At 34.5% G+C, this 72,043-nt stretch overlaps 5 protein-coding genes across 5 annotated transcripts; 1 reads left to right on the top strand and 4 right to left on the bottom strand.

Annotated features, from left to right (window-relative positions):
- Window positions 1-28,902: 28,902 nt before the first annotated feature.
- pit (probable ATP-dependent RNA helicase pitchoune) lies at window positions 28,903-39,043 on the bottom strand. The gene is made up of 12 exons (XM_077440591.1): window positions 38,835-39,043; window positions 38,206-38,307; window positions 37,971-38,117; window positions 37,628-37,888; window positions 37,410-37,559; window positions 37,171-37,335; window positions 36,948-37,089; window positions 36,568-36,727; window positions 36,342-36,494; window positions 36,092-36,262; window positions 29,275-29,452; window positions 28,903-29,181 (listed from the first exon to the last, which is right to left on the bottom strand). Exons 1-12 carry the CDS (start codon window positions 38,932-38,934, stop codon window positions 29,000-29,002), a joined length of 1,911 nt encoding a protein of 636 aa, XP_077296717.1. The 5' UTR covers window positions 38,935-39,043; the 3' UTR covers window positions 28,903-28,999.
- Window positions 39,044-41,698: 2,655 nt separating this feature from the next.
- Mpi (mannose phosphate isomerase) lies at window positions 41,699-44,796 on the bottom strand. Its single transcript, XM_077440899.1, has 7 exons — window positions 44,728-44,796; window positions 44,134-44,467; window positions 43,917-44,058; window positions 43,674-43,844; window positions 42,649-42,816; window positions 42,258-42,460; window positions 41,699-42,191 (listed from the first exon to the last, which is right to left on the bottom strand). The coding sequence occupies exons 2-7, from the start codon at window positions 44,449-44,451 to the stop codon at window positions 41,973-41,975; spliced, it is 1,221 nt and encodes a 406-aa protein (XP_077297025.1). The 5' UTR covers window positions 44,452-44,467; window positions 44,728-44,796; the 3' UTR covers window positions 41,699-41,972.
- A 326-nt stretch (window positions 44,797-45,122) lies between these two features.
- Window positions 45,123-50,179, top strand: LOC143918813 (WD repeat-containing protein 36). Its single transcript, XM_077440882.1, has 8 exons — window positions 45,123-46,176; window positions 46,252-46,421; window positions 46,496-46,732; window positions 48,172-48,348; window positions 48,607-48,802; window positions 48,873-48,951; window positions 49,023-49,185; window positions 49,256-50,179. The coding sequence occupies exons 1-8, from the start codon at window positions 45,131-45,133 to the stop codon at window positions 49,960-49,962; spliced, it is 2,775 nt and encodes a 924-aa protein (XP_077297008.1). The 5' UTR covers window positions 45,123-45,130; the 3' UTR covers window positions 49,963-50,179.
- A 173-nt stretch (window positions 50,180-50,352) lies between these two features.
- Ndc1 (Nuclear division cycle 1) lies at window positions 50,353-52,302 on the bottom strand. Its single transcript, XM_077440884.1, has one exon. The coding sequence runs from the start codon at window positions 52,241-52,243 to the stop codon at window positions 50,615-50,617; it is 1,629 nt and encodes a 542-aa protein (XP_077297010.1). The 5' UTR covers window positions 52,244-52,302; the 3' UTR covers window positions 50,353-50,614.
- A 2,685-nt stretch (window positions 52,303-54,987) lies between these two features.
- LOC143918917 (uncharacterized) lies at window positions 54,988-71,718 on the bottom strand. The gene is made up of 3 exons (XM_077441028.1): window positions 71,510-71,718; window positions 55,934-56,068; window positions 54,988-55,263 (listed from the first exon to the last, which is right to left on the bottom strand). The coding sequence occupies exons 1-3, from the start codon at window positions 71,714-71,716 to the stop codon at window positions 55,144-55,146; spliced, it is 462 nt and encodes a 153-aa protein (XP_077297154.1). The 5' UTR covers window positions 71,717-71,718; the 3' UTR covers window positions 54,988-55,143.
- Window positions 71,719-72,043: the final 325 nt, after the last annotated feature.

The following is a 72,043-nucleotide window of genomic DNA, read 5'->3' as shown; positions in this document are numbered from 1 at the left end:
GATTTGTGATTGATTCCGAAGATCTCCGATCCCTCAGTTATCCTTCAGACAGTAAGCTATTGCTTTTGTTTATGAAAGCGTCGTTTTTTCATCTTAATTTTTGGAACAAGTGAATTCACCAACCACCACTGCTCCGGGGAGTGAGTTTTGGAAAGGATTGTGACGGTACAAACTAGGCATGCTATCATAATGGTGCAGAGCATTCTGTGTGTCTGCACCTTTAGATTCCAATAAGTAAAGTGACAAAGTGTCATTGCGACAGCACGGCTATAGTTCAGAAACAATTAAATTTATGCAAATTTCATTATTATATTTGTCTTTGGTGGTTCAGAATAAGACAAGAAAATTGACGGCTGCGGTGATGGAAGTTTTTCTAATTATTTAAAAATAACTCTTATATGTGCGGCAGATGTATTAGACTTTTTTTTAAAATAGCACAAGCATTTATATTTTTATTTATGTCAGCTTTCAGACATGGAGCTATTGACTGGCGTATTATAAGGAAACGAATATATGCCAGAATACTCGTATATCGGCCAAACATGTACATAGGTTGGTATTGAAATTCAAACTAACCAATTTCCGGCAACATTTTCTTGTACATTAGATAAGATTACTTTATAATATAGTATACTGCTTGTGCAATTTGATCTCGTGCCTTCAACAGTACATAGATATTTTCATTTCTCAAATTTTATTTTGATACTATAAGGTTTATAAATTGTCTTCTTTTGAAAGCGTACTCTGTTGTTGGATCGAATTTAATAACGGTTTTCTACTGGTTTGACATGATTGGTTTCTTTTCCGAACAGGAAGTATCCAGGTCGTGCATCATACCTACGTAGCATCCAAACAAAGCATGATTTGTCGCGTTGACAAAGTCGAATAGATGGCAAGGCTCATCTGCACCGACAAAAATGGATATCGAGAAGACTTTCAACCCACATCTCTTCGTATTTGGATCTGCGATTAACTCCTAGGTACAATGTGGCAGTGCAACCATTTAAATTATGGCCAAATTAAACACCCCATGCAATCTATGACGAAACACTAATCCTATTCGTCGTATTATTTATCGTTGATATTTTCAAGTCGTTAATTTATCACTGTGTTTGCCTATTTTGGTCATTTTCCAAATACGAAAACCTCGCTACGATCCCACTTAATCGACGACTGTCATAAAAACCCGTATGATTTGGCATATTTTTAAAGAAATTACTAAATCATCGATTGATTGTGTGCTTGCGTATGACTCGCTCATTACCATATCGCTAGAAATACACATGTACATATATTCAATTCAACTCATATCCATATGTTAAAACAATGTATAATTATTTATTATATTCATGATACAATGTGCAAAAAAAGTTTATGCTAGAAATTAAAAAGTAGTTCAAATTTAAAAACTTAATCATTCGAAATCCACCCGCGTAATGTTTGATGAGGAATTATGTACATATTTTAACTGTCATGCTAGTAATATGTTTATGTAAATCAAATGTATGCGTTGAAATTCAGTCTATTATAAATAGAACAATCAATGTTTCACAAATTTGTATTGATAAATAATATTTTAAATTATACAAAACATAAATAAGTGACACTGTATGATGTTAGTGAGAATAAAACACTATCATCTTTATCAGTGGCGAATTTACTTTGTTAGGAGCCCGAGGCGTTTTAAATTTCTGGGACCCACTACAGATACATATGTAGTATAATTGAAAAATGTTGGTACTTACTGAATATATTATTTTGTATTCATTTTAGGACGTGACAAAAGAATTGCACCCTTTGATTTATGTTTAAATATACGAAGTGTTATTATGAAAATACACAACTTTGCATAAACGCAACCTTCAGAATAACTGATAATTGATATAAATCAACAGTTTTCAGCATTTAAACTGAAAAAATCTTCACCAAAAGGTGAAAGCAATGTATGTACATATGTATGTATGTACATAGATGTTCTCAAAAATATTTTATACGGTTCGTTTGAGCGTGCACACTCAAGCGCTCCATTGAGATTTTACTATCCTCGTTGAGATTATAGGAAATCATAAATTTAAAATAAGCTATTAAAAAAAAGGCAAATTTAGTAAAATAACGAACGCATTGTTGTTTAAGAAAAGTGGGTAAAAGTGGGTTATTTCGTATTGGACTATAGAAAACCTATAAAAATTCAACAAAAATGTTAGGGGCCCCGAAAACGGGGGACCGAGACAGCTACCTCCTTCCTTAAATCCTTATTTGCTTTAGATAATAAATAGTTGGACATATGTATATTTCGAGTAATATTTATGAAACCTTTCCAACAAACTTTCAGAATTCTCTACAATGCATCCAAAGTAATGCAAGTGATCTTGCAGAAACAGTTAACAAGCATTCCGACAAGTCATTACACACATGCCTTGAATTTAATATGCATCGTATGGCACTATGGTAAATTTAACACCACTACTTACATTAGCTGCAGACACCGTTGAAGATCATCAAGTTCATAAATATTGCCAATATGCGTCATTTTCATCAGATTTTTACAAGGTTTTTATATGTTTTTTATTACTTATTTTTCAATCAACTTCTCCGATCGGTCCAAATACGACGGGACAGGTTTTTGTTTGTTTGTCAGTCCGTTGTTGTCTTCTCATTACACAAAGGGGCTCTCGTTAATCGCAAGAACTTCGGTATGACGATCCATCATCAGTGGGTCGGTTATCCATCCACCAACACACCCTGGCCCACACGTAACCCACAAACGAGAGGCAGTTGCAAAACGCAAGGTCTTGAATGTTGTCGATTTCAACCAGAACTACAACATCTGTCACTCGGAGGTCTAATACCAAATTGGTTCCATTCAACAAGACCATCATTCAAAGCTGAATAGGAAATTCGGAGTATAAAATTGTGATCCTTCCTTGATTTACGCAGTACAGTTGATGAAAATTGTTTATTTTTTGCTTTACGAAGTGTATAATTTGAATATTTTATATTCCGTTCGAGTCTACTCTGCGTGTTATGTTTTTTATGTAATAAAAACATGTTAAATCAAAAGTGTTAAAAATAATTAAATTATTGTGTATAATTATAGAGCATCGTGTGTATTTAAGATTTTGTAACAAATAGCTTCATATGTATGTATGTACACTTCTTGCGTCATTAATCAAGTCGTTAATTGCAGATAAATTGCTGTAATTGCACGCAATCGGTTTTATTGATTTACAATGAACGAGTGGAATTCGGTAATTCGATTTAGAGAATTATTTTCGGTATGTAAACTTTAGTTAGAGTTGGTTTGAAAATTGTTTATGTTCGTTTTTCTCGTCATCAGCCTCTTTGGCAGCTGTTGCAATATCCGGCGAGGTGCAAAAAATTAAAATAGTAATAATCATTGCGTATGGTGGCAGTGGGTGTTGGCGTTGCAGAAAATTGCACTATTACGTAAACCACAAGTGCAATATTTGTTTTATACAATGAAACAATAGACAATGACTCGTTAGGAATCATGGATGTATGATATAAACGATGATCTAAGATTTCTTTTCTATTTTTGTATTCGACAATCTGATTAAATGTCCTCACACGAAAAGGAAAATCCATGGTCTTTGCAATGAATTTAGCGGCAACAAATTAAAAGGTCAGTTTTTTTCAATAAATGGGCAGTCATTTTTACGAATGTTGAGTGATCATAATTTACTAAATGACCATCATCATCAGTCATTCACCATCGGTTTTGGCTTTCATTTGTCTCTGTTTTGCGCTCTCATCCATTTTAAGTATTTTTGTCTACCTTTTCTACATTCTTTCGGATACCATTCTAGCACTTCTTTGATCCACCTTCGTACATTCTTCTAGCTATGTGATCCACCCAATGCCATTTCAATCTCTTCATTCTCTCTACTACCCTTGTCATACTTCTCATCTACGATTTCCGCGTTCATTTTCTGCTCGTTATTCCAAACATACAGTGTTCCATCCTTTTTTACATGCATTTAAATGTGTAAGTTTCACATCCATACATCATAACTGGCAAAACTCATTGATACAAGATCTTTTCTTCAGGCAGTTGTACTACTTATGTACTGTACACTTCTTGTTTCAAGTATTTTTTGATAAACAGACAATAGCCAAGCAGTTAGTGACCGATAATATAACATAGATCATCTATTTACTGACCAAATCAAATGAATTTGCTAACCATAAATAAATAGTTACAGTTAATCATCGCAATCGACAGTTAACATCTCAATCGATATACCAAACTGCCATTGTAAGTTAAATTTAAAAATACTGTACCAAACTGTTGAATTAATAACTTCGAATGCATCAATATTGTAGAAACTTAGTATCGGTTACTGAAATTCTTATCGATACGAAGAAAATATTTTTCAAATTTTTAAGTTGACCGGAAATGGTACCTCCCCTTATATGTAGGTGTCCTCTTTTTTTAAGCTTTTGAATTCAATTATCTTCCAAACGGCTAATTAAATCGGACTGAAATTGTTTGACATATAATACAAAATGACATATAATTCAAAATAAATTTTAAGCCTCAATGTTTTTAATTTTTTTTTTCCTAAACCGGAAGTAGTACTTTTACTCTATCGAGGTTTTTTATGTACGTTTTTCTCAGAAATCTTTTGGTTTATTGAACTGAAAATACATATCGAAAAGCTTAAGTTTAATATCAAATTATGTATACAATTTGGTAAGCATTCGTCAAACCGTCAAGTGGCAATTTACTCAGTTTACAGTGTTCGATTTTTCTTCCACTATTTTTTTGGACCCCTTAAAAATGTGTGCTCTTCACGAAAAAAATCATGTATAATTCTTGTATCAATCTGATGAAAAAAAAAAAACAGTAAATTTAATAAACCGGAAGTGGGATTTTTTCCTCTCGGAACAGTCAAAAATGTTGTGACTACCACACCCCGAACATATGTATTTCTTTCCACACCCCTGAACGTATCAAGCTGAAAATTTATATTTTTATTCTTTATGTACTAACTTAGAGCAGATAAGGGTAATTTTGGTCAGAATTCGTAAACTGAAAGTAGTATTTTTTTTTTAAAACAATATTTCATTATTTTATTTTGACCATGTAAATAATTTTTATTTTCTTGATATTTAATATGTATAATAATTGAAGTGATGTTAAGTAATTAATAAAATTTGAAGAAAATCCGACGACCGGAAGTAGAACTTTTGTCTTGTGTAAGTTTCACTACATTTGCGCTCAATTTGTATCGAAAATGCTCTCATAACCGGCGTGAGTGAACGTGCCTTTCCATATCTTGTTGGTAACTTTTTATTGAACTGGATCGATTCAACTGTTGATTCAACTTGGGGTTGCACTCCAGAGTGACCTAATTTTCTCTGTTCATATCGACCCTGTGTGTTCCTCTGCCTCACGAATGCTTGGGTTTGTCTTTCGTAATTCTCGACACTACCATAATCCCGCTGTTTTGAGATTGCTGTACAATGCTCTAGTTACGAGTATCTTGGAAATACGCCTCTATGATCTGGAATCCTTACACTAAGTCTCTATCTGTGAAGCTTGAACTTGTCCAAAGACGATTTCTCAGACTGCTTTATAAGGAGCAATATGGGATTTACCCATACTTATTTCTTTCAAAATTCGTCATGGGTATGGTCGGCTACACTTCTCTTGACCACAGGAGGAGTGTTGCCCTCATCAAGTTCTTATTTTCCATATTTAGAGGCTGTATCTCCTGTCCGTCTATCCTGGCCGAGTTGGGCCTTCATGCTCCAGAGAGTGTGATATGGACCCGCCATCGTCCCCTTTTTCACACTCCTTTGGCTAGAACTGTGGCATTTAGTTATTCTCCCATTCCTCGCGGCCTCCGTTTCTTAAATTCACTGGATGGTGCCATTGACATTTGTCACGTCTCTCTTCATTCTCTGCACCACTTCCTAAGTTATGGAGGTCGCGACCATTTAGAAAGGTTGAGTTAGTGTTTTTAATTATGATTTCATGTTTTATTTAGTTATCCTTTCCTTATTTAATTTGTATTTTTTTATTTTATTTTATTAAATGAAAAATCAACAGACAGGATGTACAGAGATAGGTATAAAAAAAACAAAAAGTAAATAAATAATATATGTAACATCCGAGTCCAATAATAGATTTTTACAAAAATGAAAAAGATAAATATAAGGAAAACAAATTAAAAAGTAAAGAATAAAGGCATGACAAAATATGTAGTACATTGCATAATTAAACTATAGTATTAAAATATTTGGAAAAGGTTATAAGATAGAATATAAGAAGAAATTTAAATTTACAAATATAAAACAAATGAAAAAGGTAAATACAAAATAAACAAATGAAATGGAAAAGAATGAAAGCTATAATATGATTAAATAGCACATTACATAACTAAACTAAAGTATAAAAATAATGGAAATATTGGAAAAATAGAATAGGAGAAAAAATGAATCAATCGGTCAAGATTCTCTTGATGTTAGACCTGAATTGATGTAGGGAAATACCAAACAGATCAACCTCATTCAGCTCTCCGTTAAACATACGATAAACGCGCTGCAGATAAAAATATTTTTGGGAATTAGTATTGAAAGGATCAAGTGAAAAGAGTGCAACGCGTCTAGAGTATCGAACTGGGATTCTGAAATTAACCTTATTCAGTAAATCAGAACAATCAAGGAAACCATTTATGAGCTTAAAGAAGAATATAGCATCAGTATGTCGTCGCCTGACAGAAAGATTGTTAAAAGAAAGGATTTTTAAAATGTCGGAAACAGTAGAATGGGTATAGGTAGGAAAAAGGTAGCGTAAGGATTTAATAAATTTAAGTTGAACTTTCTCAATACAATTAATATGGGATAAATAAAAAGGTGACCAGATAATTGAGGCAAATTCAAGGTGAGACCTTACAAAGGAAAAATAAAGTAATTTTAGTACATAAGGATCATTAGTATATTTGTATATATAATTTGTTTATTTAACTTGTATTTTTTCCTTTTGTACTTCTTAATCTTTTTAGCACACTCGGCGCTTTGGAGCAATCTGTTTAATTGATTTTGTAAAATGATTGTGCTTGATTAATTGATTTTGCAAAATAAAATAAAATAAAAAATAAAATGAAATATGTTTAATTATTGAATTTTGTTTTGTGACCTTCTTATATTCCTCAACTACATAGATACAGTCATGGGTTGGTTACATCCGATTTATTTTTAACAGTTAATGTTTATCTCGGAAAATAAGTATTTCACTATGTGAAACGTTTTCGTATATTTGGTTCGTATATGAACAAATCGACGACGAAATAGTTGAGTAAATGAGTCTTGAAATATTGCAAGTTGATGGAACAAGTCAAATCGACAACCTGGACCAATGCTTCAGATTTGGCATAATGAAAAAAGAAAATCTATTGGAATTATCCTTATAAAAAGGTTTATAATAACTCCTTTGTCAAACATACTTTATATGAAATCATCATCTATTTTCAACAACCCTGATCACCACACATGGGACGAATCCGATTATGACTCTTGTTTACCTATGGAGACGACTCATACAGACACAAACATCGAACTTACAGACAATGGGAGTTTGATTTTATAGAAGTGTCAACTGGATTCGTTCACCTCTGAAATAGCACCTTGGAATCGATGGTGATTATATGGCGTCGGTGGGTGGAGTGGGCGTCGCGACGCCGCCATTGCGCAATCTTCGCGAGACGGTGAATGGGACGCCTCTTGTCCATTCACCGGTTTTGTGCACTCGTTTGCTCGTTTATGACACGTATTTTCGAAATACATAGATGAATGAAGGTTGTACCTACCTTGTGCCAAGGTACCTACCTGTCGCATGGACGTGCTCATTTTTCAATGAAACCTAAGATTTTATGCGTTCGTAAGTAGGCAGATAACGCAACGCGCCATTCATACGAGCCTACCTGTTTTTTTTTTACTACATACATACATACATATATCGCCGCCATTTTAAATCGAGTTTGTAGACTTTTTGTTTTGAAATTGGTAGTCAATAGTATGTATGATATAATCAAATGCTTTTGTATTAAAATAGTTGCTTTATTTGCGTTTTGGACACAATCGAAGATCGTTACAAAGATAATGTTCATAAATTTATCAATTTCAATTAAAGTATCAAATTTCGACGGCTCCAAATCTTGGGTTTCCGAATTGAGCTTTGCGAAACCCCGGGGTTTCGTACATATATACAAGATCCGATTTCAAATATAATTATACCATCGTGCTAAATTGAAACATAAACAAACATCGAGTGAATTTCTTAAAATATATATTTTTTATTTTATTTTTTTATTTTATTTTATTTATTTGGAAAATTTACAGTTTACAGTTTATTAGATTGATAGTAAAAAAAATATAATTATGTTAAGTAAACCATTAATAATTTTCACATATAGGTAAAAAAAGAAAAGCTCAAACATTTAAAATAAGAAACAAAAATGATAATAGAGTAAGATAGTTAAAGAAAACAAAAAAAGAAAAAAAATAGAAATAACAGTATAATAAAAATATCAGAATAATAAGAATAATAATATGATAAAAATTATGAAATAATATAAAAAATATAATATATAACAAAAAACAAAAAGACAAAATAAATACATCAAAATAAAAATTCATAATCATAATCATAAACTTTCATTAAAATTAATCATCGAAAAACAAATTTGCAATAATTACTCTAGCTTGTATAGCATTAATATTAAATAAGTCAAACATAGAAATTGTTAAGATTAGTGTGTTGACGGTGGAGCTTGCACGCCAGATGAATGAGCTTCTTCCATAATTAGAAAAAGTATTAGGTATGTAAAGGAGTTCATTACATCTAGTCATTCTATTTGGTACACGCAATGATAGTCTGCTCAATAATTGAGGACAGTCAATCGAGCCGTTAAGGATGTTCAAAATTGTTGAGATGTCAGCTATCTCCCTTCTTTTGACAAGAGGAAGTAGATGCTGACACCTACAAGCATCTTCATAGGAAGTATAGGTTAATCCAAAACGGCTACTGACGTACCTCAGGAATCTCTTCTGAATGCGCTCCAATCTGTCTCTTGCACCAGAGTAATCTGGGTTCCAAACTTGGGATGCAAACTCAACAATACTTCTTACGTATGCACAATATAGTATTTTGTATGATTTTATAGAAGTAAAGCATTTGGAGGACCGGATGACGAACCCGAGGGCCTTCGACGCTCGAGCTACAACATTGTCAATATGTTTACTAAAGGATAGATCAGAGTTTAAAAAGACTCCCAAATCCCTAACTTCCGATACCCTTGTGAGTCTATGTCCGTTAATTGAATGAGGAAAGTCAACTGGACATAGTTTTCTGGTGAAGGTTATGCAGGAGCATTTTGCTACATTAATTTCCAACTTATTTATGCTGCAATAAGCCTCTAGTCTGAACAAATCATCTTGTAGGGCCAAAGCATCATTTCGGTTGTCTATTCTCTTGAAAATCTTCATATCATCAGCAAATAATAGTACATTTGAATTCTGAAAACATTTTTCAATATCGAAGATGAAAATATTGAATAATAGAGGTCCCAAGAGGGAGCCTTGTGGAACACCAGAAGGAATATTCATCCATTTCGATATAAATCCATTTAATGAGACAGCCTGTGATCGACGCGTAATGTATGAGGTGAACCATCTATAGAGATCACCATGAATACCGATCTGTAAAAGTTTTTCAAGGAGAATATCGTGATCAATCTTGTCAAATGCCTTACTATAATCTGTATATATAGTATCAACCTGAGACCGATCGTTCATGGCATTAGTAACGAAATCATTAAATAGTAGTAAATTTGTTGTAACTGAGCGTCCTTTCTGAAAACCATGTTGTTGCATACTAAGAGATTGCGAGATAGCTGGAAAAAGTTGGTCGTACACTAATTTTTCTAATATCTTAGCAAATATACATAGCTTTGATATAGGCCTGTAATTGGAAATTTCGTTTTTTTTTCCTTTCTTATGTACAGGAGATATGAATGCTGATTTCCAGATACAAGGTACAAGGCCCTCACTAATAGATCTTTTATAGATAATGGTTAGTGGTAAAGTTAGGCTTTCAGCACATTTTGAGATAAAAATTGGAGAAATTAAATCTGGGCCTGCTGTTTTATGAATATCAGTTGATTTCAAAATATTTAATACTTTTTCACTTCGAATTTCAATTGATCCAATTTCAGAGGAAGATGTGACAGAACAGACGTTGGTTGGTAAGGGATAAGAGGAAGTCGATTGATTAGAGACCGGTTTAAAGAACGTCGAGTAAAAGAAGGAAGAAAACAAATTACAAATGTCCACCCCCGTATCAGCAGTAATGTCACCATGATACAGAATATGAGGTATTTTGCGGAAATTGTTTGAAAACGTTTTCAAATGCCATTTGATTGTTCTAAGGCATTGTTCGAAAATATCTAATCTGAAATTTTATGTTTATTTCAAGATAGTTTTGCACATGCACAAATAACGCTAGCACGCCTAATCTATACCGTCACGATCCTTGACAAAACTCACCCTCTGGAGTGTTTTCGGTGATATTTTATCTTTGTATCGAGATAGGTGTATTGAGATTGTGATCGATAACCATATTTGAAGAAATGTAGGAGAAACTTGTCGAAATAATAAGATCGTACGAATTAATAATGACATGAAGATACCCCCATCACATCCTTGTATTGATCAAACATATGTATGTCAATACAAGGATAAAATATCACATATTTTTATTGCTATTTTTGGACTGGGTGCTGTAAGAAAGGTTATGCGTGCTAGCGTTTTTTTACAAGTGCAAAACTATCTAAAAAAATCTCGAGTTCGAATTTTCGCTTGATCACAAAACTTCATCTATTGTTACTACGTACATAGATAAAGTAAAAAACACGTGCCGCGTGCCTCTCTGTGTGTTTGCGCCCTTAATGTAGCCAGCGGCATGGCTCAGTGGTTGCGTTGATACTAAGCACCGAAAGGCGCCGGGGTCGCTCCCGTGAGCAGACCGCGATTGAAAAAATTTATTCTGAGTACAATCTTTAATGCTGCTAGTTGGACTCGGATATTTGTGACTCCAAGTCGATCGTTTCCTATCAGAGTTTCCCAATTTATCTGATTTCATTAAAGCCGTTCCTCCATCAAATTGCCAAAAACCATCCTACCGACTATGTCACCACTATTAGAATATGATTTCAAAAAATTATTATCTATAACATAGATGTCTCGCTAATTTTATTATATATAGTATTTGTATTATGCTTACATGTATGTCTGGTCACAGTGACGCGTTAGAGTATTCTGTAATTTCACTGTAGCAAAAATATTTAAATAAATAAATAAATATTATTTACGTTTCAAAATATATATAAATACCTATGGGTTTCGCAGCAGGTAAAATTTTTTAAAGAAAATTAAGTTTTCGATATAATATGATTTTTTGATAATACCATTCTAAAATTACATACATATACATAGATTTCAATGAAGATATCCATCGAGAATATATTCATTATTGGATTTTGACATAGATATGTAGATATTTTTCATATTCAATGAAACACTTATTGTTGAAGTAAATCATTTTGAGTCTATATCACCAGTAAGGGTGACCGTCACCGCACCGAATGTTAAAAAGTCGAAAATTTATATATATATATATATATATATATATATATATATATATATATATATATATATATATATATATATATATATATATTTATATATATATATATATATATATATATATATATATATATATATATATATATATATATATATATATATATATATATATACACTACCGTCCATATGTTTAAGACCAAAGTGTTTTTGGAGCATATTTTACACAATTTTGGACCAATTTAAAAAATATAAACTCAGTTATGTTCAAAAAATACGCATTTATTAAAATAAATAAAGATATTACAACAATTAATAAACATAAAATTATAAAAAAATAAAAACGTCAAACTGAACTTTCGTCAAAAAACCCACCCTTACTTTTAATCACTGCTGCACATAGTCTCGGCATTCTATTTATTAAATTTTGAAGTGTGATGGGAGGTATGGACTTCCAACTTTCCTGTAGATGATTCCAAAACTTATTTATGGATGTTGAGCGATGGATTCTGGTTCGTCTGTCCAATTCGTCCCACAAAAGTTCTATTGGGTTTAAATCGGGGGATTGAGGAGGCCAGTTCATGATTTTTAAATTATTTTTTTCTTCTTCTTGTTGTAAGAAGTCCATGCATAGCTTTGATTTATGTTTTGGGTCATTATCTTGTTGGAATATAAAATCATGCCCACATAAGTTCCGGCCGCACGGCAAAACTTGTTCTTTTAAAATTTTCAAATACCCTTCTTTTTTTAAAATTCCATTAATTTTGATTAAAATCCCAACTCCAGCTCTTGAGAAACATCCCCATATCATTATGGATCCACCACCATACTTGATTGTTGGCAGCACACAGTCTGGCATCATTTTTTCTTGGGGAGTGCGCCGGACGTAAACTCGTCTTTTCGAACCGAACAATTCAAACTTCGATTCATCGGACCAAATCACTTTTGACCAATCTTCAATTGACCAATTACGATGCTGAAGAGCCCAAGCTAGTCTTTTCGCTTTATTATTTCTTCTTAATAATGGTTTTCTTACTGCTATGCGCCCTTCCAGCTTCACTTCCATCAGCCGACGTTTAACCGTGGTGACCGATACTTTTTTGAAGGCTGTCTTTTCTATGTCAGAGGCGATTTCTGGTGCCGTTATCCTTCTATTTCGCTTGCTCAATAATATCATTTGTTGATCCAATGCTTGTGTTGTGATTCTGGGACGTCCTGATTTTGATAAATCCATAATGTTGTTAGAATTTTGGAATTTTTTTATCGTCTGTTGTACTGCAGTCTTCGAAATATTCAAATTTTCGGCGATATATCGTTGGGTTTTTTGCTGTTTGTAAAGAGCAATAATGGCTCCTCGAGTTTCCATGGTGAGATTTTTATTTTTTCCCATATTTCTTCAAAAATTTTTGTCCTCTTTATGTATTATAAATTTTTCCGCTAGTACGACTTCAAAGTCTGACTGATCAGATTAAACTGAACCAAATTCATTTAGGGTTTATTATTTTGAACTGTTTCGATGTCATATCAGCAGGATAAAATAACAAAAAAAGTTCGTAACATAAACTGCGTATAGTAGAGTTGTCGAATTGCAACATGTGTCGATTCGTCACGCGGTGTCTTTGAGCCCATTTTGAACCCTTATATAAAAAAAACAACAAACCAATGGGATAATCCCTGTTTTTTTTGCTCAAATTAAATCCAAGGGTGTAGGGAAACAAATGATACCCATTTCTTTGAACTATTTTACGCTAAATTATTTTAATGGACATTAGAAATCGAGTTATAGGTTTGGTCTTAAACATATGGACGGTAGTGTATATATTTATATATATATATATATATATATATATATATATATATATATATATATATATATATATAAATATATATATATATATATATATATATATATATATATAAATATATATATATATATATATATATATATATATATATATATATATATATATATATATATATATATATATATATATCAGTGGCGTGCGGTAAAAGTCTCTCTCCCCTCGTCGTACATCCTCACTCAATTTGCGCAAGCAGGATACAACAGGAACAAGAGGAACAGTCTTTTCCTCCCGTATCCTGCGCGCGCACATTAAACAATGCTGTGTGACAAAAAAGAGAGAATTTCACCGCATGCCACTCATATATATTATATATACATAGTACTGTTTACCATGTGCTCTTTTTTTTTGATCTTTCGACTTAAGATCTTTCGATTTTCGATCTTTGCCTTCCGATATTTGCTTTTTCGGGCTTTTCACTTTCGGTCCCGTGAGGTAGACCCCACCAACAAATATCACCTCGAGCCGCATGCGGCCCGTGGGTCGCGGGTTGTCCATCACTGTAGTGTGCGAATAAAAGTCCATTCTAAGAATTTCTCAATAGGGTGTCATCTGAATTTCTCATAATCATTGCATCATTCATGATTCAAGTGTCGAATGCCTTCCATGTATATACATATGACCTGTGTACATACGTATGATTTCCACCAGAAAATTCCTATTTTCCCTGAACCAATCAATTGTTAAATAAAAAATAAGTTTTTAGAAAAAGATTCGAGTGTCAATATGTAATTTTATTCAATAATGTATGCGTATAATGTGGTCATCGTTACTACCGTTATACGTCATATGAGTACTAAAGAAAATGTTTAAATTGAATTTAATAACAGCGAGTAAACGTCGATGGCATTATAATTATTTCAAAACGTGACATCAAACCATACCATACTTAATAGAAAATTTAACCACCATGTACGCTAACTTTACGGTGAATTATCAAAGCTTTAATTACCCTCAATACGTCTATATACATAGGTATGCAAAATTTACCTCAATACCTAATAAATTAAATTACAAACGCTATCCAATCACTATTCGATCAGCGCCCAGTTCCACAACCGTTAATTATAACTAGCGTTTAATAAGCGTCACGTAAATTACGGCTTTTCCCGCGAAAACCCGGAAAACTCAAAAGCGCGCTTTCGAAATCGAAACTCCAGATAGATTTACGGCGAAAGATTCTTTCACTGGTATTAATTTGTACGAACTGAAAGCGTTCGATGAGAAATCGACTAGTGTTGAGAGATTTGCCCTCCATTTGATACTATTTCGACCGAAGATGCTGCAGCGTTTCTCAAATTCGAATTAAATTATAAGCTTAGTATGCGCACCTACTTATGGTTCACATTTTCAATACGCAATATCGCCCTGGGGTTTTCTCAGACCATTATGCAATTATGTCATTTGCATACCGTCATCTTCGACGAAGATTCATATATAATGATGTGCATCGTTGGCATTGATGCAACGAATACCCGAGAAGCTTTTATCGTGCTTTAAATCGTAAGAATGGCAATTTATTATAGAAAAAAATACAGCTGGTATAGATGCACCTTTATTGTATATAGTTTATGGAGTGGAGAATAAAGGGTACGTATTTTAGTAATTGCCAACTAATAATAATATAATCAATGCTTGCTTATTTTTTCCTTATTTTATGCAATGCGTTACATACATAATATGTACATACGTTAATTATGATTATGTATATTCATTTAAATGTTTTGAATAATTGTTCGATTGTATTGAATACAATGTCTCTATACGTATGTCACAACTGTTGATCATATTTAATTTCACTGTCAATCTCACGCGTCAATATTACAATTTAATTCAGTGACTAAAATAAAAGTAAATATAAAGAGTGATTAAAAATGAAATAAAGTAATAACTAGAGTACGGACCCAAAGCCGCTCATTGTTCAATTGTTGTGAATGCTTTGTAAAAAAGATTCGGCAAACCTTTAACAATGCGTTTACAACATTTGAACAATGAACGGCACCTTGGTTATCCGGGCTTTAGTAATAACTGTGCGAATTTTTCGACGAATTCGTCACCGCTGGGCAAACGGGAATTTGCAGGCTTCGCTTACATCGCTTAATATTTCGGACAAGGCCCTTAAAAGTATTATATTTTAGTATTATATAAAGTAGATATTATCAGTGGCGTGCCGAGTCTTTGTGCCGCCCTTAGACGAAGTTCAAAATGTCGCCCTTTCTAAAAGTGTCCAATACAAACGAAAAAAAATCATCATTATAATATTAAAGATATTTTAAAATACATATTATATCATATATTTTAATGAAAGTAATAAGAATGCACTTATTTAGATCTGTTGAAGATAGGCGGTCCATTCTCAAATGGAATTTTTTTTTGTAATAAAATATAATAATTTCAATTTACAATTATTTTAGATATATTTTCCTTCTTTGGTTTGCCGCCTCTAGGCGCTGCCCTATTTGCCTATGCCTGCGGAACGTCCCTGGGTATTGTAGTATTATTCGCAGTATTGGAAAATCGGAATACCAAGAAATATAAAATTCATCCAACAAACTCGAGTATCACTCTAATATAATAAATTATGAGACTCCGAATAATTACTAGGGCAATCCTAAATTACAATACATGTTCCAACAGTGCTGAAAGCACAAAAAGGCAAGTTAAAATCAAAGCCAAAACGCCTCAAATGCATTTTACCCTACCGAGTATTCATCCCTTAAAAATAATGGTGACGTGGAGCCGAATAAAAAAATTTGCATTTCTCGGGCCGTACTGGGCAACTTATTATTATTTTTTAAACAAGAAGGGAGCGATATATTGATTTTAATTGTAAGTACCAAATCAATAGACATCTAATATTAGCGTTGAATATTTTCTATGAACCGCGAGGATCGAAATTCTCCCTTTTACTAATTAAAAAAATAGTGCATGTGCCAAGGACATGTTTAAGGTAATGTTGGAAGAAGAGAACGTTGTTTGTTGTACACATTTCCGCTAGCTTTTAGATATTATTTATATAATGTATTACCAATACGGCCCATTGGCAACTTGACCCGCCCCAAAAGGATACTTCTCTGGTCTAAATCCGACACTTAAATATAAATAATACATATATCGTAATAATATAGATACATATGTATATAATCAGTTTGAATAATCTTTAACCATTTTTTCTACTATATAAAAACTGAGGCATATTTGAATTTTTATTGTATAATATTGTTCAAAATGATAAATCAGATACACAGGACTTTGAGCTTATTTTACATGTTCTAAAAACATTTATTTACCTACTAGCAGCAATAAGTAAATAATTATGAATTGCTCTTTGTTGATAATTTTCATTGCCATATCCTTCAGTTTTTTAAGAAAACTATAATAGATTTTTTTTTAAAGTTACCTAAGAATCTTGAACAGACCTCTAAAATGAAACAATCATGCATTGTATGTGTATAGTATATTATTATATTCCATAAATCTATCAAATAATTTATATACAGAATCAATAAAAAATATATTAAAAACATTCTCTCTATATATGTACATATAATACAATATATAAAATTTAGCACTAAATTCAGATATAAAAATAAATTCTGAAAAACACACTCGGTTTAAAATTCCATACAAATAAATAAATGAATTTAAGATTGGCCACATTGAAATTGTATAATCAAAACCTTTCAAACTTCAACATTATGATGCACATTTATTTTTCTTCTCTAAGAAAGAAGTGTATAGCCGTCTCAAATGTGCGAGATCATTAGAGGAAAAACACGGCACGGTATCGGCAAACGTGATTAAATTGGTAAAAGACAAGTCAGCAGCATCCCAGCTCACGGTATAATCATCCGTTTCCGTCTCAGTCTCCGTCTCAATTTCGGTCTTGATGAAATTGTGAAGATCTTCAATAGCCGAAACGTCCCGGTCGGACGCCTCATCCAAACTCCGATCCCCATCATCTTCTATTCTGTTAGCGATTTTATCAATGAAATTGGCGGATTTCGCTTTCAGATCAACTTTTGTAATTCCATGCCTGTTTTTGAAGCGAGACAACCATCCTCCGGAGAATACACAATTGTCGTTTAGTTTCATCTGTTCGTAGAGGTCTTTTGCTTTCTCGATGAGCATCGGTCCTGTGACTCTGTGGCCTTCGGATCTCTTCAATTGAAAGAACTCGAAGAGTACCGTTTCGAGTTCTTCCATTTTAGGTCTGCGTACTGTATAGCGGTTTGCAGCGTCTTCGCCGTCGCTTACTATGTTGAGCCACTCCTCCTCTCTGCTCTTGATGTCGTAGATGGTGGAGGAGCCGACGTTGAACTCCTCCATGAGCTCGTGCTTCTTCACGCCAGCCTTGATTCTCTTGCAGATCTCGATTTTTTGACTGAGAGTCAGCACGGTCCTCTTGCGCTTGTCGGTCTTCCTCCTGAGCTTGGTTGGAGACGCCATTCTTCAGTGTCAGATGATAGTCGATATCCACGTCATTTTCAATGTATATAGTGCGTTTTGAATGGAATTAACTATTGTTTACTGTAGATTTTGAGGTTATGCGATTTGACAGCTCGCACATTGACAGATACGATTGACTGCAGCGCCTCTAGCGGTCGATTTTTCAAATACAAGTTTAACGTTACGAAGTTGTGACGAATATAGCCGAAGATTGCCGATCGTTATTCCTATGAAGTAATAACTTAAAATAAATAATTTTATTTCAAATTGCTATATGTACATACATAACGTTTTTATAGTTCGATTTTTTATACGGATTTTGCTTTTGATTAGAACTGGAAGATTTTCAAATTTATAACGAAATCGTCAATATTGTAATGTGAACCTTTCAGAATATGAAAAATACTTATATGCATACGTACATATGATTTTTGAATTTGCGAATTTTTTGTGAAGTTGACAGCTTTAGTAAATCAGGTATAGTTTTGCAAACACAGTTGTAGGATCAAATTCACGGATACGAAGCACAATCATCAAATCATCTGTTGTGTTTGATCCAGATATTTTTCTAAGGGAGGCTGATATTTTAGAAAAAATAAATTAATAAATACAATATAAACTGTATACATCTACATACATGATCTGCCATTTATCATAGTAGAAGTTGAGGAGTCAATAACTTTTTTATTAATAAACTAATTTCAATGATATTATAAAGAATTAATATAGAATATATGGGGATTTGTTTCATTAGGTATAAAATCATTTCCTGTTGCCATTATCAAAGTGAGACTCTTTCCACTACATTTTACATAATTTTAGTTAATTTTTGAGGCCTTAACGTTTTATTTTTTGTCATACAAATAAATGGTATTTTTTAGAGGTAAAGTTTTTTTTATAGATAAATGGTATTTTTTTACTTTAAAATGAAATAAAACACATAAAAAACGTGGTAATAGCCATGGTATTTATTTAATAAGAATCTTATAATGTTATGTCATTAGTGTTTAAATATGATATCGGGAATATGGGGTTCGCGATTGGTTTTCCAATTGGAAAGTCTAATATTCGATCACTTTTTCAAGCAGTTGGAGCCGTATATCGGCAATAACGCGGCGAAGGCTTCGCAGTCGTCCATCGCCTCTGGTTTATCAGCGTAGACTAACGACTTCCCCCAGCGATCAGCACATACAGGTAAAATGGCAAACCAAATTGAGTTCAAATCATCTATCAGCTATCAAATTGGATGTCGCTGAAAAAAAAATTGTCAATTCGAAAAACAAACCTTTAAAAGAATCCACTCTTTATGAACCTACACTTGTAGATATTCTCACAGGAATACATCGGAAGCTGAAATATCGAGAAAACGTGGAGCTGAAACGTATGTCTAGCATCTTTTTTAAATGATCACCTCGCCGAAATTCAATTCCCATATCCTGGATCCGTCAGTATTATCATTATTAGAGGTAGGATAGCCAAGGTGCCGCTCATTGTTCCATTGTTGTAAATCCTTTGTAAAAAAGGTTCGGCAAACCTTTAACAATGCATTTACAACATTTTAACAATACGCGGCACCTTCTGGGTCCGGGCTTTAATCATTATAGATGAAATCCAGAGATAAATTTAAAAATTTAACACTCACTCAAAAAATTTTGCTTAGTAAATTTTCATTCATCGCTTGGAAAATGAAAAACTTTTATTGGCCACTACCAAATAGTGCCAAAATACCCAACATCGACGAAGGACGAACGTAAAATATTTCCGGCTGAAATAGAAATGACTACGAGATATGAATATCTAATGATGTTCCAATTATAATTTCATCAGAAGGGTTCTCTTGTCAGTTTGTCACTCTTCCTTCAGAACAATGACAGGATGCAATCCCGTCTCCGGTCAGTCCCCCCATATCCAAAACTATCAAGATCGATTTTTATTCACACGTTTCTTTCGTATTGTACTTTTGATTTACAATTAATGTACACTGAATACTTTTATCCACACTCCTAGTCAATGATTTTGAAAAACATTATCCTTATATGCTGTCGACAAATACCTATTCAAATGTGTTACAATATTTATAACAGCATGAAATTGTCTTTTAATGAGATGATTCGTTTTATTCCACCTGAATGATAATAATACGAATATATGAATACAAATGTGTATATCCCACATAATATATAATATAATAATATTTGCATTAAAATTCAGAATAACATATCCAATCAAACCTTATGCAGAATAATAATCACCCGCTGGCGATTCAGCACAAACAAACAAAACTTACATCATATATCTATCATAATATTTTATTTCAAAGTACGTAAAGTTTGTAAGTTGAAACAATTTTTCATGTCAATTATCACGCGGCAAACAAAAGGCTTCTTCACGAATCAATTGAATGACTTTTATTGTGATCGACCGTCATTAGAAGTCAAAGGCCATTGTTAAAATCTATTGTTGCCGTGTTGTCTAGACTGAATCGAAAAAATCGATACATCATCATCATCAGAATCATTTTGTATTCACGACTATCGAATTATGAATCCATTCAAGTAATTCTCAGAACCTCAGAAGCGGCCCTTTCGATTTGAATAATGCTCAATTTTGCATAGGCGATTCAAAGTGCTGCATCATTGATGCATCCATTAGGAGGCAATGATTCAAATTTGACGTGATTGTGCAAATAAATTTCTACACCATCTGAATTTTATTACAAATATGTACATACAAACGGAACTGTTTAATTTTTTCCGTAACATACGAAATAGAAAACACACATTTACCAGACGAAACATATTCTTAATGATTGGCTTTCCTTTTTGGGAATAGACGTAGGTAGATGGCTTACAAAAAATATAAGAAATTAATACGTAGTTATTAAACTTGTTTTGTTCAAAAGCGAAACTCGATTCCGCTGTCGAAACAGCATTTAAATAAATTTTCGGAACGGACGGCAAATCTAAAATAATATTATTTATCGATAAATCATGTTTCAATATTTATAGGTGACATGATAAAAATAGAAGAAATTGTTTCGGCCAACATTTACTGAAGGTTGAAGGTTATCAAAAATCGAATTAAATAAGCACAGTGATAAACATCTTGTCACCTAAGTTTAAAATCAGTGAGATAGCTTCATCTGTGATTTGATGACGTTGAAAATCAGTGGGTTGGGGTTCACCGCTCGTGTGGGCAGCTTTTATTGTAAAACACTTGCCATACGTAATGGCGGAATCTGTCCTTTACATTTTGAGCGTGCTTAGATTTTTACTGTCCGAGTGGGTTGTTCAATGTGTACGTAATAGTAAAAAAACTACTCCAGTGTTTCGACATGTGTTGCCAGATAATATTTCGAGGGCAAAAAAGCCGAGAAAAATCGTCGAAATCTTAATTTGATCGTCGCGTTGTTGGATGGAGTGAATTGTTATTTAAAAATAAGCATACTGTCGAAGTTTTGCTCTACCACAAAAGAAATAGAATGTGTAGTGAAAGATCCATTTATCACTGTTAAATTTAGATCTGTCGGTCGTTGAATAGTTTCACAGACGAATATGACAAATGCGTTACAAATAACCCCTCTTCTAGTTTGAATTTAATTTGTAGTGGGATTTGCATTAAAATCTGTTTATTTACTGAATGCGTTTTGATGCATGGTTTAGACTCCTTATGAAAACTGCGATTTTATTTATATTTAACATAAATTAGAGCAGTTAAACCTATTTGAAATTGGCATTCAAATATCGAAGATTAGTGGCAATTTAAAGAATTATTTGATAACATCTTTGGGTTTCTTTTGCCCTGTGAGCTACAACTTACATATATAAATATATAGATAAATATCGCTCATGGGTTCTCAAGAATACTTCTATGACAAGTTCAAATGGAAATATCTTCCAGTCAATTCCAATTTTTTTTTTAAATCATTTTTTTAATCCGACTTGTCAAATCAAATCAAACTTTATGCAAATTTTATGTACAATGTAAGTCTTTTTGTAATTTTACTTTACTGACATGAAATGAAACGATACATTCAAGCTTAATTGTAAAGTTTAGGAATTAATGGATATGTTACAGTTGAATTATATCTTCCAGTTGTAATATATTTTGACTAGTTGTAATATATTCCATCTAACCTGGAACCAACTACCATTATACAAAGTTGAAGTGTATTTTCAGTTGTAATATATTTTGACTAGTTGAAATATCTTTCGTGTAACCTACGTAAGTTGATTCATATGGCGAATTAAATTGCAAGTGGTTAAAATATATTACAGCTGAAAATACAGTTCAACTATAATTTGGTACCAGGTAGGATGGAGAGGTAAGGTTTTCGCGAAAAGGTCACTCGACTAGTAAATTGAGTTGTATAGTCACATTTTTGTTTTGAACACATTCTTAGAGTGGTCTTTATACAGCACTAATTACCTTTTTTCGTAAAACCTTGCAAATATTAATGCATTATTTAATTATTAAGCATTCGTAATAATTAGTCACCGGACCCAGAAGGTGCCGCGTATTGTTCAAAGGTTGTAAATGCATTGTTAAGGTTTGCCGAACCTTTTTTACAAAGGATTTACAACAATGAAACTGTTGGATAGCACTGTGACTATCCTACCTCTAGTAATAATATCAGAACTGTCCAAATTCAACTTGAGCACATTGTTGAAAGTGTATATGAATGGCCTAAAACGTCAGTTGGAATACATATACATATATGGAAACAACTGAAAATACACTTCTAATGTAACATACATATATGTACATATATTGCTTATAATCGAACAATAAAAAAATATGAAAATTACTAAATCATTATAAGGAAAACACTAATCCTTTTTCAAATCGAAGGCAATATCTCCAATTTTTTTTAATCACAGTCGTTAAATTAGAAACATAATGGTAAGATGATTTGCAATCTTCTATAATCTCCAAATTCCGGACTGAAATTTCAAGATAAATAATTGACTATAAAACTTCCACAAAAAACCGTTTTTAATAATTATCTAATATATCGATAATTTTTATAAGACGGTAATAAAAATAGACATAAAACTTTTCTTCAAAGCAACTAAAAGTTGCGATGCGGTTTTCTTAGAAAATTCCTATAGAATGACGTAAATTCATGAGTGCAATTGCAAATTTGCACATAAATAGAAATGAAGTCGATAGATCGAAGCGATCTGCGCATTGGAGAAATTTTATATGATAAAAACTTAAATAGAATTACGAAAAATAAGATCATATTAAAATTTTAACGTCGTTAAATCGTCCATTGTTTAAAAATTACCTACATATGTATGTACATACTTCTTACTACATTACGAAATATCAACAAAAAATTGTCCAGCTAATTGCTCGGAAGATCTCTGCACTTATATATGTATCTATGAACATGTTACAGTCCAAGTGTACATTTCATTCGATCATGAACATACTAATTTATTTATGAACAAATAAATCTGACCAGTTTTATTTGATCGTGCAAAAACTATTAGGCATAAAACTAAGTATTCTCAATCGTTTATCCTGGGTTGTAATATTTTTAATACTAGCGGAAACGACAATTATAGCAACGTTATAATGCATCTATCATAGGATTTCCAATTTCAAATACATCTCAAAAGTTTTGACAACTAAAAGTTTCACGCGACTCCTGACGAGTCTATTTGAAGATAGCTTTTGGCTGTTAGCACTCAAACTAAAACCAATAGTCCGTGTATGAACAAACTAGTGTGTTCATGAACGAACCGGAGCGTGATTGACTCATTCTTACATCCAACAATTCCACCAAAAAATTGAGAATAAATTTCGAAAGCACACTTTATAGCGTTGCAACCTAACAATCATCAAAAAAAATGACTCACATGTTAAATGACGCACATTTACACCCCCTTATAAGCGCAGAACCATTTTGAAAGCGGTCGCTTGATTAAAATGGGCGAAAAAAATATATTATTAAAAAAAAACAACAATAGCTTCGATCGCCCCCGCTCTATATACATACATATACTAGTGCGCTTCAAGCTATTTATTATACGCTCATACGTATATAAAAATTTTGTATTATTATTTTTTCCCTCGCGTTCGATTATGATTGATAGGCGAATGCAGGCCTGCGATTGGTCAGATAGCGAAATAAACCCCGCCCATTAATCACACCTCGACCAATCACAGAGCACCGGCAAATCGGAAAATCTATCCCGATCAAGGTCGCCCTCAAACAATTGTATTACTTCGATAACGAAGACAAGATAAAATAAAAATGGCGACGCCATTGTTCGCATCTTTGAAATTGCATTTTATCTCAGTATATATTAGATGGGTATTTTACGATTGGTCGATTTACAATAATGCCCATCAATGCCAATAAAAATTGTCATAGATAACAATGTATTATTTGTGTGTGTATGTGAAACTAGATGCGATTTTTCTTTTTGGCCCACCCACGGGGAGATGGGCGGCCATATTCCGCCTACTCGTTTCGCCATGTTTTGCTATTCTTATTTATCGACGCGAGCGTTAATTAATTATTATTCGTATATATTATATTGTTAATAATATCCGTATAATGTGCCAGGCGTTCGAGTGGTTTGTGTGACGCAAATTAAATCTAATTGCATGTAACAGGATTAAAGTTCTTCACAATAGTACAAACTGCAGGTGTTAGGTAACAAATAGGTACTAACAATTATGTGTAGGACAATTAAAAACGTACCTATTGGTGCATTTTGGTTCTGATTTTGAGATAAACCTTCTCAAAAGGATCATCTTTAACACTACATAATTGTAATGATAGTAATAAGATCTATATTACTTCAATTGACAACGTTTTAAATATATTTAACCTATCGTTCTATAAGATGAAGACATAAATGAGACCGATATTACCCTGGAACCTTCTTCATTTATTGGTTCATTCATTGGCAATGAGATTTCCTCGGGTGTATTGAAAGCTCAGTGATACTCACCTAGAGGTTGTGCAAGATGACACTTCATCTACTATTATTTAAGAGGACAGTCCTTTATTTCACTGCTCTGTCCTTTAGATTTATTTATTTTCTAAAATTGCCCTACTTTCCTTTATTTTGTAATATTTACTATCTATAAATATTTATAGTTGTAATTCATAAATTTTATCAAACCTACATATATAGATTACATTGAGCAACAATCATTACATTGAGACTAATCAATATTTACTGAGCTTGGCCCATTGAATTTGAATATGGCAATGATTTTCGTTGGTTTCTTTATGTTTATGATATATGTATTAAAAATAAATAAATAAAAAAAAATGAGTCTAACTCAAAATCTAGTATTGCTATGCCAAAAGTGAGTATTGGAATCAATAATCAGATGTTTTTCCTATTGATTGTCATTTTTCAATGCTTTAAAATACTGTTACGTACGCCGCGGATTAAGCGAATAGAATCCCAGAGACTATGTGACCGTTCAAGGGTTATCTGTTAACGGATTAACTAAGTGCTTGCACTTAGGACCAACGGATGTCTGTTAACGGATTAACTAAGTGCTTGCACTTACTTCCAGGATTATATCTGGACTCTAAGTGCATTTAGGCTAAACAATGACCGTTATTAGGCCTTTCTCAGAATCGGTACGGGGAGACCCAATGTCGTGGAAATACATATCCGAATACGTGACTATACAACAGGTAAACAGATTAGACGTCCTGAGAGATCTACCCTTTATAAGGCGTTACGTAGGCGATATCAGGTCATTCTGGACCGAGCACTGCCAGTGCGTGTATCTCCGTAATCATCAATAAATGCTGTGAAACGACTGTTGGCCTTTTACTTGGATCCTCTACCCACCCCTACGCAACAATACCTATAGAGTAACTTATGGCTTATGCTATTTTTTGATTGGCTTCATATCTATGGGTTATAAATGAGGGTGTGAATATTCAAAACATAGTATTGAGAGTAATTTTAAATGTTTTTTATTCAAATAAAACTTAAAATAACAAAGTAAACAGTTAAAAAAAGCCGAAGTGTCCGTTTGCCCCTTTACAAGGGGCAAACGGACACTTCATTTAAATCGTCATTCTCGCACTGAAAACACTTGAAATGTGCGTTTTTTTCATTGCATTTCTATCACACTCCTCATGATACCATTTGGAACACTCGATACATTGAACCCACTCTTCACCTTCAATGTAGGACTGGTGACAGGATCCACAAATTACGCTCGTAGTTTGCGAACTTCCTCGATTTTTTGATTTCTTATTTTTTTTATTTATCTTTTCTTTCCGTAGCCTTTTTTTGTTTTTTGTCTCCAGAATAAAACTGGTCGACGTCAATATCCTGGATTCTGTCTTTTTTCGCCCTTTTGTAGTAACTCCAGAGGTGCAAGGTAGAGGACTGATAGCATTGAACGACGTAATGGGTAGAATTGGTGAAATGAGTTGTGGTACCAAGGGCAGTAATGTAATAGGCTCTGATACAGTTGGTATTGGGACACTGGGCGTTGGTGTAGTCATAGGCAAGTTCGATGATTCAGTCAGGTGCACAGTTGATTGTAAGAACACGTCATCACTTAGATGATAGTGGTCGTTGGTAGCAGAACGGGTCAACACTTTTGCCCGTGCATGTGACAAGCCTGCAGCAACACCAAGACTTAAGCGAGGGTTCCTCTTCATAAAATCTCTGCACCATTCTTTTCCAGCCATATGAATTTCATTATTGAAAGTGTGCCTAATTTCATTCACACATACAAAGCGATACACCAGTTGGCGCAAATCTCTAAAAATAAAGCCATATCCCATTTTATCTAATCTTATTAAGCATTCCACTAAATTTTCTTCATTATTTTTGCCGATGATGGTGTGGTCTCCAAATTTAGGCATATCTGCAGAGGCTACTCTTCTTCTGAGGGTATTTCTCGGCACGTTGAACGAAATCGCTGCCGTCTGCAAAGGCACTCTATCTATTTTTACTGCCTTTACTGCTTCAGCCATCGCCTCTTCGTCCCAGGAGCATCGCTGAGAGACCCTTGGTCGATTACGCACCATGACTAAAAAAAAAATAGAAAACAAAATCGATGAAATATGGTGTCCGTTTGCCCCTTTTCGTGACTATCAGTTTTCCCCGTAGAGTAAAATCTGATATTTATTAAAATAAAAATTAGATGTCACTAATTGAATCATTTTAAGGTTCGGTGATTACTAGTCAAATGTGAACTGGTCACAGGACAACCGGTCGCTCTAGATCGGTAACACCCAAAAATTGGTCACGAAAAATCTGGTCACACCCAAAAATTAAGAATTGGTCGAATTTTTGGGTGTGACCAGTTTTTTCGTGACTAATTTTCGAGTGTGACCAGTGATTACGTGTGACCGATCTAGAGCGACCGGTTGTCCTGCGACTGGTTCACATATGACTAGTAGTCCGTTTACCCATTTTAAATACTCTGACGGCATTCGTTAACGTATCTGCAATCGAATAGAAACATAACCTCACAAAAATCGATTACTTAAAACTTGCTTTATTTCAGGTCCAGTTTGTAAAAATATTGTAAAACGAAGTTTAGACTCAACTACTGAATACAGGTATCTCGGGAAACACCAAAATCTATTATCGAAACAACCGATTTCATTTTTTTAAACCGATGGCCACTATATTACGTATAACCTGCCGCAATAAAATGGACGACTGTCACATACCTTAGGAGGGTGTCCGTTTGCCCCGGGGTTACTCTAATTCAGTGGCTCTTAACCTTTTCAGTGAGCCGCATTAGTGAGCGATTAATTTCATCAGATGAAATTAATTATATATTGTCAAAGAAGATTGAGAAAAACCTTGATGTTTTCAATTTCGCTTTTCAACCATGGATGTGGATTCACGATAGATTGAGATACATGTATTTTTTTGTAGTTTCCTAACTGCGGGGGGTTGGTATTTCTGAACAATGGGAAGTCAAAAAGCAGTTATCTAAAACGGGACATTTGACTGTCCCGAAAGATCCTTTCGGGACGCCAGGATCAGAGGCGTGAAACCGGGACGTCTGGCAGCCCTATTCAAGATTGGAATTGAACGATAATTCTCTGGATTTGAAATGTCGAAATGTGGCAAAACCTACTTCGTAATGTATGTATGTATGTACATTATCACGAAGGAATTCAAAAGATAATTTTAAGCAACTAAAGCCACTCTGAACATCCCTTCGAGCAAATAATGTTGAGCTCGGTATGCAAGCAAGTATTTTAAGCAGGGTTGAATTCTGGATGAAATATTTCATTATATCAATCGACTTGTGCCAACTAATGGATCACTGAAACGTTGGAATGATTGAAACGCAACGATCTCGTTATTTTTCTAATAAAATATTCAGAAAAGACGCTTTTCGTAAAATAAATAAAAAAAATCGACACACGTTCGTTAGCCGAGCGGTGATATGTGGGTGGGTGTGCAACCTAAATGTATTTTTAAAACCATTGTTATTTTAGAAGGGAAGTATAGAAAAATACAATGGCGAAACGTTGGCGTTCGAGAATTAGTTTAACGACTTTGTAATTAGTTTAGAAACTCAATGAACTAAAACACGGGATGTAAATTATTCGCCAGATAGAAGATAATATAAAACACGTAGAATATTTCACATTAAGCTCAACTTAATTGGGTAAATTATATGAGACATTCACAAATTTCTTTGGTAATATCTCAAAGGCGTTTTCAATTATGTCCATCATCATCATCATCGACCGATTTGAGAACGAAACATGCGTGAAAATATATTCACCAGGTGTACAACTCCTCCTACTTCATGTTCCATGCTTATGAAAGCCATCTTCTATTATACATATATACACTTATGATTACGATCTTATTAATAACTGGTTACTATGCAACTGAAATGTTACCACTAGGTCAAGATTTTGTGAGCTTTATAACATACCGTAACGGAACTGAGAAAGGTTGTATTGAAATGTCAACAGCAGGTGTATTAAATAATAATATTTATTTTACATTTGATTTATAAAAATACATTATATCTAAGTTTTATCTTGTGAACTGTCGTCTGTCTGTTCTTCCGACAGATCCTGGCTTCGGTTGACGGTATATGGTAGTTCTTTCGTCTCTCTTGCCGCCTCCACCTGGATTATTCATTTTGTTGAAGAAACCGTAGCCTCCTCCTCCCGTCTTTTTGCGAGGACGGTCGTCCTTTTTGTTTCCGGATACACCTGTTAGAAAGTCTGTTAAGGAAAAACATCAAATATATTCAATGATAATAAAACAGTGGTTAAAATTGGTTTTTTTTCTTTTGAAAAGGATACGAAGATCTATAGAAGGCGGTGTTGTAAATCCGAAAGATTTTCCGACTTTCAACAGATCTATAGTGTCAACGTCGAAGATAGTCTTCAGTTGGTGCGAATCGTAAGCTCGTACATAGCTTTTGAATGCTTCTTTCGCCGACTGGTGCAAGAAGTAGTTCTTTGATATCAACTTTTCAAGCTGGAACAAATCGAATAAATGATTATTAATGCATCAAAACATTTCTGCCGACTTGAGATTCAACCAGTAGAATAGACTAGTGGTTAGCATATAATGCGTTGAACAAAGTGGTCACGGGTTCAAATCCCACTGGTTTCTGATGGCCAAACCTTGGATTTGTGATTCCAGGTAGATCGTTTCCTATCAGAGTTTGCCAATTTATCTGATTTTCATTGAAACCGTTTCAACAAATTGTCAAACTTACCCATTTTCACTCTTTACTCAAGTTTTCAGCAATCTCGAATTTCGCTGAATTGTATAAAATGCTGCAAATTTACAAATTTGACCATAGATGTCTCCGTGGATGTTAATTGATATGTATTTTTCTTCCTTTTTTTAAAATTCGATTAATCTATGTACATATGTACACTCGTCATTACAGATCACTCTAATGCGACGAGTGTACTATATAGATCAAGAAACACACCAAATTATATACATAATTCGAAATTATACATGACATCTATGGTGAAACATAGCAATACGATCAACAAACATTTATACAATACGATTTTTTACACAACAATCATCCACTATGGAGTGAAACCCGGCGAACCTTGAGATATAACATAATAACTAAAGATTTTGCGAGATAAATAGGGAGGGAAAGACTATTTTGAAGGAATCGTTTCAATGAAAATAAGAAAAATTGACAAACTCTGATAGGAAACGACCGACCTGGTCACAAACCAAGGTCTGGCCAACAGCAACCAATGTGACTCGAACTCGTAAACACCGACCATAGCAAGATATGCTAACTAGTCCATGCTGCTGGTTTTACTTTTCTTTGCATAATACTAATAATAATTGTATCAAATGTACAATGTTTCTGGTCAGGAAGGCGCATTAGGATTACCTTCCTTCCTGGTATAATTTTTTTTTTTTTTTTTTTAATTTATACCAAACCTTCCTGGTATAAATAAAAAATAACACAAATTTAAGAAAACGATCCATCATCATATATAAATGCAATAGGTTTTTGAGCTATTTTTCCTATTATGCTTTAGATTAACATTAGAATAATATAATACTGTAATTACTAACCAAATTAAATTAAAATTGTAAAATAGAAAATGATCAGTAGATCAGTAGCTATTAAAATAGATATAAGATGTATTGTGAACATAATTTCGTAATAATAAAAAGCATTTAAAAATCAAAAAATATATAAATGCAAGGGAACGAGGTGCGAGAACAAAAAGGCAATATTACATACATTCAACCATCCGCATGTACTAAAATCAACAGATTCGATGTATACAAAAAAGGTACGCGATTAATACATGTGTTAAGGACAAATTTTATGACAAAACATTCAGTGTTACAGAAATCTAAAGGAAAAAACCAACAAAAAGTGGGGGGGGGGGGTCTTGAATTTCAAACGCGACATGGAGTTAGGTCGTAAAGAAATGTGCAACACCATAATTCGGACATCGAAAGTGCAAATAATAAAAAGGCGACACATTCACAAGGTGTCCACGCTGGCCACGCACTCTTCTGGGTAGCACGTGGGCGCCGGTGAAAGACACACGTGGGCGAGACAACTCGTTCCCCGAGGGGGTACGTACATGTATGGTGAATTGTGATATGGACGAGTCAAGGCGATACAACTGGCTCGCACAGCCTTGTTATAAAATGCAACGGGTAGGTGGGTTGTTCGGCCACTTGGTCTATCCGGCAAAAGGCGCCGTGAATTATTACGCGACAATGAATGCACTTAGATAGGATGACGGATTGGTGGTGCAAGGTGAGTCATCGACGAGATCCTGTGCATAGGACTTGAGTGAATTGAATAATGGGGATAACGATAGTGAGACAGGATTGGGTGTAGAGCTGTTAGTTTAGAAAAAGTATAGAGCAGGGTTTGCCAAAATATGTTCCGCGGAACACTGGTGCTCCACGGAACTTGAATAAGTGTTCTGTGAAAATTTTGCAATGGTTTTATAGGCTGCAATGCACATTTAAACAACTTCTATCTCAAATTGAATGGCGAGTGATGGTAAATCTCCACTGATGTTTATGAATTCAAGAATCTAAGGACATACAGGCGGAGAGTTTGAATACGGAAATAAAAATTGTGGAAAAAGTATTACAATATAAGGTGAAAGTAATACAATTTTTAATACAACAGATAAAATTCAATTTCGGATTTCATCAGTTGAATGACTTAAATTTTAAAGTAGATGAAAAGCCAGTAGTTTTAAAGTAGATGAATTTTAAAGCCATTAAATGATTTCTGAGCGAGTTTGTCAGAAGAATACCCGATATGGCGAAACAAGTTATTTTTGTCTTACTTCCGTTTTTTACATCCTATTTATGCGGAGTAGAATTTTCTTATTATGCTCAACGTTCAAAGTGCAGGAACAAACTCGACGCATATATAAGAATTGAACTCACCTTTATTGTGCCTGATATCAAGAAGATTTGCAATTCAAGGACTAAAAATCATCAAAGTCGTTATAAAAGCTTTGTTTACTATATTTAAAAATATTTACGAAATAGATTAAAAGTGTTTTAATAATATATTTTATTTTATATTTAGCCAAATTTAACCCTTTGGCTGCTACGAGGTTTTTCAATGTCCAAGCGAAAAATGCTAACATTTGTAATTATTTTGAAAAAAAATAAATATAATATTTTTTTTTACATACTTACTTCGCCGAACACTCGTAATTTTTATAATACTTTATATACATTTTTAAGAAGCAGTCGTGGACTCGTGCTCTCTCTTTCTGTCTTGCTTTTACATGCGTGCGTGCGAAAGAGATACCTACATATATACACTAAATAAGTTTTGACGATTGTTTTCCGAGGCTTTATTCTTTTCAATAATCTATTTTTAGATATCGATGTATCCTTACAACATGCGATATATTCGAAACAGGTAGCGGTCTCTCTCTCTTTCTTTCTTGGTTTTAATTGTGTACGTGTGAGCAAGACACACAAGAATGCGAAGTTTCTAATAATCAAATAATTTTTCAACATGTATCATAAACATTTTGTATGCATTTCAGTTGCATTTGATTGATTGCATGAATTCGTGACGTCTCGTGACCTATATAATTGAAAGCGGATTTCTATTGTTTTTTGCCATTTATTTTAACTCTGCAAAATGATATCGGACAGTGAAAGTGATGAAAGCGAAATAATAGCTCCTCGCCGAGGAACTCGACAAATCAGCAGCTCTACTGATTCTGAAAATGAATTTATCGATAATAATCAATTCCCAAGTAATAACTCCTTATATGACATTGACAACGAACCCGAAATTAACTTTGATGATGAACCCGAAATTGAAGAGCTTTTATTTAAAAAATTGATAAATATTTATAAAGCTTGATTGAAAAATAAATATAAATACGTATATAAAAAAAATGTTTCGTGCCACTGATGCGCTGGTGGCTCAAAGAAAGTATTGAAATACGACAATTAATGACGTCAACAACGATCGTCGTAGCAATCTTCGCCGATTTCAAAACAACGATTTATCGTTGTTGTAGCAGTCAAAGGGTTAAAAATAAGCTTAGTGTTCCGTTAAAATTTCCGGGTTTGTAAAGTGTTCCATTGCATAAAAAAAGTTTGGGAAACCCTGTTATAAGAGAATATGACCCAATCTCATAGTTGATAGTTAAGTTTAGTATACATTATCCAAGGTAATGTGAAAGTTTTTCGTTAAATACATATCAAAGACGAGTTAGCTCGTGGGCGTATATGTATAAGCTCAATTGCACCGATATGATACTAAAGGAGCTCGCTTGAATATAATAGAAGTAGAAAGCGAAAGTGGATCTATAAAAGTTATATTGTATTGTGTGAAGGTTCATCTGTAGTATTTAGCAATCATCCTGCTGGACGTTGCTATGACCTGTTTCTCAGCTGGGGCTAAGAATGGGAATACATTAAGGCAGGTTCTGGATGAATCCTGTCAAGAAATATTGGGACTTGGACCGAAAGATAGACAAAGGTAAAAAATAAATAGTTGGGTAAAGCACCGTCTAAAGGTGTCTTCGTGTTGCTTTATTACCAATAAAATAAAGAAACCTTCGATTAAAATGAGAAAGTGTGAAAGCTTGTTATATAAAGTTTATATAGCCATAGCGTAGTGCACTTATCGAGCTTTGGCATACCAGTAGAGATCCTGGGTTCAAGTCCCGGCCAATTATGCTGTTGGCGAGATCTTGTGGTTATTAAAAAAACACAAATCGACTGTCTCTGTTGGAATTTTTCTAACTTAATTTTTGTGACAGATTCACTTTCTCACAAATTCTAGTTATAAGTATCTCGAATTTGTTAAATCTAAAATATATGCTACCTACATAATGTACATATTTCTCGCAAATTTACTTTGTATAAAAAAAATTGTTAGTAGGAATGTGGGAACATTATGAGGATTATCCACCGCCTAAAGTGCATTTGGGGGCTAGCAATGGAAGCCCCCCAATTGGCCTAGTGGTCGGTAGAATTTCTAGAGCCCTGAGAGCGTGAGATGCACTTAAAACTGTACGTGCCTAGACAATGGAGAGACAAACGCATCGGGGAAGCTGTAGTGAGCGATTTTCCCTTTATAAGGAGGTACTTGGGCCATATTAGATCATTAGTTAATGCACTAACCTATGCTTAGTGTTCTAACTACCTAAAACCTGTAACAAAGCAAGCAGCCGCCAGCCCGTACTACAACATCAATGCGAATTGGATTATATACAAAACTTTAGATCAATAGGCATGGAGTGAACTCCAAGGAACTATCTTTAAGATATTACCCACTACTACTATATTAGATCATTCTGGATCGAGTGCTGGCTACGCGTGAACCTCCTGAATCATTCAATAAATGATGTGAAGCAACTTTGGCGACTCATTTGGATCCTCAACCGAACCCTACGCAACAGTACTTATGTACAAAAACAATCTAACCATAAGTATCGTCTTGGATCATTCCTGTTATGACACAAATTATGGATGTACATGTACAGTAAGCCCACACATGTCGGTAAAATAATAAAGCAATCGTAAGATGAAAACATACAAAGAGGTATGCAGCACGTGTTGTTATTTTTTTTAGATAGTTTTGCACACGTAAAAAAAAGTCACTGCTAGGTCAAATCTGTAACGTTGTGTCTCTTTGCAAACCCCACAATGTTTTTGGTGATATTTTATCCTTGTATTGACCGGAGATTCCCAAATTTGAAAAAAATCTAAGGGAAACTTAAAAACTGAAACATTTGAAATGTGGATCTACAGAAGAATGCTACGTATAAGCCGGAAAAATATGATTAAAAAATAATGAGTGTTTTGTCTAGAATAAATTAAACAAAAAAAAATCGCCAAGACCATCAAGAGACGAAAACTTGAATACTTTGGTAACGTAATGCGACACCCTGAGACATATCAACTCCTGCATATCAAGAAGAGCGTTCTGGCTAAAAAACCTGAGGCAATGGTTCAACCAAAATACCACTGCACTGTTCTGGGTGGCGGCCATCATTAGAAATATGAATGCCAACGTCCGGTAACGGATAAAGCACTAGAAGAGGAGAAACTTGTCGAAATACTAAGATCTTACGAATTAACAATGATATAAAGACACGCCCATCACAGCTGGAGACCAAATAAGGTCTTGTGCCGCACTTTTGAGTGTGTTCTTACCATAAGTGGTTCAAAATCAACTTGAAAAATGTCGAACCCCATCTTAACCTTTCCACCGCGTACGACTACTATACATGTCCTAGCGAACATGCCCTCAGCGCGTGAGACACGCATAGATGTCTTGGAAGTTCCAACCTGTATAAGAGCCGTCTATTGTGTTAAAATTTTATAACTTGGTTGAAAATATTACTAAATGTATACTTTACCAAATTCAATAGATGGCAGTAGTCAAAAAAAATTCAATATAGGCTAAAATAATTTATAATATATTACAACCTATATTTATAGTCGAAAACGCGATAACAAAATCTGCAAAAAAGCAGCCGCGTACAGGGCATGTTCGCTAAATTTAGTGACGCGGGCAAAGGGTTAACAGACAAGTGAAGCTGATGAAAACGCACAACTTTCAAATTTCAAAACTATAAAGCAGACGAGATCGTGAAAACTTGATATTTTTTGTTTGATATCGTTGAATGCGAAGCTACGCTGAACTGTAATTAGTCTCCATTTGATTTACACTCGAATGGCATGCAGCCAAAGTTTTATACTAGCGAAGTTTTATCTTATGCCAAAGCAAACATTTTACATGAATAACTTGAATTTAAAAAAATGGCACGTTTTGTTCAAAAAAAAAAGCGTAGCAGAAATTTATTCAAAATAAATATATATATATGTCCAACAAAAAATAAAAACCTGTTCTACTGTACTATAATTCCAGGATATTGATATGAATAATTCAGCTGCCAAATTTTAAATCATGTGTTCTGTCTAATTAATTCGGTCAGCTTATCATATGCTAACCCTCCCCATTCAATGGGATAGTATTTGAAGAGATGTTATTTATTCAAAGAAACTCAAAAAAAGTCCCTTTAAAAGGAAATGGAAGGTTAAAGAAGTATGATCTTCTCTCTATATGTAAAAAAGTCAATAATATTCCAATATATCAAAGCATACCTGCAATTGAATGTCGGCAATCTTTGACCAGGAAAATTCGAATTCATTGAGGGGTACTTTGGCATGTTTCAAATATCGAAGGAAACCAAGTTCTTCAGGACGGAGAATGAGCAAAGCATGACCAGCCCCTCCGAGTCCACGAGCGGTACGTCCCACTCGGTGAATGTATTCCTATGATCAAAATAAAAGAAAATTTTAGTTTATGAACTAAAATATATACAAAGCGTGAGGTCATAATGAAAGTACGTACTTTTGGATCATCAGGTGGATCGAACTGAACTATCCAATCAACGGCAGGAATGTCAAGACCTCTTGCAGCAACGTCGGTGCACAATAATATACCACTGTCAGCATTACAAAATTGGAAAAAGGTAGTCGTTCTCTTCGTTTGCTGTTGTTTACCCTTAAATTTCAAAACATACCGATCAGAAACATGCATATATGTGTAGACTTTTACTATCATATAGTGAACTCACATGAATGGATAAAACGGGCAAATCGATATAATTAAACAGCTCGTGATGATATTTAACAGACATGCAACTGGAGAAGAAGACCATAACTTTCTTGCGCCGATTCTTCTTCAAAAATGTGAACAGTACTAATAATCTCTTCTCCGACGGACAGACAATGTATCTAAAAGTATACGAAAACACACATTAATATTCACAAATCATATTAAAATAATATAAACAAAGTTTTAAAGGATCAGATATCCGTTCTAAGACATATCAAATAGTGACTCGACAATTGGATGCACAGAAGTGATCGACGATTGGAGTTCTACTATCATATTCGCCTTATTGTCATCATTGGATATGCGAAAAAGTTTTAAATTAACATCAACGATGCATACCCTTGTTCCAAACCAGCGACGGTTGCAGTTTCACGATGATCATCGACTCCGACGTATATTGGTTCCTTTTTGAGAGCGAGATTCGTTAAATTTTTCGTCTTCTCTGATTGAGTAGCGCTGAACAACATAGTCTGTCTCCGTTCTGAAGTTGCAAAACAAAAAAAAGTTTGAATATGATCAAAATTATACTACAATAAGACGGAATTTGACATGTAATAAGTACTCGGTAAGAGATTGATGATTTGTTTCAACTCTTCTTCGAAACCAATATCCAAAATTCGATCAGCTTCATCAATTACTAAGCATTGCAAGTTCTTATAAAGGAAATCTGGAGTGTTTTGAAGATGATCGAGGAGACGTCCAGGTGTAGCGACGACAATATTGATACCTAGGATAATATACAATGCAAAATTCAGTATTTATTATGGTTAAAAACATATCATAACAATGCAGAAAACTTACCTTTCGATAGCTTTTGTTGTTCTGTAGCACGGCTAGCACCACCCATAATTAATCCGTATGTATGGTGATGATATTTCATCAATTCTTTCAACACTCCGAAAGTTTGCATTGACAATTCTCGAGTCGGAGATATAATTATACATCCAGTGCCTATTTATGAATAAATTTATTAAATATAAGCTAGCATTATTCTAAAGATTATATGTTAAATATATTACCATTGCGTGGCATGAATTTAAGTTTATAGATTAATTCGATTGCGGGTATCAAGAAGGCTAAAGTCTTTCCGGAGCCAGTTTGAGCAGCTCCGACTAAATCGCGACCTTCCAACAGAGATGGAATTGCTCTAGCTTGAATTTCTGTCATCGTTGTAAACTCCATATCCTTGATAGCCATCAAAGTCAAATCACACACTTTGTCTTCTAAGCAGCTGAATTTTGTGTCGGATAAAATGCTCAAGCTGACCATCGAACCCGGTACTGAAACATTCATAACATTTTATAAAGTATGCAATCATATAATAATAATAAAAAAAATCATACAAAACAATAAGAATAATACATTTTTTATTTATATCCTCAGTGTGTCCTAATTTCTCAACTTTTATATCAGTGGATTCGTCAGGATCATCTGCAATTTCTTCTGGAATTTCATTATCGGACTCTTCCGATTCACTTTTATTCTTCTTGCGTTTCTTTTTACGTTTTGCTGTTAAGAAAATTTACAAAATTAACCATTTATATATCACTCGATATATACATATATATTATGGTTTAATTAATACAAAAATACTCACAGGTTCCATCGTCTCCGTTTGATCTTTTGAGTGAGCCTTTCAAATCTTCCATTGTAACCAGTTTAACTTCTTTTGTATCCTCTGCTTCATCATTTTCTGTAACTGAAGAGTGGAAAAATTAATATCAACATATAAAACAATGCTGAGCGTAGATAACGAGAAAGTCCGATACAATATCATTAACTAAAAAGTGAACACTAGCAATAAAAAAAAAACAAGACAAAATTTTAATCAAACCATGAAGGAAAATCACTACAAGCGAAAGAACATCACCGATAGAATGCAATGAAAAAAATAATATCAATGCATTTTTTGGTAACTAGATAAGACTTGTAAACTAGGGTGATTGACAGCAAAACTTCAATCACATTTCTAATTCTGTAAGATCACAGCTAAAAAGACAGAGAGAGATCGAAATAAATATATAATACCACAATAGCTTCAACAATTGAAACTGTACGATTGAGAAGATAAGGTGACTTAATAGAATAAAGACATTGATCTACAGAAATGAAGGAGTATTTATATGAACAAGTATCCATATTTTGGTCATATTAGTAGAGTGCTACATGGTTACATTGACATGTGGTCACTTGTTTATAGGTTATGATAAGTTGATATGTCAATACCATCAAATTTGTTTTCCGTTTCTCTGTTCTTCAAGAGTTTCAGCTTCTTTTGCTCTCGCTTTTTGATCTTCCTCATCAGGATTTTGTCGGTGACCGACATGGTGAGGGAAAACAAAACCCCACGAACCACGCGCGTCGAGCCGACACTAAACAGCTACACGTGACGCAGGAGTACCAACTGGAATAGGCGCTGTCAAACTGCGACGCGTGTGTTGCCAGCTGCATAAATTTCAATAACAATTTAGGTTCTGCTAAATCTCTCGTTGATATTATCGCCTAAATAATAAAAGGCACATTTTTTCCACAATCTATTATTTATGATATTTTTCCTTCGAGTTATTATAGCAGCATAGCTCGGTCGTTAAGAGGGCTGGACACCAGCGCCTTGTCCATACAAACGTATTACACTTCTCCCTTCCTCAATTATGGCACTAGAGAAATTATTTTATAATATGCTATGGATATCTACCATTAGCATGCATCTGTGCTTTTTTTTTTGATTAGTTATTTTTTATAGGAGCTAGGAGCCGCCAAACATCTATAAAATCGCTTCTTTTTTACACCCACGAAAAGAGTCCAGCGTGCTTATATAACGGTCGATTTTAAAAAAAATACGCACACAGTTGCATAGAAAATATCTTTCTCATACCGATGATGAATTTATAAGTATATCTGCAGTGCTGCTGGTCAGACCTGGATATTTGTGACTCAGTGTCGATCGTTTCCTATCGGAGTTTACCAATATTCTCTGATTTCATTGTTGAAACGGTTCCCGATTAAAAAATTGGCTAAAAATCTTCCTATCTAAAATGTCACCACTATTTGAGTATGATTAATGTACAATAAATAGATGTCTCGTTAAATTGCGAGTTTTCAGTGTCTCGTAATTCAGTGACTTGTGTAAAAATGCTGCATTGTTTGTAACTGGCCAGGAAGGCGCATTGGGGTTTACCTGTAAGGCCTTCCTGGTATAAAATGTAATAAAAAAAATAAAGTCTACAATAATTTCGTTGAATATTGAAGCTGCACTTATCCTAAGCTCAAATATGCTTCGGTGATTAATCCGCAAAAAGCGATCTCGCAAACGTCACTAAAATCTTGATCGCTGAACATCTGGCACCGAAAAACTACATCAATCGAAAGTTAACCATGCGAAATATTGTACTGTAGGCATATAGTACAACTGAAATGATCTCATCAGGTCACTGCGACACAAATCCAGGAAAGTCATTAACGCATGGCACACGCTCGCTTCGTCAAAAGGTCGACACGTGTTTCTATACACGTATCTGGGAAACAAAGGAAGAACACACTGAACCCATAAAAACCACGAACTACGTCCAGGCGTATGAACCCATAAAACCACGCTCGCGAGTACCAAGAACAAAAGATGTGCACACGACACACTTCAACCCAAAACGTTTATAAAGCAACGCAGCAACCTCCACCGGGAGAGTGAGCCTCTAGAGTTCAACTAGATCACATCTCCGAAGAAACCTCTTCGTACATACAATAACCATTGTACCAATTGAACGCAAATAAACGATCCTCTTTCAAACTACACAACACGTGTTTCGTTAGACCGGGATACGGTCAACATACCTTCCCTGTCTTACACTGATGACCGCCGACTACTAAATTGGCGATCTACAGTACTAACGTGAACTCGAGTGCCAGTTATGATCGAGATTTTAGTGACTCGCGCGAGATCGCTTTTTGCGGAATAGTCCGTTTACCAAATATACATACATATTGTAATGTGAAAATTGGACGATCAATATTCGTCGACAAGTGAGTAGTAGCAATCGATCAATCTGTGATTTGGATTCAACAGCAAATGAGGTCTTGCGACTAATTAGCCAAAAGCTTTCACTGTGTCGAGTATATTTGAGTATTAAAAGGCAGCAAATCTCTCCATTTTATGTACACAATAAACTACTAATAATTATTTTTTTCATGCCTATTCATTTCAATTCAATAATATATACTTATGATCTAGTGATGAAAGGGAAACAGAAATAGAAATTGAAAGGGCACGAGTTTTTTTTTACTTTGAAATTCAAGTGATTGTAGGAATATAGCACGACTTGTGCTATTACGAATCAAAACCAGTGATCTCATCATCGATCCTGTACAAACATGCATAACTCAAGGGCAACGTCCCCTTCGACCATTCCAGAAGAAAGAGTTCATCACTCGATCGTAAAACGAACGAAACCCAACAGTGATGTCATCAGGCAACCGTAAAACATGTCTGAAAAGTCATTTACGCGTGGCGCTGACCCCATAGCTATAAACCACACGTGTACCGAAGACACGTGCCTCGAAAACAAGTCAACACGTGTCCTGGATACGAAGACAAAGCATCTGCACACGGCACGCTTCAAGCCAGAACGTATATAAAGCGACGCACCAGCTCCCAACACCAGAGTAGACCTCTGAAGTTCAACCAGATCACTTCTCTGAAGCTCAACCTCTTTGTACATACAATAACCATTGTAACAATTGAACAAAAATAAACGATCCTCTTACAAACTACACATGTGTTTCGGTCAACATACCTTCCCTGCCTTAAATGATCAATAAAAATAGATATTTTATTTGCGAAATGCGTAGCAAACGCCCACGCTAGTCTTTCTGTAGTTTATGCCGGATTCAGATTACAAAATAGATTCTATTGAAAATTTTTAGTCCGGCATAAACAACATAAAACTTACCTTCTACCTGGATTGTATCCAAATAACTTAATTTTAAAATCTAAGACACATGTTTGTTAAGATGTCCATCCAGTACTGAAGTCAGTGAAAATGAAATTTCGTAATTATAAGATAAAGAACGAAAAACAACAAATATTCTTGTATTTTAAGCTTTAATTTATTTAAATAATTTATTTATTGATTGTATATTATATAATACTTAGTTAAAAATTTCATAAACTTCATGATTCAAAAATAAAATTTAGATGATTTCTTTATAAAACCACAATAACGAATTTTATAACTATTTTAATATATAAATATAGTCCTTACATCAATAGCTGTATAAAATTGAGCACATTTTATTTATAATAGGAACTATAATATAAAATCATAGGACCAAAAAAAGTCACATCATAATTAAATCTTTACTTGTGACTCATCATTGAAAATTACACATAGCTTGGTATATAATCAAATCCTCACTGTCATCTTTCTTAGTAATCGTTAACTGTCTCGATGCTTTCAAGTATAAAACACTTCCTCTGACTATGTCCGTTTCTAAGCTATCGCTGACTTTGGCGTTGCCCGAAATAACCAATAATATACTAGCACTCGGTCTCATGATTGTGTTATAAGACGACGTAGAATTAGCAGGAATCTAAAATAAAATGAACATTAAAAATCTGAAACCAGAAAGTTTTACATGCATATGATCAAATATTACTCTTATTTCAGCTACTGCAAAATCTTTAACGGGCGGCCTCCAAACTTTAGTATAAGCATCCTCTGTTATTGGTTTGAAAATTATATTATCGACAGCTTGACTCTCGTAGATTAACATTTCGATCAATGTCGGCACGTCGATAAATTTTGGTGTGAGCCCAGCTCTAACAACATTATCGGAACATGCCATGCATTCAATACAATCTGAAAACACATTAAATATTTTTACATACTGGTTGAATAAATGTTATCATTAGATGCAGAATTTATATACAGGTTTTTCATTCCAAATTTATCCCTTATCCCAAAATTAGACCCTTTTCAAACCATTTCAATGTCAATTTGAAATGAAAAAGGGTCAATTTGGAATGAAAAATCTATATAAGTTTTACCTCCAAATAAATAAGCGTGGGGAACGTTAGGTCCGAGAAAAATAGCTTCGCCGGGTTTGAGTATGACGTAGTTCAAGAAGTATATGCACCAGCATCCACGATCACTGGGAAATTCACTATGCAATCTTTTCAATAGCTGGTATAAAAATTTATCTTGATACTCTTTGCCTATATAAGAGTGAGGTTCATTAATCACAATTTAATGCGTTGTTAATTTTACTTGAGAAAAAAAAAATATGATAAAAAGCTTCATGATTTATTAATCAGTAATATAATTTACTAGCAGAAAGGTCTATTCCTCGATTGCAATCATTGGAATAAAATTTTCAAGAAGTTCATTATATTTTCATTAACCGTTTGCTCGCGGCCGTTTTCTATGGAAGCTTTGGACCACAAGTCTGTTGCGCGGTTGTCTTCCATAGAATTTCTGAACTTTGCACGGGATTTTGAGGCTTATATGCGCCTATTTCAACTGTTTTAAGGTTCAAAATTGGTTGAATATATTACTGAGAGTTGAATGCCATCTATTCAATTTGCTTAAAATGAATATATACCAGTCAAAAATTAGTTTTTTGTGGAACCATACTGAAACCTCGTTTATGTGACGTCACGTCTTCATACAATTATGAAGAATTATTATTTGACAATTAATCCAAAACTACAAGATATATTATGTATTTTATTGTTTAAAATACTACTTTATGTGTCAATTAACATATCTGGTTACTTGGTAAATATTAAAATCTGTATTTATGGTTGATAACTCGATTGCCAAATTCGCGAAAATGGTGCCGTATACAAGGCTTATTCACTATATTTATTGCCGCGGGCAAAGGGTTAAAATGAAAATAAACTAATTTGTTTTTAACTTTCAAATAAAATAAACTATGTACATTGCAATAAGCAATGGGTTTTAAAAATTGATATTAACTTTGATTAATGTACACTTTAGCTAGGAAGTCAATATAAGTTGGTCAATCGTTTACAATGAACCATCAATTGTATTCCAATATATTTATACGTACTTTCACCTTCGGCTCGCTTTAAAAACTCAATTAAAGTTTTATCAATAATCGTTGTATCGCATTGCATCAGCTGTCGAAAGGCTTCCTTCAGATAAACCTTGTTGTCTGAATCAGCGGACAACAAATTTTTGCACAATTCCTCTCCTAATACAGTCTGCAATTCGGGTAGTTCTATAAAATATCATTGATCATTTAAGTGTAATTAAAAAAAAAAGAAATCATTAAATTCAACTATGATAAAACCTTTTAAGAAATACTGAATTTCATCAATACTGCGAAAACCACACATAGCTTGGAACGGCGTTAAAGCAATAGCCAATTCTGGTTTGTGGTTTGGATCCTTATATAAATCTGGCCTGCTGATATGTAATTCTTCAGCGTGTTTCTAAAATTGATATTGTAGACTTTTTATAGATAAACAATGGTTCTAAAAGTATTATGTATAGTTCAATAAACTCACTTTATTCGGATGTGCCTGAATAGAAAGAGCTTTCCTTACAGATAGTACTTTGAAAAGGAACGGCAATTGATCTCCGAACTCTTTACGAACGTCTGACCCTAAAGAATCCATGTTTCTTTGCAGCCACACAGAAAGGCTTTCGTCGGTGTCGACTACAAAGCTCGGTCCGTTCACATGCGTGCCCATCCATAGTTCAGCGTACGGCTTGCTCTCGTCCACGGTGATAGATTTGCTGCATATTGCTGCTAAACGAGCTACTTCACTCTCATGTCCCAGTTTACCCCAGTCGTAGTTCTGCACTGAACATTGCAACTCCATTGTATTTGGATTAATACTGAAAAATGAAAAAAAAAAATCGATTGAATCGTGTCAATGAACGACGTGTAAAAGGAATGAAAACATATACTTGAAAGTTGATAGCCTTGTATACCATACGCCTTATCAATGAAATGTAATCAACGAATAATTACTATAAAATTATAAGCGTAAGCCTTATCAGTACGGCAAAAATGATATATGTTATTGTTTTTGAAGAAATGTTGATAATTTATGGTGAGTTTATATTAAAGGATTTAAGTATTAATAATTATTTACTATCAGAAAAGGGGAGTTGAATGCGAGCAACACGTACTGGTTTAGCGGTCGCAATGTCAAACAGTGGACAGAGAGGCAACTTATAAAGACTCACTGGGGCAAGGACTTTATTCATGAGCTCAATTAAAATGAAATATATGTCTACTTCAATATATAAAATCATATTAATATAGTCAAAAGTAATTTTATGACAAAAATATTGACAAATTTTTATAATAAAATTATGGAATTATTTTTTATTCAGTTCTAAAACAATCATATGGTATTATTTCGTAATGTAGTGATAATAAAATATAATTATAATAGAAATACGTGTATTTTAATAATAGTTTATTTGAAAAAAGCAATTTTACTACAAATTAAAAATATGGTACATGGTCGAATAAAACGGTGCCAAGTGTAAATGAACCAGTTGACATGTTGTGACAGTACTCTCACGTGCGCGCAACATAACCTCACAATGTGGGCCGCTCAAACCGGCGCAGAGGCTGACGGGGGCGAAAGCGCAAGTGAAGGGGGGCGCAGTCGCATATTTTTAGGATGTCGTGCCTTAGGAACGGTCAGTGGGTCGATTCCTGTGGTGGCACGTTACGTCAAAAGACGACGAGAAACATTGCTGGTGACGGCGGCTGGCCGCTGCTTCAACACTTACGGAGCGGCTCATCTCAGTCTTCTCGCCGTAAGCGGGGCTCATCCTCACAACATCACCTGCCTAGCAGGAGATGCCTATCACATATACAGCTCCTGCGGGAACATCATATATGCATGGCGAAGAGGTAACGAGCTCAAACACACATACAAAGGACACGAAGCAAATGTTCATCTGTTGCTTCCGTTCGGACATGTACTCGTCTCCATCGATCAAAGCAGCACGCTTAAAGTTTGGTACATCAAAGAAGAGGAGCAATACCTCGAGCTTACCTTCGACAATAAAAACTTTCAAATTACAACGCTCATGCATCCGAATACCTACCTCAACAAAGTACTCCTCGGAAGTAAACAAGGCAGTTTGCAGCTATGGAATATTAAGACTTCTAAGCTTGTACATACTTTTAACGGTTGGGGTACGTCTATTACTGTTCTGGAGCAAGCTCCAGCCATTGACGTAGTTGCTATAGGCATGGCCGATGGTAAAATTAAACTTCACAATATAAAAGTCGATAAGACTGTTATGCAGTTCGTTCAAAATTGGGGCTTGGTTACGAGTATTTCGTTCAGGACTGACGGTCATCCTTTCATGGTATCGGGCAGCACTAAAGGTCATTTGGTCATGTGGAATTTGGAAGAGAAAAGAGTCGCATCGCAGGTAGAAAATGCACACGATGGAAGTGTCGCTGGATGTGTTTGTTTCCCGTCGGAGCCTATTATAGCGACGAATTCTGGAGATAATTCGTTGAAGTTGTGGATTTTCGATATGGCAGATGGTGGTGCTAGATTGTTAAGGATAAGGTGAATATACATACAGGCATTAAAACTGTTTCGAAGATGTTTTATGAGAGTTTTTGATTATTATTTTTTTAACAGGGAAGGTCACAATGCTCCACCACGTTTTGTTCGATATGTAGGCACTGACGGAAAGACTATATTATCTGCTGGAGCAGACAGTACGATGAGGATTCTCTCTTCAGCAGCTGGACATCATCCAGCCAGTCTCGGACGTGCTTCGTTCAATAAGAATCTTTCTAAGAAAAAAAGTATAAATTGATTCCGTCAATGTGATGTATGTTAACAATTTTAATAATGATTGTGTTCTATCATTCTGTTTCAGAAAGTAACGTATATGACAATTTAACGATGCCTCCGATAGCCAGTTTTAGCTATTCAATGCAACGTGACAAAGAGTGGGACAGTATTGCTGCCGTACACAATGGATTGAATATAGTTACGACATGGTCTTTGGATAAAAAGAAAATGGGAAGTCACAAAATAGCACCTGAAAAAATGCCAAACAGTGTGACGGCAACTTGTGCTACTGTTTCCCACTGTGGAAATTTTGTTTTTATAGGTACATACATAGGTTTATTAAGTTTAATATTTGAATTGTTTATATCAATAGAAAATAGTAGAAAATTGACAGCTGAAACGTAATAAGGCACTTGTTTGGTTATACGGGCGCACCTAAGCAGTGAGTAAATTCACTTAAACTAACGCATACAAATACACGATAGTTATACGAATGACCTCTAGGTGTCGTAAACAGTTTTAGTAAAGTGACAGTACGCAAGCAATATGCGCAAATATATACATAGATATTGGGATTGCGTTATCGGCTTAGCAAATTACAGGTAAATTAAAAAAAATTTCACCATCGGTAATTACTGGAATTTTTTTATCGCAAAATATATATGCATATATTACATATACATACATATATGTATTATTTATATTATTAATATTATCGCGAATTAAATTTTGACAGTTCTCTTATAGCACCATTGATGTATTCGTGACAGTGGCTACACTGATGCATGCTTAAGAGTGGCAACACAGACCAACCAAGTCAGAAACCAAATTATTGCGATCAGACGGTTTTTTAAATTATGATTATTAACCTTTCCACCGCGTACGACTACTATACATGTCCTAGCGAACATGCCCTCAGCGCGCGAGACACGCATAGATGTCTTGGAAGTTCCAACCTGTATAAGAGCCGTCTATTGTGTTAAAATTTTATAACTTGGTTGAAAATATTACTAAATGTATACTTTACCAAATTCAATAGATGGCAGTAGTCAAATAAAATAAATATAGGTTGTAAAATTCAAAAAAATATTACAACCTATATTTATAGTCGAAAACGCGATAACAAAATCAGCAAAAAAGCAAAGGGTTAATTATTACGAATGGACTTTTTGTATTTATATGACATTATTCAACTAAAATTTATTTTTAACTATTTAAGCTAACGTTCTTGGGAAAAGTAACCATATACAGTTATCTAATCCACATAATTTTTCTTTCATTTACCGGTAAAACCGGCAAATCGGTTATTAAATTATTTGCTGTTGCCGGCAAATTGCAATCCGGTATATGTAGGTGTGTGCATATAATAAAATTATTATATTTGGGTAATGCGGTTTAGATTTTATCGATTTTATTTGATGTAACGACAATCACTGGTTCTGGTTGCATACTATCACTTTACTGAAACTGTTTGAGACACCTATTGGCCATTTATGTAACTGCCGTGTATTTGTATGTGTCGGTGTAAATGTTCGATGCTAAGATGCGCCCGTATAAACAATAAGTACACATAATAATCTTTACTGATTTCGAATCCATGAGTGTGAATATAATATTATCGAGTTTGTTGAATTTAAAAAAATAAATCTATTTCATTATTGTATTTGTTCATATATACATATGTAGGTTTGACTCGGTAACAATCTTTAGTTATTAGTCAAATTGTTATAGAAAAAATCTAATATATGAAATGGTTTTCAGGATACAGCAACGGTGAAGTGTATAAATTTAATATGCAATCTGGTATAATGCGAGGATATTGGAAGGGGCCAGAAGGTTCGCAGTTACTTCCTATACGCGGAATAGAAACGGATCATTTAAATAAACGCTTAATTACCTGTCTTGACAATCGTCTGAAAGTGTGGCATTTTAATGAAAGTAAGTCAAATTAACTACAAAAAAGCTGTAAACATATACTGTAGCAATTTTGCATTGGTAACTCTTTAGTTACAGTGTCTATGTACATATGTAAATACATATTGCATTCAAATATGTATAATATATGCTTTTTATTAAATTCTTTTCATTTTCTGTATACATTAACGTTATTCGTTTACAAAATAAAAATCCGAAGACTAATCAGTCGATTGGATTTGCAAAAAAAGATACATAATTTGGCATGTTTTATGATTGTAGCAAAATTACCAATCAAAATAGTAAAACTCAGCGAAGCTGTATCTTTCACACGATGTCACCGAGAAAGTGGACTGATTGCTCTCTGCAATGAAGACTTCTCCATGTCTGTCTTCGATATGGATTCCGTGAAAATAGTGAGAAAATTCAACGGACACGCTTCTAAAATCAACGACGCTTGCTTCAGTCACGATAGCAGGTTCATTTCGACAATTTTAAAACATCTACACATGTTTTTAAAACTTTCTAATACAAATTTAATATTCCAGATGGCTTTTATCGACGGCTATGGATTGTACAATTTGCACTTGGGATATTCCCACCGGTCAGCTCATAGATATTTTCAAGGTCAATATTATACAAATCAAATATAATACTATATTATCTGTGATTTTAATTCTTCGAATGAAAATTTGCAGATTGATATTCCGTGTACATCGTTGAACATGTCTCCAAGTGGTGACTTCCTCGTGACGACACACGCCGGTCAATTAGGCGTATATTTATGGGCTAACCGTACATTATATGCGCACGTCAACTTACGTCCTTTAGATATTAACAATATTACAATTCCGACTTTAGGTAACATAGGTCAAATTTTAGTATCAATATTGATTTAGTATAGTTTGTAATGTTTTTATTATTCTTATAGATCTACCGACGTTAGCATATGATGCACCTAAAGAAACCCTAGAAGAGTTTGAAGCTTTGAATCTGAACGACGATGGCGAATTTAAATCACCCGAACAAATTAGCGACGAGTTGATTACTTTATCGAACTTACCGACATCTCGTTGGCAAAACTTACTCAATATTGATATTGTGAAGCAACGCAACAAGCCGAAACAACCTCCGAAGACTCCGAAAGCGGCACCCTTCTTCCTGCCGACTATTCCCAGCCTCGAGATCCAGTTCGATCTCGACGATCCCGACAAAGATAAAAGTAGTAAAATGTTAATCCCCGACTCATTCAGCAATTTGACTGTTTTTGGAAAATGTTTAGAAAAGACAATAGACTCTGATGACTTTTCGGATTGTATAGATAGGATAAAGGCACTCGGTCCGTCGATGATTGATTTTGAAATCAATAATATGTCGCCGGATAATGGTGGATCTGTAGAGGTGATGAATCAATTCATGCTCATGATCAACGGTATGTTTAAGAGTAATAGAGATTTCGAATTGGCTCAGTCGTATTTGAGTTTGTTCCTCCGAGTGCACGGTTCGGCTGTCGTTGAATCGACCGAGTTGAGGGAAACTCTGGTAGAGATCGAGAAGAGTCAAGTGAGCGGTTGGGAAAAGTTACAAAATATGCTCTTTTACAATTTGTGTGTAGTCAAGTCTATAAAAAATATGTAAAATCTAATGTAAGGAAAATTAAATATACGATTTTTAATTTAGAAAAATATTTTATTTTACTTATCACATATGTACATACATAGAAAAATATAAATAACATACAAATGACATAAAAAACGATTTCAATGCTTATATTATTTTTTTTTAAACTAATAAGTGTCATTTTCTATATAGAAAACGGTACTTATCGGTTAAATGGGCGCATCAAGTGTACACACTTACAAATACACAGCAGTTACATAAATGTTCTATAGGTAAGTGCAAGTGTATATACTTGATACTCGGATGCGCCTGTATAACCAACAAGTAGCAAAAAACATAAAGGTCGTTGTTAATCAAGCATTAGTGGAACAAGCTTTACTTTATTCATTAATTATGGTTATAATATGGCATTTAATCTAAAAAAAAAAACAAATTAAATACTAACAAACACATCTAAGTTATTAGACTAGATTTGCAGGGGTTTTGATAATTAAACATAATTCCGTTTAAAGGATCCAATGCATACAAGTAATATTTTGATTTCTCAAACTAATTTGATTTTATGTAAGTTGCAGTTGTCAAAATATAACTAACGTCGATTAGATCATTTTTGCAAAAATATATCTTGTATAAGAGACCAAATTCAAATTTTCATCAAAACGAGTAATCATTAACCTTCTCTAAAATTGATGAATGGCTGTAACAGTAAATGTATATCACTATCTAAAACAATATCTTGCATATAATCCTTAAAAGAAATCGTTATTTTATAGATGCTTCTTTTGATGGCCGATTTGAGCTCGTTCAACATCTGAATAGGAGTCGAGTCTTGTTTTAAATTCTTCCTGTTGATCATACCAGACTTGGTCAATTTATCCAGGGCGAGCTTCAACTGCAGCAGGGACGTGATGATACGAGCAAGATCGTCCTGTACAACACCGTAAACGTCCTCGTCGAGAGAAGCTGTCGCCAAATGAGCAAACCCTTGCGAAACCTTCGCTATGACCTGACCCCTGTGAGCGACATGCTTGATCTTTATATCGGTCAGCTCTCCGAAGAAGAAGTTAATCCCGGGCTTCTTACAGAGATTATTCACGAACGAGCGAAACTCGTCTCTAACCATATCCTTGAACGGTTTGATCTCTTCGTTCGATATTACGAATTGATTCATCGAATTCGGAGACAGTGGAGACTGCGGTGGTGACATTGCCAGGTTTCTTAAGCTGTGATGTTGGAACGGTTCCGGCGATAGTATCAATTGATGAACTTTAGCCGATTTGTTCTCTTCAGCTTGTTTAGTATCGCAAGTTATGCTCTCTATGCTGAACGTGTATGCATTTATTATATTGATACATTCGTTGGAGAGATTCTTCCAGTTTGTAGGATGGCCTCCAGGTAGCGATAAGCTGAATATTTGCTGTCTCCGTTCACGGTCGCTGTACGCCAAGTATAGCAGATCTCGTGCAGCTAACTTATTGAGTATCTCAACATCGCCTGATAATTCTTGAGCCAGTGTAGGAATATTGTCTGAAGATTCAATCGGGAATTTCAAATGTTCCGTTAAGTATATATCAAAGGATAGCAGCGCAAAGTATACAGTAGAAAGAAATAGTGTCGAGTTGAACCATAAGTAAATAATTAGTGGGAATGATAGCGTTGAAAGCAAGCCGTCTAGAGGTTCATCGTCTAAGTTAGCGTTGTATATATATAAAGTTGCGTTGCGGAATAGATGCCCCTTCCAATAGTAGAACAATGCTGTGAATATGATAGGCGTTATAGAATCATACATCGCTCTTTTCAGTGTAGGATATATTGAGAGTTTGATACGTATAAATTTTCTTTGTTCGACGAGTGGAAAGTTTACAATGGGATCGTCGAATACGTAGGTTTTCAAGTAATAGTAGACTCCGTTGAAGATTCCGGCAAACAGTATGAGCAGGCTCTGTTCGTGAAGGCATTTGTTTGTAGAGTTGGGACAGGTGTGAGTGAGGGTCAGCTTGAGCGTGGCCAGACAGGTGAGTGAGGTTAGCAGGCCGTAAGTGGCGTGCAGGAGTATAGTGGCCGCTCTCAGAGGCCTCAGGAGTGAGAGAACTCGGCCCGTTCGGTGTGTGGGTGGCGGAGGTGCTCTGGTCAGGGTTGTGCTGTTGACAAGTGCTGTGGTCGTGGCCGTTGCAGCGGTCAGGAGTAGGGTGAGGGGCGCAGCGCTGGCGCCCCCGGCCAAGACGGCTGCGCCCCCCGCGGCTAGGGCTGCTCTTCCGCAGCGCCGACGCACTACGGAACGGCATTCTTCTACAGACATCGTTTATTAGTCGGTTACTACTGTGTCAGCCGCACGTTGCAGCTGTCACATTTGAACTGATCAGTGCTGCCATTTGTAAATGCTACACATTTTAGTTGTGGCCAACATAAAAAAGTAAGAAGAGGTATGTAAAAAGACAAATATTGGCTTTTCATGACTCAAAAACTATTTTTATGTGGGCTGTGAGCCTTGGAAATTCAATTTTACTTTTTAAAATCAAACTTTTCAATTTTTTCAATAAAAAAAAATAAAATCCTATAAAGGTTTATTCATACTTAACAGCATTGCACGGCTTCAGCATTGCACGACTCCGTTTCAAATATGTCATTTTATTACATTTCTATTCATATCTACCTACACGTCACGGTCACGAAACGTTTACAGCAATTTGGCCGAGTGCAAGGCAAAATCGGCTTACTTATACATTAGAGGCCATGACGATACGGCACAATATTGTTTACGTCGTATTGTCGAGTACTTGCAATATGAATGCATACACGTGCATTCGTAGCTACGCGTCAGAATACAAGTCACCAAAAATGTTTAGACGTTTATCGAACGAAAAATTATGTATAATCACCCTGTTGTTGGAAGAAGAAGCTCAAGAAGGCAATAAAAAAGCACGGAGGCGTTTTGATGTGCATCCCATGTTAAAAAATAGAAAAACTGGAGGAGAGTTTTGGACACTGTATAAGGAGCTTGTGGATGATGGACAAAATTTTTTTAAATATTTCCGTAAAAAATTTAAATATTTGCGCCAAAACCATGTCGAAAGATTGAATAGTTGTCAACTATCACTATCGATAATTGGTCCAAAACAGCAAAGCGGCAGACTCATGGCACGTAATTCGCGTGTATATTTCCACGATGGCCAAAAAAACGGATACGATACGTTGACGGATGTTGCTGTAAGGTATGAACAGGAAATTTCGGGTACTGCTGTAAGCCTGCCGTGGCGTAAACGTGACGGTTGATATGAATATACCCATACAAAATGTACCAAATAATACTTTTCGTACGGCCGGATACCTGCTGAAGTCGGTACGTGCTGACTAGGTATGAACAGATCTTAATATTAATGGGGGAGGGGGGTATTACTTAAGACATTAATGAAGATCGTGATTCTAGTAGCGTGGATTTCAAAACAGCTCGGACACACTACTGATTATCACTATACTATCCTATTACACTTTCAATACGGATCGCGATAGGCGTGGACCTGTAATAATATTGATAGTATAATATGCAAGGTTGTAGAATAGCCGGTACGCACCGGTACGGCGTCCCGCCACCTTTTGGGGCGCGATCACACAGCGAGGGAGCGGTATGCTGTACGCGGGATATTTTTTTTAGATAGTTTTAAACATACAAAAAAAACACGCTTATACGGCGTATGATACGCCGTATCGTGCGGGATTGGAGCGATCTCGATGAAATTCTATAGAATTATTTATACTAACTTGACAGTGATATATACCAATTCGTCGACCCTCGGACGGAGCTTGACAGTGATCGATAACGGTGTATCCCATATTTGCAAAAAAATATAGCAGAACTTGTCGGAATAATAAGATTATAGAAAATAAAAATTACATTAAGGATTTCAAGCTTTTATTGTTTAATAATTCAGTTTTAAACTTAATTAGTAAACAATTATATAACAACAATTGACTCGCAGTTCATAAGATCGGTACATTGCAGTTCATAATGTCAGAAAAATTAATAGAAGTTGTGCGACAGTACGAATGTGTCTATGACGTCAGATCCGTAAAATATAAGGACCAAAATATAAGAACGAACTGATGGGGTGTTAAACACAAAACTGCAATTGCAGTCACCACTTTATTTTTTATTAAGAACAAAGTATTTTTTATTTATACTTTTTATATTCAAGAAAGTGGTGACTGCAATTGCAATTCCAGACCGTAACGTGTCCCACACAAAAAAATCATAGATCTTTTAAAAGTAATATGTTAAAATGACTTCAATTTTTGGATTTTAATCATCGTTTTTGTAGATCAACTGTTGTATTCGGTTCTTAAAAGGTTAAATTATTATATCAATAGTATCACTGATGATGTCGGAAGGGACTAGAAGAAATGTGCTAGTTTGTTTTGTTGCTCACTCAGATTTTAAAGCTAAAGATAAAGTTAGATGTGACTAAATATTATCGTGGGCACCGAAGATTATACTTTATTTTTTAATTTTAAAATGTGTCATTAGATTTTTTTAACTTTAAAATGTGTGTTTCAAAATTACTACAGACCAGGTCAATTACCATACTCTCTTTTATTTAATTTTTTTTATAGAATCATTATATCGGAATGTAAGAATAGCAGTTTTTCCTGTAGATGAAGAAATTAGAATATTCATGATTGTTTCCTGCCTTTTTTTTATATAAATTTTAATTTCTGTCTGTGTCTTAAATACTTAAAAAGTAACCAATTTTTATCTAGAGTATTTTCATATTCCGTAGTATCATGTTTTACTTAAATGTTGTCAAACAATGCAAATATGAAATATCTTAGTTTTCAAACTTTGAAAATAATATTTTGAGGAATGAAATGGCAAATATTATAAAAGTGGTAGAAAGTTTTAATAAATAATTAGGTGCATAAATAACAAGTGGGGAAAATCTATTTTGTATGATCATATCCTTGACTGTACAATTATGTACTGTTCGTATAACTGACCAAATCACTTATGTACATACATACTTTTTTAAGAAATGAAACAAACAAATTCATCAGATTCAAGATATTATATTTCAATGTAAAAATATTTCCTAGATGTTCACATATGAAATGAAATACAATATTTAAATAAATAGTGAAGAATCAAAATCAACTGCTATTTGTGTCTGCTCAAAATGACGCATTGTATGCACCACACAAACCTCTCTAGAACCGAATTTGTCGCCTGTTTTCAAACAAATTCGGATCTACAGGGTAGATGTAGAGCATTAACTGGATTCTCTGCCACACCACTTCCTTCTCAGCCATCTGAAGATCATATAACTTCTGAAAAATTAAACACCGCGAAGCTTAATCAGCAGTAAGACAAAAATTTAATCTAGAAAACTTTTATAACAAAAATAATCTTTTTAAATATTTGTCATTACTAAATGTTTACCATGCATTTTGACTATTTGAGAGTCACCATACTGAAGCAAATATTGAAATGATCCTATTCAAATTGTGTAGGATCATTTTGCCGAGTCACTTTGTGCTAATGTCAGCATGAATCAGCGACAATGTAGAGCATTGAATCCGAAAACGGAGACAGTGTTTAGCTTGCGAAGCGTCTATTGAGATGACCAGGTGTTGTATGTCAGCGAATCGGATCAGACCATTAGAATAACAGATGCTAATACGACCCGACCCGGTCAAAAGGAGACTGGAGCACATTATGCAGGGTCGGTACCATGTTGTTGTTCTAGCGGAGGTGTGAATTGTGATGGTAATTCTAACCAAATGCAGTTTCCTGCATAAGATAGGGCAGACACTGATATAATATGTGCAAAGACAATGAGTGGGTTTTCAGCAAACGCATACATAAAACATAAACTACATAGATGCAAAATGTTGTAGACATGTGACGTAGATATCAAGAGTTATTGCGCTTGCATATGCAAAATAGTCACAAACTATTGTAATACATTCGATTTTAATATATGTATTGTATACTCACAGTATCCATCGGAAATGCAATATTAGAACATGTTCTATTTTGGAAATCCAAAACAATGTTATTGTTAGTCATAAATACATAGTCTCGTATTATTTTTCTTCTAATTTCCATACAAAGAGTTCCTGTCTTTTGTATCTGAAAGATTAAAAAAAAACATTTTATTGTAGCGAGTAATAAAATTTTGCAAAATGTTCATTTTTATTAATAAAATAAATTTCACAATGTAAATCAGTACAATAGGTATTTTTCAGTACAGTAAAAAATGTTAATTCAAATCCAATATTTCTTAACGAAATTTTTAAAAAGCACAAAATTCTAATTTAATAAAAATAATGGTAGTCATACTTTTTTCTTTATAAAGGAATGATTAATGACACCTTTTCCAACACACAGCCACACAAGAATGTGAAGTAGATAATAGTATTGACATTTTTCGTACAAAAGGCAATATTTCGTCCGAAAACGAAGCAAAGCACCTTACTTATATTATGGCAAGCTGGCAAGATCTCAAGACAGCAGATTATTACAAACAGTAGCTCTACATCTTGGAAGCATTACATATGTGGGATTTATATAACCACTAGTCTATTCTAGACTAGTGGTTAGCATATAATGCTTTGAACAGAGTGGTCACGGGTTCAAATCCCACTGGTTTCTGCTGGTCAGACCTTGGATTTGTGACTCCAGGTCGATCGTTTCCTATCAGAGTTTGCCAATTTATCTGATTTTTAATGAACGGTTCCAACAAATTGGCAACCTTATCCATTTTTCTTGCAAATCTCGAGTTTTCGGCGATTTCGAATTTCGCTGAATTGTTTAATTGATATGTATTCACTAAGTTGCACTGAATTGTTTAAAAATGCTCCAAATTTACAAATTTGACCATAGATCTCTCTGTGAGTGTTAATTGATAAGTATTTACTTCGTATAATACTTGTATCAAAATGTACTATGTTTCTGGCCAGGAAGGGGCATTGGGGTTACCTGTTAGGCCTTTCTGGTATAGATTAAAAATAAATAAAAAACAAAATAAAAAATACTATTAATGCACGTATGAATGATTAAGTTGGCATGTATGAGTACAATGAATTATGAAGTTGGTAACATGTAATGCGACGCTTAGACCGCTGCGGCGCTCCGCCAAGTAAAATTAAACCGTTCAAAGAGGACCATTTCAATGTCTCCTGACAACAAGATCTTACACATACATATATATGTATATACGAATCATTTTTATGAGAGTATGAAAACGGGGATTATCTTAGCTTTTTCTAGGAATCAGGACATTTTGGGTCTATTTACAAAAATAGAGTGCAAAAAAAAGGTTCTTCATAAAATTGGACAATTAACAACGAACGGCACACTAGCCAAGAAATACTCAGTTCATGAGCCTGTTAGATATGGTTTATAAAAACATGAGTTGAAATTAGCACGATTTTAAATCAATTTTCATTTAAAATATGTTAATGATCTTTACAATTGCAATCCTTTGTCTTCTCGCTTGCTTTTCAATTCGCTTGTGAGAAGTAAGCTAGAGTATAATGCGATTGTGTGGAATCCGCATGAAGCAAATTACTCTCTGATGATTGAGAAAGTGCAAAAAGCATTTCTTCGTTTCCTATATAGGAAAGAATATGGGTATTACCCATATCTCTACCCCACTCCCTTCCTTTTGGGCATGCTTGGGTATAATTCCCTTGAACTTCGGAGAAACTTCTAATTAATTCGTTTCGTTCTCCTGCTCTTACGTGGTAATACGTCATGCCCGTTGTTGCTGGAGCAGTTGGGACTTTATGTCCCTAATCACTATGTGCGTGCTAGACATCATCATTTGCTGGCTGTACCTCCTGCCCGCACAGTCCTTTTTCGAATGGCTCCTATTCCAAGAGCTATCCGACTTCTTAATGAAATCGTTGCTGCCGAGACTGAATGTGATATTTTCCACCTAAGTGAGCGTAAATTGTCGGAAATTACTCTAACCCATTTATCTGGTAGTCTGCGCTCATCATTGTTTTCATGATTGATTGTGATTTATGAGTGAAATTTTGATTAACTCTCTTCCATTTGGGCCTTACAGGGATGTTTTGTATTTGTAGTTGTTTCTTACATATTTATTGAAACTGGCTGTAGGTGCAAGGCATTCCTTATGCTATATTTTATTTGATATTTTTACTTTATCTGTTATTATTAAATGCTATTTTTTATGTTTATGTATGAATGTATTTATGTTTATGTTTAATTGTTATTTTGTTTTTTTTCTTTTTTGTGTTATATTTTTTGACCATTGTGGCGCTTTAGGAATTCCTGTTATGCCACAATGGTCTGTTTAAATAAATAAATAAATAAATAACAAAAAAAATCTAACAAACAGTTATTTTGTATTTCGTAAGCCTTAATCTTGTCAATTAACCTTATAAATAGATTTTTATGTGAGACTTTATCAAAGACCAGCCACGCCTATGGGATTGTTTATGGCATCCATTACGTGTCCTTCTGCTTCAATGATGTCCAATGACGTAACCGTAAAACAATTGTCGTAAAACGGGAGTGGTGCCATCATCAACGATGCACAGTAGAGCAGAGATTTGTGTGCATGCAGACAATGTGGACATATGTACATATGTGCACATTCGCCAAAATGGACTGACCTCGAGTATCCACCACGCTCCCATATGACCCAAGTTCGAAGTGAGGTGACCACATGTCGCAACACGGTTTACCGAAATGTAGTCGCACGTTATCCGCCTCGACCCGTGACAATTTTTCGTTTTGAATATTGAATATTTATGCGAGTGGCCAACTTTCGAACAATGAAAAAGGTGTCTTTACAAATGCGCTGTGACGATGGCGTACTACGCTTTCTAATTGTCGCAGTCTTTCATGAATGGACTCTCTTGGGGGTTTGTTTTGAATACAGATTCATAATAATTGAATGCATATAGATATTGGAAACAGAAAATATATGTACATACATAGATGAATACTACTACAGGTACAGGTAGATCAATAGTATACAAACGTGGCTCTTTAGTCATTTTTGGTTACTTCAAGCTAAAGTGCAAGACAATACGTTGGTAGTTGAGAAAGATCGACTTATAAAACAGCTTTGAATATTTAAATTTGAAACTATAGTCGAACCGCAATCGACCCGCGATGGCCAATTACATTTCGTTTCAGTTTCGCATTGCATTTTGGTCAAGAAATACAACATTGTTCGTGCGTATAGCGTTTGGTAGAATTTGACTTATAATTTTTGTTAGTTTTGAGTTCGTCAAAAAATGGTCAGACTTGGATATTTGTGATCCAAGTCAATCGTTTCCTGTCAAATTTTGCCAATTTATCTTATTGAAACGGTTCCTCACCAAATTGGCAACCTACCTAAACGGTTCCTTGCCAATTTGGTAGCTAACTTACTTAATATTTTATTATATTTCAATCAATCATGCACAATCGTCTTAACATATTTCTCTAAAGCGACGAGTGTGGTATACAGATTAAGAATTATTAATTTTATATACAGATACATACATATATAGATACCTGGATATATAGATACCCATTTGAAGCATTTATAAAAATCAGCAAAATTCGAGATGTTAAATATTCGTAATTTTGCGAGAAAATGGATAAAGGTTGCCAATTTGTTGGAACTGTTTCAATGAAAATCAGATAAATTGGCAAACTCTGATAGGAAACGATCGACCTGGAGTTACAAAACCAAGGTCTGGCCAGCAGCAACCAGTGGGACTAGAACTCGTGACCACTATGTCCGAAAGCATATATGCTAACCAATAGTCTATGCTGCTGGTTATAAAATTTCAATAATACAATTTCAAATATATATGTAGACTATAAGTTTATATATAACTTTAAAACAATATGTGTCACTTTGGGGCAACCCGTGATGGAATCGTGGTAATTTATTTTTAAAAGAGTACGATTTGGATCAATACTACTTAGCGTCGAGTGTTGAAAACACAGTAATGTGTGTCATTACTAAAGCCCGGACCCTGAGGGGGCCGTCCATTGTTCAAATGTTGTAAATGCATTGTTAAAGGTTTGCCGAACCTTTTTTACAAAGCATTTACAACAATCGAACAATAGACGGCACGCTTCCGGTCCTATCTCTAGTCATTACTAGACTTAGGGCGAAAACACACTGAGTGGTATGGAAGGTCATGTCCTTGGATCCACGATGTGACAGTGGGTGTTCGCCAAACCGAACGGGTGTAGTTGCACGTGCAGAGTGCATATTTCTTCAAATATGGACCGCTTTGAAGCAAGGATAAATACAAGGATAAAATATCACCAAAAACACTCCGGGGGGTGATTTTTGGGACTATGTACCATGTACATACATACATATATGGAATAGGCTGTATTTTTTTGCATGTTTAAAAATATCTAAAAAAATAGACGTACCACAGTGTGTTTTCGCCCTTAGGATAGGAATAGACAAAGAGAGCAAACCAAGAGAGAAAAAAACATGTTTTTTTTAAAGTTTTTTTAAGAAATTGACAATAGTGCACCGATTCCTAGCTTAAGGCTAGTTATTACTAGTCACCGGACCCAGAAGGTGCCGCGTATTTTTCAAAGGTTGTAAATGCATTGTTAAAGGTTTGCCGAACCTTTTTTACAAAGGATTTATAACAATGGAACAATAGATAGCACTGTGACTATCCTACCTCTAGTTATTACTAGACACCGGATAGTCACAGTGCTATCCATTGTTCCATTGTTGTAAATCCTTTGTAAAAAAGGTTCGGCAAACCTTTAACAATGCATTTACAACCTTTGAACAATACGCGGCACCTTCTGGGTCCGGTGACTAGTTATTACAACCTTTTTATTATTTTTATATTGCTTATTGATATAGTATGTAGAAATTTATGATTGTTTTCGCCATCTCTTATTTCTATAGTTATTATTTTGTTTATTTTCTGTTATATTTTTGACCATTGTGGCGCATTAGGAATTCCTGTAATGCTACAAGGTCCAAATTTTAAATAAATAATTAAGATTTAACAACTTAGCTCACTTTGTTAGTGTGTGGGTAACATTTCTCTGGTGACGTGGGCGGTCCTACGGCCTCCTAAAACCTCATATCATAGTTTGAACGTTGTATTGCATATATGATCACGTAGTTTTGGAAACTTTTGTATTATATGTGAATTGCACTAAGTATATTTTGCACGCTTACGTTAAAAAGAGACAGATTATTACGAATGGGCAATTTTGAGAATTAAAAGCCAAATGCGGTATTTAACTATGGATTTCAATGGACGAGGTTTTCAAGCCGAACTTTTAACACCCCTCAATTTTCAAGATATTATGCAACATTTGTACCACCCTTTTCCGTACAACTTTCTAGCGATTTTACGCCATTAGAGAGCAGGTCGATGTAAATGCGAGGGCACTTTATGCGCCGGAAACGGAATTGTGATTTCAAAAGCACATTTACACGAAGCCATTTTCATCGACAACTTTTTTACGGCATATTCTACACAACAAAAGCCTATATAATAATAATAACACATAAGATGAACCAAATAAACCACAGAAACGTACTTATACAGGCAGATTGGCCATCACATGGTTTTAGGAGGCCGTAGAACTGACCTTCCCGTAGGCTTGTTTGTATCCCAAATTTAAAGATTGCTTTTAGTTTGATGAGTTCTTAACTGTATATGAATCCTCACTACGTTGTGGTTCGGTTATATAATATACGATATACGTACATATGTACTTATATTGTATGCTTATACTTTAGAAAATCGATTTAAAACTCAACAAATACGACACACTCGAAATATGTACATACATTATTACTGAATACTCGATGGAATAAAATCGAGTTGTTTATTGGATTTACGTGCTTTTGGAGGAATTTTGCGAGGTGTATCGATATGCTTGATATGCCAAGCTTTACGCTTGAGTTGACGCAGAAATCATTTCTGCAAATGAAATTTTCGATCTTTATGGTACATTGACCAATTCAGAATGCTTTATTTTTAGGCGAGTTGTGGAAAATTTGTGACATTTTTCAGTCAAAATACACTTCATATTTGTGTTATTCTAATAATTATTTATATTTAGATCAAATAACAGACATGTCTGGTAGTAAAGAAGAAGAAATAAAGAGACGTATGAAATTAGGATGTAGTGCACTTGTTTTGGACGAATGAATGTTGTTTTATGGATGTGAAACTTTAACATTGAACGCCAAGATGCTACATAAAGTCCAATGCACCCAAAGAAGTATGGAACGCTGTATTCTCGGCATAATGAGTAAAGACAGGAAGCAGAATACGTGGATGAGAAGCATGACAAGAGTAGTGGGCATAGTGGATAGAGTAAAGAGATTGAAATGGCAATGGGCGGGTCACCTGGCTAGAAGAATGGACGAAAGGGGGACAAAAGAAGTGCTAGAATGGTACCCGAGATAATGCAAAAGGGTAAAAGGAAGACTGCAGGGAAGATGGGTAGATGAAATTAGGAAAATGTGTGGAGTGAGAGTTGCGCAAAAAAAAACTGAGACCAGCGGAAGGGTGTTGGAGAGGCTTTCATCCAGCAGTGGATGGTGAGTGGCTGTAGATGATGATGATGATGATGATTATATATATATATAAAAAAAACAAATCATTTAACGTATGTGTACAGTTTAATTGAGTGCAAAATGAGTGTAATAGTGAATTAATGAATTTTCTAATCACCTCATATAGAGCATGTTAATTGCAATTTTTATTATTTCGAATTAATCTTTACGTTCCGAATCGTTTATTAGTTTTTAAATGTCGCTAGCATTGACTTCTATGAATCTATCAATTGCTTTCGTTCCGATAATTTACCACTGCGAGCTCAATTAATCAACGTTGAGATAAAAAATAAACACGCTTTTTCAGCACGAGTCAATTAAAACACTAATATACACAAAAGCAAATATATTTTTTACCAGAGCATGATGTCCTTAATTTGGAAGAGACACTGACAATTTTGCCAGACCTAATCGAAAATGGGAATTAAACGGTAATTGGGGCAACTTACCATTCGATTACCATACAATGATATGGTAGATTAAATTTGATTTATCATACGATTTATCGGTTCGGTGATTACTGGTCACAAAGTCACTAAAATCTCTATAACAGAACTTCTGACAGCCGAAAAGTCCATCATACTAACGATAACTATCATACTAACGAGAACTTGAGTGCCAAATATTGCGTATTCGCGATTTTAATGGCAAAAATTGTCTTTGTGATCACCTCAATGTGACTAATAATCCAATTACCCGATTTGCCAACCTAAATATTTTAACAATAGATATTTACATTAAATATTTTAACAATACTTCATATTAACCAGCGGCGTAGACTATTATGTTTAGCATATTAGTAGTTAGCATATTATTTTTTTTATTTTTTATTTTATTTATAGAAAAATCAACAGACAACGGGATGTACATAGATATGTATAAAAAAACAAATAGTAAATATATAATATATGTAACATCCGAGTCCAATTACAGATTTTTACAAAAATTATAAAAAAAAAATATTATTTTTATTTTTTATTTTATTAATTGAAAAATCAACAGACAGGATGTACATAGATATGTATAAAAAAAAACAAATAGTAAATAAATATAAATATAAATATTATGCTATAGTAGTTGGCATATTATGCTTTCAAGCAGAGTGGTCACGGGTTCGAGTACCATTAGAGTCCCGCTGCTGGCCAGACCTTGGTTTGTGACTCCAGGTCGATCGTTTTTTATCAGAGTTTCCAAATTTATCTGATTTCATTGGAGACGATTCCAACAATTTGGCAATCCTGACTTATTTCTCGCAAAATTTGAGTTTAGAACATCTCATAATTTGTTGATATTTAAAAGTGTTACCAAAATTTGTGCATAGATGTCTCTATGATGATTGTAATGTTTCATGATCAATGTTTGATTAATTGGCCTTGAATAATACTTAGTACAATATTGACAATAGATGTAGAGTTAATAAAAATGGTAACCTGTATAAATAAATAAAAAGTAGTCTTTTCCGTACACTGCAGTACCCTTCTGTTGATTTTCAGTGCTGGATATTATGCATTGACCTTAAGGATGAAAACACACTGAATGGTACATAGCGCCGTAGTACGGTACAAAAAAAACGTAGCACCCCTAGTCCATATGCAAGGTATACAGTCCCAAAAATCACCCCCCGGAGTGTTTCGGTGATATTTTATCCTTGCTTGAGAGTGATCGATAACGGTGAATCCCATATTTGAAGAAATGTAGAAGAAACTTGTCGGTTGTATATGGATGTGCATACACGTGCGACCTCCCAAACATATGCATTGTGCACTACAACCGAATTCAGTTTGGGGAACACCCACTGTTTACGGTCACAGCTAGAGGTAGGATAGTCACAGTGCTATCCATTGTTCCATTGTTGTAAATCCTTTGTAAAAAATGGAGTGTAGAGTGCATATTTCTTCAAATATGGATTTCACCGTTATCGACCGCTTTGAAGCCAGGATAAATACAAGGATAAAATATCACCAAAAACACTCCGGGGGGTGATTTTTGGGACTATGTACTATGTACCATGTACATACATACATATACGGAATAGGCTGTATTTTTTTGCATGTTTAAAAATATCTAAAAAAAATAGACATACCACGTACCACAGTGTGTTTTCGCCCTTAGGATAGGAATAGACCAAGAGAGCAAATCAAGAGAGAAAAAAGCATGCTTTTTTTTAAGAAATTGACAATAGTGCACCGATTCCTAGCTTAAGGCTAGTTATTACTAGACACCGGATAGTTACAGTGCTATCCATTGTTCTATTGTTGTAAATCCTTTGTAAAAAAGGTTCGGCAAACCTTTAACAATGCATTTACAACCTTTGAACAATACGCGGCACCTTCTGGGTCCGGTGACTAGTCACCGGAAGCCAAGGACGTGACGTCCCATACCACTCAGTGTGTTTTCGCCCTTAGAATTACATTTTGAATATTTTAAATAACTCATTTTTATATTTTTTTTATTAGAAAATCAATACAGACAACGTACATTGTATACGAGTACACCATAAGAAGTTCGTTTGTATTATATTTATATTCTAATGGGACAAATAAATGCCTTTCATTTTTTGATGTAAGTTTTATATGCCTATAAACGGAAGGCTAACGTCGTTTCATCGAATGATTATTCAAATTTTGTTATGGAAGGCTACCAATTTTGATATCGAGCTCTATTTATTTAAGCGCATATATACTTTTTAATGAAAATTCTATTCAGGGGATCTAAATCGCTTCGCCTCAATTCGAACGAACTCGAAGAAGAATTTCGTTTTAAATTAAAGCGAATTCTTGTCGAAGGTTTTCGTCGACTCCCCCCCATCGGAGATACTGCATATTTCAATTCCGGGATACGAAGAGGGGGATTTACCTTATTAAACGTTCCCAAGTGCGGTCAATAGCATATTGTTTGGGTTCACTTGAAAGACAACCAGTGTGTTTTATGTTGTTTGCCAAAGTCGTATTTATTACTTCCTCGACGCAACACATGTTTATAATATTCCACGGAACAAAAAATGTTAACACATACAAAGCTGCCACATTTCATACAATTCAAATTATAAACCACAATGCAAAAGCCGAAAAAAATAGCGTCTCAAGAGGGGTTTTTTATTGCCGAAAATAATTTACATGTACACAAGCGACAAATCGATGCGTGGAAATAAACCGTTGTTTACGTTAGAAAAGTGTGCAAAAAATGTGTTGATATTACGAGATGACCTTGGCTATAGTTCGGAGCAAAGCTTGTCAAAATTTCACGTTGGATTATATTAAAATTAAATGATTTCTGCCGATCGATCGGCGCGAGACGGTCGCCCAGTTTCGCTTGACCCGCTAATTTGACGTCGTAATACGTCAAAATACGGCCGTAAATTATTATGTAAATGTACTAATTTGAAAAATAAACAGGTTTCGCTAAATAAAATCAACGTTGTTTGCGTGTAAACAACGCGCAAAAATACGTAATATAATGAATGGTTTATCGGGGTAGTAAAGTTGGAGCACCTTCACGGTTGCCACGCATGAATTGTACTAAAGCCACCCCCACGTTTTACAGTAATATGTGTACTTTTTTAATATAAACATGTCGGAAAATGGTGCGCTATAAATATTTACAAAAAGAATTCAACGTTCGTATAAAATGTAGCATTTAATATTAAAGTTTGAAAGCTTTGTGGTCAATATGTGAACGGGTCGTGTATGAAATGTTCCCACAAACAGGTATTTCATATATCTTTGTGTGTGTTTGGGTTATGAAATTACGGTCGATTCGAGTCCGCGTTCGGAACATTGTTTCTTCATACTTATCTCTTTTTGTTTATAGGACCACCTTTTAAATCGCGGCTTATATTGTTAATGTTTCTCAAATGCGTAGGCCCAAATTTGGTGGATCCGATCGGATTGGTTTTATTGTAAAAAAGCTGTTAAAATGGCGGGTCGGAATCGAGCGAGGTTTCTTAACCTACCGCAAATAGTTTTCACTTATGATAAAAACGAGTTTTAACGGATTTTTTTCTCGTCTATATACAACATAGTGACGACGCACATGTGTAAATTATTTCAGCGAGAAAAAAATGCGTGCGACAATGTTGACGGCCGCTGTAAACTAATTTTAGATTCTCCAGTCGATAAAAAATACTATTAAAAATTAATGTTGTGAAAATTATAGACTGTGTTATTCAAATAAGATTGCTCTACCTTTTTTGAGTTAAAAATTAAAATCAATACATTTAATTTACACAACCCCTTATTGAAAGGTCAAACTTTTATAATGTATTTTTGAAAAATATTAATATTTGTATGTACACCTATATATTTCCATACCAAAAATCGCTCTCAGAGCATTGAGCTTACAATTTAAAAAATGCTAAAAAACCGGCGTTTTAGAGCAAAAAAAACGGTTGCGAATTTTTTAAATTTTCAAAAAAACAGGGTTTTTCATACCAGTTTTGAAAACCGATAATCCCTAGTAGGTACATAAGTACATAAATATATGCAAACGACCATAACTTAAAAAAATGGCTTATAAAAAATAGTTCGTAAAATATAAAATATATAGTGTAAAAATATTCCGTAAAATACCTCAGTCCAAAATCAAGCCAAAAAGTCAAAATTAGAGAGTTGAAAACAAAAATCGAGCAGAGAGACGTCAAAAAATAACTGTTAGCATGTTGGCCATTGCACGCATATCGAATTGTTAACATTATAATGTAAATATTTTAACATTCATTATATAAACTATGTATTAGTGAAGTAAAAATATATATGAGAGATAATGAGAGCCTCTAATTCAAATTTTATAATATATAGTGTGAAAAAGATAAAGTAATAAGCGTTTAAACAATTAAAATATGAAGAGAAACTGTCGCCGTTTCCAGAATTTTTGGATTCTTAAATCTATTTATTACGATTATATTTTACTATTGTCTTAGTGGACCCAATCGAATCTCTATCGGCGGCCAAACCCTGCAAAATGGCAAAGTTACAAAGCGATTAGACGAGTGTGTTTATTAGACGAGACTAATAAAAACTTCGTTAAAATAAATAAAGAAATAAAATAAAATACAAATATATAAAAAAAATAGAACAGTAAAATCATAACTAAAAGAAAACGAAAATATAGAAATAATTTAAGATATTCATATGTATGCAGGGAAAGAAGAATTATAAAAACCCTTCAAGTTTAAGAAACACTACATATATGCAGTCTTAATTGATATAATCAATTACCCCCATATGCGCATCTAATATATAATTTCGAAAGAGACTTTGTATATTTATTTAGTTCGTAGAAAAAAAACAAATGAATATCCAAATAAATTTAAATGAAATTAAACTACTCAAATAAATTTAATAAAATGTTTAAATAATAGATCGGCCATGTTTAAGCGGTTTATATTATAAATACCGAGCGAAGCCGGGTAAAAACACTAGCCTGCTAATTTGAATAATTAAAAAACTGTTGACTACTATTTCAAAATTTTGTTTCCAATTTTACAAAAAAAAAAATTACAGAGTTAGTTTTATTAAAAAAACTATGTAAATATTTTTATATAAGAATCGATCGACAACACACTTAAAAATCAGTCCCTCATTTTATCCAAGACAATGCGGTCACCGCAACGACATCCTCAAGCTCAAACACATGTCCCCGCCGAGTCCCATCGGAAACGAGTCATCGCCTCGGTTTTTTTGACGCGAAAATTCCACAGACATTGCGAAGATATTGCAAAAATTTGTCTACAGTTTGAGAGCCGCCCCCAACGGAACACATCCAACGGGGTGGGTGGGTAACGAGGAGTGTAGGTAAAACGAGCATTGTTATGTCTGTCGGCCATTGGTTGTTGCGTGCCGGAACTGCGTCACGCGCCCCGTTGTGGTTGTTATGTCTGCGAACATATGCATATATGTATGTACGTATACGGACATATAATATTGGCACACGTGTGCTCGTGTGCATGGGGTCAACGCCCGTCTGTTCCCCACCCCGTTCCCGTTGGCACAACCCTTTCGTCGCGATTCAACCCCTCGCTGTCGGGTTTGTCAAGCGTCTTTTGCGCCAATCGAAGGGCCTACTTTTCCAGATTCTGCGTCGAGACGGCGAGACGGGATCTCAGGGGTCGCCAACCGCTATATGAACGCCAAGCTGGCCGAAATTGTGCAATAAGTTACAGCCATTTGCGAATCGGTTCGCATTCCGTTCAACATAATCCCAACTTTTTTATTTAATTTATGTTGTATTAAATTTTGGCCGAATTTGTCAGTTTTTTCTTAGTACTTTGTGGGATCTAGGCCGTACTAAGCCGCCAGGAAGTTGGCAATTCTCCAGTACGCCCTCGTTGGGAAGGGATTAAATTATTACTGCGTAATTGTCCTAGATATGTTTTCGTATAATATATCAATCCCGTCTAGGTCCAATGAGTTACACTCTTTATATGGTCTTAATTGAGTTGGCTATATGGATGAGTTGGATATGCTAAAATTGAAAATCTATATTTTTCCATGATACCATTACGGGTTGCCCCTAAACGACACCCATGTATAGTCAGAACCGTACATTTGCCAAGGGCGCAAAAATTTGAAGGGCGCTCGGAGCGTGAAGCAAAACTTTCTTGCGACGAAATATAGAATATGAACAATACATTTATTTATTTGTATACAGACTTAAAAGGACCGTTAGTTAGTGGGTACCCATTCAGGCAGGGCATTTTTTTCACACTATTTATCGGATGCGGACATCCGCTCAAAAATCGCCAAACAAATTGAACGACTGCTTTAAATGCAATTCTCATCTTCTCGAATGATAGATTGCACATCAGATGACGGGTAACCTTTCGATGTGCACAGATATTAAAATGGTAATTATTAAAATTGAGTTGGATCTTTCAGGCGAGTTTAATAAGGCAAGATTCGATAAGTTCCGAATCTTGCCTTATTAATCTCGCCAGAAAGATCCAACTCAATTTTAATAATTGCATCTGTGCACATCGAAAGGTTACTCGTCATCTGATGTGCAATCTATCATTCGAGAAAACGAGAATTACGTTTAAAGCTGCCGTTCTGTTGATCTGGCGATTTTAGAGCGGATGCACCAAACCCTATTTATCATATGGAGTGGGATTTACAAGAATCTTATTCAAGTATTATCCAAGCTATACGCATATTTCTGACAATGCTAGCGACAATAGCCATGGCCAAAAGAAGTTTTAGCAAATTAAGAATAATCAAAAATTATTTGAGACCTTTAAGTAGTCAAGATTTTACTTCTGATTTAATCCTTTTGTCAATATAAGTTAAGTATAAGTGAGTGATTTAAAATTTGTAGATATCATTAATGGTTTGCTAATTTAAACGTGAGAAAAATAAAACTATATATCTATGCATTTTTTTATTTAAATTTTATGTATGAATAGTCAAATTAGTACCACGAATAAATATAATGTTGTATTATAAATTTGCGTTTTACATTTTTATTGTTTTAAAAACAGGAGTATTTTTTTGTATAGCATAATTTTATTACAATTTTTTTTCTTTTTTTTTTAAATAAAATTATTTCTTAAATTATGTTTTTGCCATTTAGCTATTAAAAGAAAGACTTAAAAGGGCGCTTATTTGATATTTGCAAAGCGCGCCAAAATCATTGGTACGGCTCTGCCTATAGTATTAAACTTGTATATATGTATATAAATTTGAAATCATATTAAAATACTGGGTAGGATGGTTTTGCAAATATGACGAGGAATCGTTTCAACAATTAAATCAGATAAAATGGTAAACTCTGACAGGAAACGATCAACCTGAAGTCACAAACATTCAAATCTGACCAGCAGCACTGCAAAAAACTCCGAATAAATTCCATTCAATCAAGGCCAAGCCAGGGCTTAAACGAACCTCTCGGTGGTTAGTTTAGTATTAATGAAACCACCGAGCTATACTGCTGGCTAATAATAATTAATAATATGATGAAATGTGAAGCTAGTTCAGAATTAAGTTGAGTATATTTAGAAGAGTTAAATCTTTTCAAGAAATTATATAAGTATTAAAAAGAACAATGCTTTAATTGCAAATTAAAAATGACCTAAATAGTTTGATATGCAGACAGAAATATTCTTTTCTGTTGTTTTTTGATGCTAAGTTTAGCGCCTTGAATACTTCCGTCTTACCAATAGAATTAATCATTTTTCATAAATTATTCAAAATTCAACCTTTAATTGATACGATACTTTAAATTAAATTCAGTTATAAAAATTGATAATAAGTATATTTTAAATATTTCTTTATACTCATTTGTAATATGGATTGCATTGCGTGGTTATTTATATATTATAATATAGACATCATACGAATTAATCAAGACGCTATCTGCTACATTCAAGAACGGAAACAACACTACATAAATATGTACATATATATAAAATTTAAATTGAGAATCATCGTTACAGACTCGTCGTTTTCGAACCAGGTAAAAAGTATCGGAACAAAATAACACAGAAACCCGTCATTGTGCAAAAGAACAACGTGCATACATATACAATAGAAAACATATTATTATTTTTGACAAATTTCACTCGATTTACATTCAAAACGGACTCACCTGTTAGGAAACCGCGCATATTTTCGCGTGCTCGCCGCGCATACTTTTGCATATTTATCACACGCATACACATACATACAGAAGCGAAAAAAGGTTGGTCACGCCAAAATGGCAAACGTGGGTGGACGAGGCGTTAATGCAGCGCTAAATGAGGTACGTTTATTGGTACCAATTTGGTTTAATTTGCAAACGGAGCGCGACACATTTTCGCACACACACACACACACGCGTCTCGAGCAACGCGCGGAAGCGACCGAATCGATAACGACGCCTCTCACGACCGGTCCGCTTCGATTGGATTCAATTCAATCCAACCGTATGGATGTGTGCGTGGGTGTGTGTTGGATTTTGGCTTTGGGAAGGTTCGAGTTTGGGCGCCAAATTATTCTTTTTGCACTTACTTGGTTTTTGGGTGCGGCCCGTTGCGGTCTTCGGCGCGCTCTAGCTTCTTGTTTGGGTGTTGATGGTTTTGAGTTTTGGATTTTATGGTTTGCTTCTTTTTTTTTTTTTTTTGGATGATCGCTGAAGATGTGTGTTGTATGATGTTGGTGTGTGGTGTGTGATGTGTGATGTGTGCGCGGTCTTCGGCAGCTGACGCTGGACAACATGGCGGCCGCTGAGACAGAAAGAGAAGGATTGAGGGGTGGGGCTAACGGCTCGGTGTCGCGATACGCAGGAGCGTTCTGCATTTTTATGATTATTTTTTAACGGTGGGCATTCTGCAATAATAAAATTTTATATATTTTTATGGTGTTTTAATTCGGTCGATGATTTGTGTGAAGTTTTGTTCTGTTGCGCGTTTTGATTTTGTATGCATATGTAGTTTGAATAATTTAATTTTATCATCTATGTGTTAATAGTATTTTATTTTTATTTTTATTTTTTTTATTTTATTTTATTAATTGAAAAATCAACAGACAGGATGTACATAGATA

Source organism: Arctopsyche grandis, chromosome 11, assembly GCF_051622035.1.
Source record: "Arctopsyche grandis isolate Sample6627 chromosome 11, ASM5162203v2, whole genome shotgun sequence".
Lineage (NCBI taxonomy): Eukaryota > Metazoa > Arthropoda > Insecta > Trichoptera > Hydropsychidae > Arctopsyche > Arctopsyche grandis.
Note: the sequence above shows the minus strand (reverse complement) of the source record. Positions and strands in the feature narration are given on the sequence as shown.

Bases quoted from the DNA above. Each gene is read 5' to 3' on its own strand.
- pit (XM_077440591.1), bottom strand. From the start codon at position 38,934: ATGTCGGTCACCGACAAAATCCTGATGAGGAAGATCAAAAAGCGAGAG. The intron at 37,560-37,627 runs GTAATATATTTA...ATTCATAAATAG, and splicing joins TAAATTCATGCCACGCAATG to GCACTGGATGTATAATTATA. The intron at 36,263-36,341 runs GTACGTACTTTC...TTTTGATCATAG, and splicing joins ATCCACCTGATGATCCAAAA to GAATACATTCACCGAGTGGG.
- Mpi (XM_077440899.1), bottom strand. From the start codon at position 44,451: ATGGAGTTGCAATGTTCAGTGCAGAACTACGACTGGGGTAAACTGGGA. The intron at 44,059-44,133 runs GTGAGTTTATTG...TATCAATTTTAG, and splicing joins TTCAGGCACATCCGAATAAA to AAACACGCTGAAGAATTACA. The intron at 42,192-42,257 runs GTAATATTTGAT...ATTTTATTTTAG, and splicing joins TTGCAGTAGCTGAAATAAGA to ATTCCTGCTAATTCTACGTC.
- LOC143918813 (XM_077440882.1), top strand. From the start codon at position 45,131: ATGAACCAGTTGACATGTTGTGACAGTACTCTCACGTGCGCGCAACAT. The intron at 46,733-48,171 runs GTACATACATAG...AATGGTTTTCAG, and splicing joins TGGAAATTTTGTTTTTATAG to GATACAGCAACGGTGAAGTG. The intron at 48,803-48,872 runs GTTCATTTCGAC...TTAATATTCCAG, and splicing joins TGCTTCAGTCACGATAGCAG to ATGGCTTTTATCGACGGCTA.
- Ndc1 (XM_077440884.1), bottom strand. From the start codon at position 52,243: ATGTCTGTAGAAGAATGCCGTTCCGTAGTGCGTCGGCGCTGCGGAAGA.
- LOC143918917 (XM_077441028.1), bottom strand. From the start codon at position 71,716: ATGTTGTCCAGCGTCAGCTGCCGAAGACCGCGCACACATCACACATCA. The intron at 56,069-71,509 runs GTAAGTGCAAAA...TTAATCTTTCAG, and splicing joins GGGCCGCACCCAAAAACCAA to ATACAAAAGACAGGAACTCT. The intron at 55,264-55,933 runs GTGAGTATACAA...TTAATTTTTCAG, and splicing joins TTGCATTTCCGATGGATACT to AAGTTATATGATCTTCAGAT.